Genomic DNA, 72,089 nt, shown 5'->3' with positions numbered 1-72,089 from the left:
TAGTTATTAGCTAGATGGCTTCTTCTCTCTCTGTGGTTCTCAATACAAAGTTCGCCTCGATGTTCTGGGAGATCTATTCGATGTAATACTCTTTTGCGGTGTGTTTGCCGAGATCCGATGAATTGTGGATTTATGATCAAGTTTATCTATGAATAATATTTGGTTCTTCTCTGAATTCTTATATGCATGATTTGATATCTTTGCAAGTCTCTTTGAATTATCGGTTTAGTTTGGCCTACTAGATTGATCTTTCTTGCAATGGGAGAAGTGCTTAGCTTTGGGTTCAATCTTGCGGTGTCCTTTCCCAGTGACAGTAGGGGCAGCAAGGCATGTATTGTATTGTTGCCATCGAGGATAAAAAGATGGGGTTTATATCATATTGCTTGAGTTTATCCCTCTACATCATGTCATCTTGCTTAATGCATTACTCTGTTCTTATGAACTTAATACTCTAGATGCATGCTGGATAGCGGTCGATGTGTGGAGTAATAGTAGTAGACGCAGAATCATTTTGGTCTACTTGACATGGACGTGATGCCTATATTCATGATCATTGCCTAGATATTCTCATAATTATGCGCTCTTCTATCAATTGCTCGGCAGTAATTTGTTCACCCACCGTAATATATGCTATCTTGAGAGAAGCCACTAGTGAAACCTATGGCCCTCGGGTCTCTTTCTTATTATATTGCATCTCTTTTATTTACATCACATCTCGTTTTACTATTTTGCAATCTTTACTTTCCAATCTATATAACAAAAATACCAAAAATATTTATCTTATTATCTTTATTAGATCTCACTTTTGCGAGTGACCGTGAAGGGATTGACAACCCCTTTATCGCGTTGGTTGCAAGGTTCTTGATTGTTTGTGCAGGTACTAGGTGACTTGCGTGTTATCTCCTACTGGATTGATACCTTGGTTTTCAAAAACTGAGGGAAATACTTACGCTACTTTGCTGCATGACCCTTTCCTGTTCAAGGGAAAACCATCGCATGCTCAAGAGGTAGCACTACCTTCTATCCCAACCTTTTGTTCTCTGTTTTTTATTAGTCAAATAAAATAAAATGCCATGTTTTGTCTGTTTTTCGATTTTTCCCGTGCAAGAAAAATGACCCAAAATTAAAAGTTCTCAGAATGCTTTGAAAATTTAATACGATTTTTTGTGAATATTTAAGAATTTTTGGTGCAAATAATATTAGAGGGAGGCCCACCAGGTGGGCACAACCCACCTGGGCGCGCCAGGATCCCCAGGCACGCCCTGGTGGGTTGTGGTCCCCACATGGGACCCCTCACTTATCTCTTCATCCCACATCATCACCTACATCCAGAAAAAAATCACCATTGCTCTCTCTCTCGTGTTCTTGCATTCAAACCCGCGGATTTCGATCTCTTTGCTCGAAGCTCCATTTCCGAAACTGTTTCGGGGGATTGTTGCTTGGTATGTGACTCCTCCGTTTGTCCAATTAGTTTTTGTTTTACTGGTTTATATTTTGAATAATTAGCTACTCTTGGTGCTGCTGTAGATGAGCGTGCATGTTGAATTCTTAGAGTTCTAAGTAGTTTGAATGCTTGTTATGGCCTCTATGTATCCCTATGAGTAGTTGATCAATTTGTGAGGTTTTGTTGAGAAAAAATTGTGGACTAAAAATTTCAGAATTTTTGTTCATAGGAAAAGGATGAATATCTTTAGGAAATTTACTTCCAAGAAGAACTCCAAGGGAGTTATTGGGGAGTCATCTGATAGTGATCTCCACCCCCGGAGATTGGCAGAGGTACGGCCATGTGAATGGCCGCATACCCCATTCATTGAAGAGGCTGGAATCCTTCAAGAGTTTGCACAATATGCTGCTAATGCCGGCCTCACCGACTTCATCGCAGCTGAATGTGAACAGTATCATCTCCTCACGAACACCTTTGTTCAAAGTTTTAATTTCCTTCCTAGGAATAATCCCCCTGAGGTGCAATTTAATTTATATGCTGAACCCCGTCAGATACCACTTATTGAATTTTGTGAAATATGATTGCTTCCTTCTGATGGTAGTTTGGCAGTGCCTAGGCCCACAGAGTTTGAAAGCTTTTATCGCACTCTAACAGTGGGTGATGAGAGAGGGGTGTCGAGTATCACTGCCGATGGCTTGCATTTTCCTGCTATTCATTATTTTGCTCTTTTTATTGCAAAGTGCTTGCTTGCTAGAGAGAAGGTGGGTGCACTCAGTTCACCAGACCTTGCTGTTTTGCGTTGTGCACTAGAGGGCGACAACACTTGTAGCTTGGGAGCTCTTGTGGCACGTCGCCTCCACATTAATAAGTCCAAGGGTAAAATACATGGAGGTATTTATGCCACTCGTTTGGCGGCTCGCTTTAATGTTCAGACACGCCTGCATGATTATCCTTTGCCCAAGGTTTACCTAGATCGCGCGGCCATGGATCACCACCAGTTTACTGCTATCGATTATCCTAACATTCCTATTCCTTATAACCTGGTTTTTAGTGTGAGAACTCGTGATATTATTCCACTACTTGCACCTGCTTTGTTTGATCCTATTGCTAGGGGCGGATACATGATTATGCCTGCGGATATCATCGCCTACCGGAACAACCAGGCTGCAACAGAGGAGGAGCCTCAGCAGTGGGATCCGTGGGTGCCTGCTCCTCAGCACCCCAACTATTATCCAGGCTACTGATTTATTACCAAGCTAGGCCAAAAGCCTAAGCTTGGGGGAGTACGTGTTTCTCACCGACTTTATATTCATGTTCACATCTCATGTGAGCTGTCGGTGTTCACGCTTTTTCATTGTATTATCCATGTTAATTTATTTTCTCGCCTTCTTCTTGTGTGTTTGAAAAACTTTGAGAAAATACGAAAATATTTCCTGCTTCTTTTTGATTTTTCTTCCTAGTTCAAATTGTTGTAGCACTACAAAGAAAACCCCAAAATATTTCCTTGTTCTTCTTTTACTTGTTGGGAGCTTTCCCGTGTAAATAGTCTTTCTCATTTTTGCTTTTTCCCTTTTGTTAGGTTCTTTCAGATATAACTAAAAACTCCAAAAATATTTCAGTGTGTTTCTCTGAATTTCTTTTCTGTTTTATTGAGTCGTACCAAGGAGAAGACCAAGATGAAAATGATGAGTGGCTCTCATATGCATAATTATTGATCTAACAAAGAGCTCAGTTTACCTTGTCTTTTCCTGTTGAATAAAATGTTTGCAGATTCCAGCTTAGTCCACGGCATTCTTGCACTATTATTATTTTCAAATTGTTCGGTCATGCAAGTGAAAGGCAATAATGACGATATTCGATGAACTGGTCGTGGCAGAGAGAAATGGGTATGAACTCGACTTGTTCTGTTTTTGTAAATATGTTTAACCTAGTATCCATGATTCAGCTCATTATGATTAAACATGTTTGCAATGACAATTAGAGATTATAGTTTCTCATGGCATGCATAAGTAGCTAGGAGTGGATAATGATTTATCTTGGATATAAACATTGCGTTAAAATGATTGTGATGTAGAATGATGATATGGTATCCTCCTCTGAATGTTCGAGTCGCTTGACTTTGCACATGTTCATGCATGTAGTTGAATCAAAACCAACATAGCCTCTACTATATTTATGTTCATGGTGTTCATATCCTACTCATGCTAGTGTCCAATGTTATTTATGCATAATGCATGTTCATGACCGCTGTTGCTCTCTAGATGGCCGCTTCTCAACCTATTTGCTAGCCTTCGCCTGTACTAAGCGGGAATTCTGCTTGTACACAAAAACCTTGAACCCAAGTTATTCTAGATGAGTCCACCATACCTACCTATATGCGGTATTACCCTGCCGTCCTAAGTAAATTTGCATGTGCCATCTCTAAAAACTTCAAATAAAGATCCTTTTTGTGTGCCTGGATCGTTCATGGAACGACAGGAGGTAGTCGGTATCTTCCATGCTAAGCGGGTTATTCTCAGGTCGAGTGTTTATTCACTCGCCATCGCACGAGAAAAGGGCGGTAATAGGGATGCCCAGTCCCAAACTGCAAAAAGAATTGATCTCTCAAATAATCAAACAAAAACTCCTAATGGAGTCATAACCTTTACTTTTCCGCTTGGGAATTGCCACTAGCGTGTTTAGCATGGAAGATATTGATAACTGATAGTCGTGAAGTAAATGAGAAGGGTGCATGTCTCAAAATATCATTTACCTCTGTTTTCAAAACTTGAGCTCTGACACCTCTGCAAATCACTGCTTCCCTCTGTGAAGGGACTACCTATTTACTTTATGTTGTGTCATCACCTTCCAAAATAAGCGCCAGAACCTGAGAGCACTCTGTCATGCTGATGCATTGTGTGTAGCTAATGTTGGGTGCATCATGACTGGATCTTTTCTACCATGAATTACAATGTTTAGTCGCTGCTTGAACTTTGGAGGTGCTTTGCATTTATGTTTTGCGGTCTCAGAAAGGGCTAGCGAGATACCACTGTTGTCATATTATATCATGGTTGTTTTGATAACGTGTTGCTGTTTGAGATATCTTATTATTGCTCGCTAGTTTATTATGGCATTGATATGAGTTAATATAATTTTTAAGAGTTATTGTCGGCATGGTTAGTTATAATATTGGCTGAAAACATGGTGTTGTTTAAGCTTATTTATGCAAACAAGAGCAAAAGAGTTCGTAACAGTTTTCCTTTTTCACTTTCAATTTATCAACTGAATTGCTTCAAGACAAGCAAAGGTTTAAGCTTGGGTGAGTTTATACGTCTCCAATGTATCTACTTTTCCTAACGATTTTCCTCTTGTTTTGGACTCTAATTTGGATGATTTGAATGAAACTAACCCCGGACTGACGCTGTTTTCAGCAGAACTACCATGGTGTTGTTTTTCTGCAGAAATAAAAGTTCTCGGAATGGAATGAAACTTTGTGACTTTTACCCAATAAAAGAGAATTTCAGAGCCAAGAGCCACCTGAGGGGGTCACCTGGGTGGGCACAACCCACCAGGGCGCGCCTGCCCCCAGGCGCGCCCAGGTGGGCTATCCCCACTTGGTGGCCCCGCAGAACCTAAAACCGACGCTATAAAATCCTATTTTTCCAAAAAATCATGGAGAAAGAATTATCGCGTTCCATGAGACGGAGCCGCCGTCACCTCCTGTTCTTCATCGGGAGGCCAGATCTGGAGTCCGTTTAGTGCTCCGGAGAGGGGGATCTTCGTTCTTCGTCATCACCAACCCTTCTCCATCGCCAATTTCATGATGCTCCCCACCGGGAGTGAGTAATTCCTTCGTAGGCTCGCTGGTCGGTGAGGAGTTGGATGAGATTCATCACGTAATCTAGTTAGTTTTGTTAGGGCTTGATCCCTAGTATCCACTATGTTTTGAGATTGATGTTGCTATTACTTTGCCATGCTTAATGCTTGTCACTTTGGGCCCAAGTGCCAAGATTTCAGATCCGAACCGTTTATGTTATCACCATTATATCTATGTTCTAGATCCGATCTTGCAAGTTATACTCACCTACTACGTGTTACGATCCGGCAACCCCAGAGTGACAATAGTCGGGACCACTCCCGGTGATGACTATAGTTTGAGGAGTTCATGTATTCACTGTGTGTTAATGCTTTATTCCGGTTCTCTATTAAAAGGATGCCTTAATATCCCTTAGTTTCCAATTGGACCCCGCTGCCACGGGAGGGTAGGACAAAAGATGACATGCAAGTTCTTTCCATAAGCATGTATGACTATTTACGAAATACATGCTCACATTATATTTATAAACAGGAGCTAGTGCCGTATCGCCCTAGGTTATGACTGTCACATGATGAATATCATCCAAAAAATTACCGATCCAATGCCTACGAATTTATCCTATATTGTTTCTGCTAAGTTACTACTGCTATCGTTACTGTTGCACTTGCTACAAAATTACTGCTATCACTGTTATCGTTACCAATGCTGTTGTCACTGTTATCAAAACTATCATATTACTTTGCTACTGATAACATTGCTGCAGATAATTAATCTCCATCTGTGGTTGAATTGACAACCCAGCTGTTAATACTTGCAAATATTCTTTGGCTCCCCTTGTGTCGAATCTATAAATTTGGGTTGAATACTCTACCCTCGAAATCTGTTGCCATCCCCTATACTTGTGGGTTATCAATACCTTCTAGCTAAAGTTGACTCATCTCCAGTCCCATATTTATCAATTTTTATATTATCAAACAAAGATTCAATAGGAGTCACACCAATCACTTTAAGATCTTCATCATTATTATCACAAAAACCAGAAGAACATGCTTTTGTAGCCAATCTCTCTTAGCACGCATCCTAGCGGTTCTATCTCTACTTTCGTTTATAGAAATTTGAATAGCTTTCAAAGATTCATTAATATCAATCTTGTGTGACATAGATCTAATCTTAAAAGAATCGATCTCATGAGAAATTCTATCAACGTTTCTAGCCAAATCATCAATCTTAAGCAATTTTTCTTCAACCATACCATTGAAAATATTTTGAGAATTAATGAAATATTTAATATTGTTCTCAAGATCAGAGGGTATTTTATTATAATTTCCATAAAAACTGTTGTAGGAATTACCATAATTGTTAGAGGAATTACTAGGAAACGGCCTAGTGTTGAAGTTTCCTCTATGCGCGTTATTACCAAAATTGTTCCTACCAAAAAAATTCACATCCATAGATTCTTTATTATTCTCAATAAAAGTGGACAAAGACATATCATTAGGATCAATAGGAGCACTCTTACTAGCAATCAATTTCATAAGTTCATCCATCTTTCCACTCAAAGTATAATTTCCTCAATCGCATGCACTTTTTTACTAGTAGAAGATCATTCCATATGCCATTGAGAGTAATTTGCCATAATATTGTCTAGGAGTTTAGTAGCTTCTCCTAATGTGATTTCCATAAAAGTACCTCCCGCGGCGGAATCTAAAAGATTTCAAGATGCAAAATTCAATCCGGCATAATATTTTTGTATGATCATCCATAAACTTAAACCATGAGTAGGGCAATTTCTTATCATCAATTTCATCCTCTCCCAAGATTGTGCAACATGTTCATGATCAAGTTGCTTAAATTTCATTATATCATTCCGAAGGGAGATGATCTTAGCGGAAGGAAAATACTTGGAAATAAAAACATCTTTACACTTATTCCATGAATCAATACTATTTTTAGGCAAAGATGAAAACCAAGTTTTACCATGATCTTGTAGTGAGAACGGAAATAGCTTCAATTTAATAATATCATTGTCCGCATCTTTTTCCTTTTGCATATCACACAACTCAACGAAAGTATTTAGATGGGATGCAACATCTTCAGTAGGACTACCAGAAAATTGTTCTTTCATAGCAAGATTCAACAAAGTGGCATTAATTTCATAAGATTCTGCACTAGTGACGGGAGCAATTGGAGTACTAATAAAATCATTATTATTAGTGTTGGAAAAGTCACACAACTTGGTATTTTCTTAAGACATCGTGACAAAGCAAGCAATCTAGCACACAAGCAAACGAAAAGATGGAAGAAAGAAGGAGAATAAAAAGGCAAATATTTTTGTGTTTTTCTGAAAATGTTTTAGAAGTGGGGAGAGGAAAACGAGAGGCAAATGGCAAATAATGTAAGTGCAAGAGATGGGAGTTTATGATATGTACTTGGTAGGCTTGATGAAGAACCTCCCGGGCAACGGCGCCAGAAATTCTTCCTGCTACTCCTTGAGCTTGCGTCGATTTTTCCCTTGAAGATGAAAGGGTGATGCATCAAAGTAGAGATAAGTATTTATCTGAGTTAAGAACCAAAGTATCAATCCAGTAAGAGGCACAAGCAAGTCCCCAATAGATGCACCTGCACAAACTAACAAACACTTGCACACAACGTGAAAAAGGGATTGTCAATCCCTTCATGGTCACTTGCAAGAGTGAGATCTAATAGACATAGATATAAAAGATAAGTAAAAGGCAAAATAAAGTAAATATAAATAAATTGCAGCAAGGTGTTTTTGGGTTTTTGGTTTTATAGATATGAAAAAATATGATGGAAAATAGATCCGGGGGCCATAGGTTTCACTAGAGGCTTCTCTCTTGAAGAAAACATACAGTGGGTAAACAAATTACTATTGAGCGATTGATAGAAATGAGCAAAGTTATGAAGATATTTAAGGCAATGATCATGAATATATGCATCACGTCCGTGACAAGTAGACTGAAACGATTCTGCATCTACTAATATTACTCCACACATCGACCGCTATCCAGCATGCATCTAGAGTATTAAGTTCACAAGAACGGAGTAACACCTTAAGCAAGATGACATGATGTATAGGGATAGATCCAATCAATATGGTAAAACCCCCATCTTTTTATCCTTAATGGCAACAATACAAATACGTGCCTTGCTACCCCTACTGTTATTGGGTGAGGACACCGCAAGATTGAACTCATGACAAAGCACCTCTCCATTGCAAGAAAAACCAATCTAGTTGGCCAAACCAAATCGATAGATCGGAGAGAAATACAAAGCTATTTTAATCATGCATAAAAGTGTTTAGAGAGGACTCAAATAAAATTCATAGATAATGTAATGATAAATCCACAATTCATCGGATCTCAACAAATGCACCGCAAAAGAAGATTGCATCGAATAGATCTCCAAGAACATCAAGGAGAACATTGTACTGAAGATCAAAGAGAGAGAGAAGAAGCCATCTAGCTACTAGCTATGGACCCGTAGGTCTGTTCTAAACTACTCACAAATCATTAGAAAGGCAGCAAGGTTGGTGTTGAAAGAACATGCGGTGCCCCCATGTTTGGTTTTGGTAATTGATGACAATCTCTATGGACTAATGGTTGCCTTGAGTTATATTTGAAGGATTTGTCCATAGGCATTTCTTGAAGTTCATGTGTTGGTTTCAAGGAGTTTATGTGGTGACCAAGGTGTTATTAAGGAATTATCCAAAGATTGGTCATGTGAGAGTTGAGCTTATTGCAAGCATGTCTTGGAGAAGAAGATTGTGTGATCATTCATGTATATCTTCAAGACATCATCCAAATGAAGAGAGTTGAAAAGATTCATGGTTGATCAAGACTAAGTCAAGAGTGAATCAACTTGATCAACTCACAAAGCGTAGAAGATGTACCAAGAGGGATCAAGCGATCCCATGGTGTGGTGAGCATTGTCAATTACGCTTTGTGTACTAACCCATGATCTTCGTGAGAGTTCTTTGTGGGGTTAGGTTGCGGTGTGCAAGTTCAAGTGAAGCATCATGAAGAGATCAAATGCTTGAAGCTTGCCGTCCATTGTGGTGACAATGAACTTGTGAAGATGTTGCGGTGTGCAAGTTCAAGTGAAGCATCATGAAGAGATCAAATGCTTGAAGCTTGCCGTCCATTGTGGTGACAATGGACTTGTGAAGATGTGCAGAAGAGTGGCTCACCCATAGTGGAGCATGGGGGAGCAATCAACTAGTCTTCATCGAGCCAACGCAACCAAGAAAGGTGGTCCAACTTGAGGGAGTCAAGATCGTCATCATCTAGCTCAAGTGGACCATGTGCAAGGCAAAGGTTTGCTCTTGATAGGTTTTCTATTTTACCGGTCTCATAATGGTAGGTGGGATATCGGGTTATAGGATCGATTGCCGTACTATCAAGGGGGGCTCTCGATGAGTAGCTTGATCGTATCGTTCATAGAGAGCTCAAACCATTGCATCCTTGCATCATCTTTATTGGTTCTTGTTTGGTTCTTCTCTTTGTGAGTTTTGGAGCTTATGGTCATCTTGATGACAAGCTCGAGTTCATCGAAAACGGAGTTCACTCGCATCTTCTATGATGTTTTCGATGTAGGAGGTTATGCCGGTTCTTCTCGGTTGGAGGTTTCACTCCTCTATTTGTTGGCATACCTCCCCTGCCTCTTCTTACTATATCTTCTATGCTGTTTTGATGCTACTCGTCTTCCTCTATCCAACAAGCTTGAGTTTGCTCAATTCGGAGCTCATATGCAGAAGTTATGGCAGTTTTGGTTTCCTAGTGGTAGTACCGCGGGCCGGAGCGGTAGTACCGCTTGGGTGCTACAAGCGGTAGTACCGCTCCTGAGCGGTAGTACCGCTGGTAGCCCCCAGCCGTAGTACCGCTGCGGTCTCGTGCTAGTACCGCCTCGATTCGAGGGGTCTTTTTTTGTGTCGGGTTTTACGGTACTGGCCACGGCAGTGGGGGCCGTTGTACCACTCGTATGCGGTAGTACCGCCCTGCCACCGTGGTAGTACCGCTCTGGGCCCAGCGGCAGTACCGCGAGGGGGAGCGGTAGGACCGCTTATAGGGGCAAGCGGTAGTACCGCTGGCCAAGCGGTAGTACCGCTCTCTGCGGGGCTGAAGTGGGGGTAACGGTTGGATTGTTCCCCCACTATATAAGGAGGTCTTCTTCCCCAATGAACCTCATCTCTTGAGCTCGTGTTCTTCCCCCATTGTTGACCTTCTTCGAGCTTGCTAACTCTCAATCCCTCCATGGATTCTTGCTAGTTTTTGAGGGAAAAGAGAGAGGAGATCTAGATCCACATTTCCACCAATCACTTTCTCCTCTATGTGAGGGGAACCCCTTGGATCTAGATCTTGGAGTTCTTGGTGTTCTCCTTCTTGTTCTTCCTCTCTTTTTCCTCCCTAGCATTAGTTGCTTCGGTGGGATTTGAGAGAGAAGGACTTGGGCACTCCGTGTGCCCTTGCCATTGCATTTGGTGCATCGGTTTGAGTTCTCCATGGTGATACGTGGAAGTTACAAGTTGAGAAGCTTATTACTCTTGGGTGCTTGGTGCCCTTGAGCTTGTTCCTCTTGGGTGCTTGGGCGCCCTAGACGGTTGGTGGTGTTCGGAGCTCAATCATTGTGGTGTAAAGCTCTGGGCAAGCGTCGGGGTCTCCAATTAGGTTGTGGAGATCGCCCCGAGCAATTTGACGGGTTCCGGTGACCGCCCCCAATGGTTGCCAAAGTGTACGGGTTCGGTGACCGCCCCCAAGGGTTGCCATTTGTACGGGTTCGGTGAGCGCCCTCAAGGGTCCCTTAGTGGAGTCACGGCCTCTTGCATTGTGCGAGGGCGTGAGGAGATTACAGTGGCCCTAGTGGCTTCTTGGGGAGCATTGTGCCTCCACACCGCTCCAAACGGAGATTAGCATCTGCAAGGGTGTGAACTTCGGGATACATCATCGTCTCCGCGTGTCTCGGTTATCTCTTACCCGAACCCTTTACTTATGCACTTTACTTTGTGATAGCCATATTGTTTCTTGTCATATATCTTGCTATCACTTAGTTGTTTATCTTGCTTAGCATAAGTTGTTGGTGCACATAGGTGAGCCTAGTTGTTGTAGGTTTTGTGCTTGTCAAATTAACCGCTAGGTTTATTCCGCATTTGTTCAAGCCTAAACCGTAATTATTTTAAAGCGCCTATTCACCCCCCCCCTAGGCGACATCCACGATCTTTCAGGTGTAGAGGCCCTCCATGATCAAATCCCCTCCGCCAGAGTGCCGGAAAAGGCCCCAAGATGGGATCTCACGAGAACAGAAGCTTGCGGCGGCGGAAAAGTATTTTTGGTGTACCCTCTGACGTAAGGGGAATATTTAGGTAATTATAGAGCGGCGATTAGGGTTAGGAGAGCCACAACGGGCCCACAAGCCTAGCCCCCCCCCTTCTGGCCTCTTCCCGAAGCTTCGTGGTTGTCTTCTGGTCCAAGAAAAATCCTCAAAATGTTTCGTTCTATTTGGACTCCGTTTGGTATTGATTTTCTGTAAGAGACAAAAACAAGGAAAAAACAACAACTGGCATTGCACACTAGGTTAATAGGTTAGTCCCAAAAAATAATATAAAATAGCATATTAATGCATATAAAACATCCAAGATAGATAATATAATAGCATGGAACAATAAAAAATTATAGATACGTTGGAGACGTATCAGTGAGCAAGGAGTATGCACCTGCAACTTGCTTCTTCCATCCTCTATCACCTGGTTGATGTAACAAATCTACTAGGTGCATGAGGGTTTCATAATTAACTAATTAAGAGTTAAAAGCACTCATCCAGCAAATGTTTCTCCCTGGGCAAAGGCATCAAGTTAACATTAGAACTGAATAATAGATAAGAGCCTTTTATAAGAATCTAGAACCTTGATCGTACTTTAATGAATGGTTTGTGAGGGAGTAGAGACACCAAAATTCCTGAAACTAATGGTAGCAGAAAAAGATAAACATCAGTTTCGCCTTCATGAAGAGCATGTTCTTATTACAGTCCTATCTGCACATGGTTGCTACAACAATCTGTAGTCACTAGCAAAGTGGCTCATGCAATTGCACAGGCTAGACCTTAATTATTTATTTATATTTAAAAAATTAATATATCATAAAATAATAGGTTTAGTTGTCAATCATTGTAAACTTTGTGACTACTCAATCTCATGATATTATTAATAAATCTATTTTTCATATTGTGTCTTTTATTTTGTTGTTGAAATATGGAAAATGCATGTATTTTTAGTGCAACATGATGATTCAATAAGTAGCAATAATGTGTTCACTTATTGAAAGGTGTTCATTCAGTATACCAGGTTTGGCATGAATATAATTTGATTTAGTGAGCATTAAGTGTCCATATCAAGCAATAATCCACAATACATTTCCTAATAAATGGTGCGTCCATAAATAACAAGCAATAATTGGCAATAATTCTTTCTTTATGAAAAATGTGTCCATGATAAAGCGCGAGACTGGTCAACCACTCGATGACTCAGTGGAATCTTCGCGATTCCTCAGCATTAATGAAGGACCGTTTCCCGGTCATGTATGTACGCGCACCGTATTCGGATGAACGTGGAAGTACCAGGGGCTATATAGTAGCCCCACCATCAAACTCCTATGGCTAAGTGAAAGTGTTAAAGCTATATAGTCCGATTGCCTTGTTCGTCGCGCTATCACCTCCTTAACGGACCAAGACGTTGGATCAAGTATGCTTACGCGCTTTACCGAACACCCCCGCATTATATGCATGGGGCCTGAAGCCGACGACTGCAATCTTTCAGGTTATATACATATATACATAAACGGCCGCACAGGAGGCACTTAATACTTTACGGGCAAAAGTATAAAAATAGCCTTTATAATCAAAATATCATTGTTTTTACAATCAAGATACATGTCACTCGAACATGGTACTCTTCGAGCACTGAGCCTCTATTAAACGGGCGCCTTCTAGGACTTCTTCAAAATAGTGCTCGGGCGAGTCCTGGCCTCCGGCCGGACCCCTAGTTGCAATAGTGGTGGCCTCCATCTCTGCCCAGTATGTCTTAACACGGGCAAGAGCCATCCGCGCACCCTCTATGCACGCCGACCTCTTTAGAGTGTCGATATGCGGCACAGCACGAAGAAATCGTTGCACTAACCCAAAATAACTTTCCAGACTTGGTTCCTTCGGCCAAAGATGATCCACGACAGACCTCATGGCAAGCCCGGACAACCTATGGAGCTCGGCCCACTCGACCATTTGTTCATTTAACAGCAGCGGACGCTTTGGAGCACTGAACTGTGACTAGAACAACCTGTCCACCTCATGATCCTTCTGATCGTTGAAATACTCGGTCGCATCAGCAGCACTCTTTGCTAAGTCCAAGTATGCATCTGCAGCACTCCATAATTGATCCAGAGGGGCATACTTCGGATCGCCGAACTTCGTCCGCAATAGGAAGGGCTTCCCCGCCGTGATATCTCCGGCTTGGCGAAGCTCCTCCCGCGCCGCTCTGATTCCAGAGCGCGTTTCCTTGGCTACTTCCAAGGCCTTCTTCAAGTCAGCCGCTTTCGCTTGGCTTTCCCTTTCGAGGAGCTCATAGCGGCTGGCAGCATTTTGCAGCTCAAGAGCCATGTTGGCTATTTTCTCTTCGCTCTGGCTATGAGCAGCCTGTTCGGCTGTTAACTCTTCGGCTGCCTTCAGGGCGGCCGCATCACTTTTTCTGGCTTGTTCCTTGGCCCGGGCAAGTTCTGCCCGAAGGGTCTCCACGGCGGCAGCTCCATCTGCAGTCAAAGCATATTTTAGATACTAGCATCATGCTCCTCTTAATATTTGCTGACCACCCAAAAATACATACCCTGTGCCTCGTTAAGCCGCTTGTTCACTAGTGCGATGTCGGCATCCGCCACGTCAAGCTGCCGCCTCAGTTCGGCAAAATCAGCTGTCCGGTCAGCCGCCGGACCCTCAGCCGCCTGCACATGAAAGCAGTGCGATCATTACCTGGGACTATGATCCTCTGTTTGCCGCCTCTTTGCGGCAACCAGAGTCTCAAGGGCTACTATCTATACAGAGCACACCTAGCGTATGCGGTACAGTCATATATATATATATATATATATATATATATATATATATATATACATATATATATATATATATTACTTTGCGTGCCTCAAAGCCTCTTAATAGGCTCGTAAAAGCTTCATTTAACCCGTTTTTGGCAGATGAAATCTTCTCAACCACCGAACCCATCAAGGTACGATGTGCCTCTGAGATAGCCGCTTGCTCCAAAAGACCCATCAATGTGTCCGGTTGTACACCGGATAGTCCCGGGCCTTTTCTGTTGGTCTCCTTAGGAGCCGAGAACCCCGGACTTCGGGCGGCCAAAGAGTTACCTTCTGGCCTTTGCGGATCAGGAGAAATCCTCCGCGACGACACCTCAGGGTTGTCCGTCTCACGAAGTGGGGAAGCAGGGGAAGGCGTTTCGCTCTCCATCATCTCTGGAAGAAGATCCCCCGAAGACGAACTTTGTTGAGAATGGCTATGATCCGGACTACAAAACATATGTCCCGGTTGTTATTCTCAGAGAAAAAGAGATATATCTATCAAAGTGCCTTTGTTCACTTACGGCTCGGTTGATGGCTGCCCCCCTTGCGGGCGCTGTGCGGCAAGGACGCCCTCCGGGCCAGGGCCCCCGGCGAAGGTTTCTTCCCTCATTTGGAAGCCTCCATTTCCAAATCTTCAGGGGCGCCCCTTTTCTTCCCATGGGGAGAGGGGATTTTAGATTCACCTCCCCGATCACCCTCCTTTGCGGAGGCACTAATTCCCCCGATTTGGATGCGTAATGTATGAAGCCCGCTCTCGGCTTCTCTATTCCTCCCTTCATCTTCCCCTGATGGCACTTGATAGGGTGCGCGCTCAAGCATCCTCGTTAGTACAGGATCCGGCGAGCCTTCGGGAAGGGGGGCCGAACACCCGATCCTCTCCACCTTTCTTATCCAGTCCTGGCCGAGGTTAGTTTATCGAAATGATGTTGTAACACACATAATAATTGCATGTTCGGTTGCGGAGTTACTTACTTGGTATCTGGACGATTGTAGTTCAGACCCGCATCCTCGGTGGTGTCCGGACACTTTATTCGTGATCCAAAGAACAATCCATACATCCCTTCGAGCGTCATGCCGAAGAAGTGTTGAATAGTTCGCGGTCCTTCCGGGTTGAACTCCCACATACGGAGAGATCGACACTGACATGGCGGGACCCGACGAACCAGCATTACTTGTATTACTTTGACGAGACTGATGTCCCTCCTGAAGAGATCTCGGATGCGGCTTTGCAATGTCAGCACGTTGTTAACTAGCCCCCAGTCCAGCCCTTTGTTGACCCATGACGCCAGTTGGGGCGGAGGGCCTGGGCGAAAGGCTGGGGCGGCCGCCCACTTTGTACCCCGGGGGGCTGTGATGTAAAACCACTCCCGTTGCCATAAGTCGGACACCTCCGGGAAGGAACCCTTTGGCCATAGGGCGTCGGCATCTCTGCTTATTATAGCGCCTCCGCACTCCACGTGCCGCCCGTCGATCATCCTCGGCTTCACATTGAAGGTCTTGAGCCACAAGCGGAAGTGTGGGGTAATGCGGAGGAAGGCCTCACATACGACAATAAACGACGAGATGTTAAAGATGAATCTGGAGCTAGATCATGGAAATCTAGTCCGTAATAGAACATGAGCCCTCTTACGAAGGGATCAAGACTAAAGCTAAGCCCTCGAAGGAAGTGGGAAACAAATACGACACTCCCATTGGGTTCGGGAGTGGGGATAACCTGCCCTTGAGCAGGTAGCCTGTGGGGGATTTCGGCGGTCAGATACGTATCCTCCCTAAGCTTCTTGATGTCCTCCTCTGTGACAGAGGAGGTCATCCACCGGCCTTGAAGGTTGGATCTGGACATGATTGAAGGTCCGAAGTGCTTAGCCTGAACCTTGGATGTTGGAACTCGAGGTAGGGGAAGGGAAGGATTGGGCGTGGAGAAAAAAGGATGGGTCTGGACCTCTTTATAAAGAGGGTGAATATCAAGCGTCCTCCGCGTGACCGTTTGGAACTTACCTAAAGCCGAGGAGTCATACTAATAACACCATTGGGTTACCCACGCCCGTATTGATGAGAATCCCATGATAAGGTGGACACGATCTCTGCTTCGACAAGACGTGCCGATAAAACCGCCTCGCAATGCGTGCAGTAGCAGGCTGGGAAAAACGGTTCGTATAAAAACCGGGCCACGGCGTGATGTCACGCTATGAAAAGTTGTCAGCAGATTAGATTTGTGGAATATTATTCTCTCTACGGTGGTATGTGGAATTTGTTTTGCAGAGCTGGACATGATCCTCGTGTTCAAAATCTTATATGGAGTATTCGGAGAAGGAACCCGCCTTGCAATGCCGAAGGCGATCTGCCCGCCGGACTCATCGTCATTGAAGCCTGGTTCAGGGGCTACTGAGGGAGTCCTGGATTAGGGGGTCCTCGAACAGCCGGACTATATACTTTGGCCGGGCTGTTGGACTATGAAGATACAAGATTGAAGACTTCGTCCCGTGTCCGGATGGGACTCTCCTTTGCGTGGAAGGCAAGCTTGGCAATTCGGATATGTAGATCTCCTTCTCTATAACCGACTCTGTGTAACCCTAGCCCTCTCCAGTGACTACATAAACCGGAGGGTTTAGTCCGTAGGACCAACAACAATCATAATCATAGGCTAGCTTCTAGAGTTTAGCCTCTACGATCTCGTGGTAGATCAACTCTTGTAATACTCATATCATCAAGATCAATCAAGCAGGAAGTAGGGTATTAACTCCATCGAGAGGGCCCGAACCTGGGTAAACATTGTGTCCCCCGCCTCCTGTTACCATTAGCCTTAGACGCACAGTTCGGGACCCCCTACCCGAGATCCGCCGGTTTTGACGCTGACACCCCCCCCCCCCCCCCCGCGCTTCTTTTTCCCTTCCCTTGTTGAGGCAAGCGCCGGCTCCACCTCCTCCTCTTCCTCCTCGCCGTAGTCGAGCTCTTCGTCCATGTCGCCTGCGAGGTCCATCGTATCGTCTTGCGCTTGGAACCCGGGGGAGGCGGCGGCGGCGGTTGAGCCGCTCGTGATGATCTCGTCCATGTCGGCTTCCATCGCTTCGGGGTTGCTGAAGTGCGACGATGAGGCTTGCGAGAAGTGCAGGGCGCCACGGCGCAGAGGCGGCGTCGAGGAGGTGGCGTAAGCCGGCGGCGAGTAGGTGTACGGGTGTTACTGGACGCCGGCGAACGCGGGCGAGGGCGTGCGCTGGTCGGTGTTCAGACCGGAGGGTGAGGCGCGCTGGCCATGCGGAAAGGTGATGTTCGGGTTGAATCCGCCGTGCGCATCGCCGTCGGCGTAGCCAAGCGAGGGTGCGCACCCCCAGGGCTGCGGCAACGGCGAGAAGCTGGTCAGCGACCCGACGCTCTGCTGGCTCCAGGCAGCTTGCGGGCCATGGCCGCCAGGTGGATTCATCATCCCCGCGCGAGACGCCGCCTCCGCCTGCTCCGCCGCTACCGCCCTGTCCCGGGCCCTCTTGGCATTGAGCTTGTTTCGCCGGTCGGTGGTGACAGCCTCCCGGCGCTGAACCTCCGCCTTCCAGTCGGCGTTCGACATGCCGGGTGGTTTAGCCGGCGGTGCCCTCGGCTTCCTCTGCTTCAGCTGGGTGGCATCGACAATGCCAGCGGCGCGAGGGGCTGTATACTTCTTTGGCGGCATGGCGGCCAGATTGCGGGGAAAGGGAGGAGAATGGCGGGAGAAGAGAGCAGAACGGGGGGAATGGAGGGAAAATGGAGGGGAAAGCGGGGGATCGGCAGGAAAAAGTGCCGTCTCTCGCCAACAAAGTGGACCCACGTGCCTTTTTGCTTCAGCCGGCGCCCCCAGGCGGCCCCCGGGGGCTTGGGTTCGGCTCGAGTTCGCCGGCTGTTATTTCGGCCCAAACGGTGATAAACAAGGTCATGGGGGCGCATCTGGGCCGACTTTTCTGCGTCGGCGCTAAAAAATGACCTGGGGGTTGTTGGGGGCGCGGCTGGAGATGCTCTGAGAAGGCAAATTTGAGGCTTGACCGGTCAGTGCGTCCGCGGGCGTTTGAGGGGGCGGATTTGCAAAGTCTGGTTATAGATGCTCTAAGAAACGTCCCGGCCTGGACGCTTTATTTTTGTGAGACTGAGTCCTCAATGTAGCCTATCCTTCGTTTCATTAGAATAAGTCCAATTCCCATGGTCAGCGTGCACAACCCTTCCTCTTCCGATGAAAAGATAGCGTGAACCAATCTTAGGCCATTGAGAGGGCACCCTAAGCTCTAGGTTTTCTCGTGCCTCCCGTCGGCGCCGCCGCCGCTCTATCTCGTCTTCTATGGTCTTAGGGCCATGAAAGCGCGGTGGATCCCGACCCTTGTCGGCCGGAGGTCAGGGCTCGTTTTTAGATGATTTTTTGAGTTTTGTTAAGATTTGTGTCGTACTCAGAGAGGCGAGGCAATGGCGGATCTCTGAAGATGGAATAAGGTCCTCCCCGCCTAGCTCCCGTCCCGGTGGCGTTTTCTAGCATCATTGAAGGGCGTGTGGAGGTTTGTCTCTGCCGGATCTCGCGAGATTGGGCCGGTGTTTGTCTTCAATGGATCCATGTGGATCTGATCTCCGTTCATCTGGGTTCGTGTGTCTATAGGTTGGATTCTTCTGATCTACGCATCTCTTCATCAGCGGCGGTTGCTGTCCTGATGCGCTAGTCCTATGCAACCTTAGCATGACAACTTCCCGACTATCTACTACAACAAGGTTCACCCGGCTCCGATGAGGGAGGGGGATGACAGAGCGCGCCTTCGGCTCGCTCCAGTGCTTATAGTCGTTGCTAGCTGATCTACGGACCTAGATGTATTTTTTTTACTTCTGGTGTTCTTTGTACTACCTTAATAGTTGATAAAAGATTGAAAGTTTTCCTCGCAAAAAAAAAGCATGCACAACCCTTCATTGCCCACAATCCTGAAATCCATCTCTTCTTAAGTTAAGATGCCCAAAGTCCCGGGATCATCCTTCTTTCAGAAATACCCAGGACATCCCTCAAATTCCTTCCTTCAATATCCTAGTGTCATGGAGTGTGCACATCAATCCTTGCCAGCCTATGCTAGCCCTCTTGTCCACTTTGATGGTCCCTGACGCACATAAACAGGTAGAAATCTTTTTGAACGAACGATGTGGGACTACCACTGAGTTGGTTGCCCTCCCTTATTGGGAAACAGATATGTCCGTATAAATATATATATATATGTATGTATATATCCACATCAGCTTCAAAAAATCGTCTTTAAACCGCACTTGTATTTGTATTTGAAACATATAAATATTTCATCTTATTCTAAAACACAATCTTCATCTAGGATCCACGTGGCTATAGGGTGGAAAGACCTCCCGGTGAAGTTGGGTCTTCTTCATTCCGCATGTACGTGGGCAACCTGTCATGGCGACTGGATGACTATAGGTTGGCACAACTATTCAGCGAGCATGGCACCGTGGCCTTCGCTAAGATCATGCGTGATTTCCAAACTGGGCGCCCAAAGGGATTCGGCTTCGTAGCAATGGCATCACAGGAGGAACGTGAGGAGGCCATCGCGGTCCTCAACGGGCAGGTTAGTGTGTGTGGGTAGTCAATTTCTCTCTCATTTACATATATAGGACCATACAAGATATATGGTCAATGTCACGGTGACTCTCAGATTACCATCTGAATTATGCAGATCCTGGAGGGGCTTGCCTTACGAGTGAGTGCCGCGGAGGAGCCAGACGTGACTGTAAGCCAGCGGCTCCAGGAGGCGTCCGGGTGGAAAGTCCTCCTCCCCGTCATGTTGTTGGGCCTTCATTCCGGTTGCACGTGAACAACCTATCATGTTGTTAGGCTGGCACAGATGTTCAACCAGCACGGCAGAGTGGCCTAGGCTAAGGTTATCCATGATTTCCACACCAAACACTCAAAGGGATTTAGTTTCGTAGAGATGTCGTCCTGGGAGGAAATGGACAACGCCATCACAGCCCTCCACGGACAGGTTCGTTGGTAGTCGATTTCTTTGTCATGTACATAATGAATAGTAATAACCAATGTCACAACGAGTGAGTCTCGGATTGCTATCTGAATTCTGCAGAGCTTGGAGGGGCGTGTCATACGAGTGAGTGTCGTGGGGGTGCCAGGCGTGACTGTAAGCAAGGCGGCTCCAGGGGTAGAAAGTCCTCCTCCCCGTCATGTTGTTGGGCCTTCATTCCGGTTGCACGTGAACAACCTGTCGTTGAACATGGATGACTCTAGGCTGGCTCAGATGTTCAGCCAGCACAGCAAAGTGGCCTATGCTAAGGTTATCCGTGATATCCATAGCGAGGGCTCAAAGGGATTCAGTTTCGTAAAAATGGCGTCGCAGGAGGATATGGACAATGCCATCACGGCCCTCCACGGACAGGTTCGTGGGTAGTCGATCTCTTTGTCATTTACATAACGAATAGTAATAACCAATGTCACGATGAGGAAGTTTCGGATTGCTATCTGAATTCTGCAGAGCTTGGAGGGGCGTGTCATACGAGTGAGTGCTGCGGAGGAGCAGTCGCCATCATGAAGGATCAAATAAAGGTGCATTTGGTGGTGGATTGCAGCAAAGCTTTCTGCACAATCATCATGATACCGGTTTAGACTTTACACCCTCCATCATCCTCCCATCTCGAACCATTTCAGTTGTGATATATAGTATCCTTGCACGTACGTACGGCAATGTATATTATACATGTTATGTATTCATCAACTAAACACATGAATGATGCGCCCATCCATCTTGTTGAAAGAAAACTGATGAAGCACATTTTGTTGCTGGTTCTGAAGTTTTTTTAATTATCATTATTAGTAGTACTACTACTACTATTATTATTATCATTATTATTTTGCAATTATGTGATTCATATTCATAGGAAAACTGCAAAAGGGCCCGTGCATTGCAACAGGAACATTTACTGTGAAAGAGGCAATTTAGGAAGGAAACTGACCTACCATGTGCTGGGCATTAGTATCAGATCCGACGACCTGCATGCTCCATCAGTAGTCCCATCCCTAGCGGCTCCCATTTACATTTAGATGAGGGTCACCACCTGTGGTGTTACACCCTTTTGATACTTTTGTTATCACTGTAAACCGCTCTAGACAACAATAGAGTAAAAGCATGTTCACCCTAAAAAAAAATCATGTTTTTTTTGCGTCTTCTTCCTGGCGAATCACGGTTGCTGGTGTCTTCTTATCTATATTAACGATTTCTCAGCCGCTGCCTGCTGCTTCTACAAGATCCCGGGCTTGTTTGCTCGATCAAGAAGGCATCAAGCTTTTCTCATGGCGTGTCATCGATGGATGCAGGAGAAAGGATATTTCGGCACCCAGAAAAATTTGGATGTAATTCCTTTTCTATACGAACGGGTTTGTAATGACTCGTGATGCTCCAGTGTCCAGAGTTCCAGACCGACGTGCATCGGCGTGTCGGTGCGTGAAGGCGTGCAGTGCTCGATCGTCTCGGAATAAAGGCGTGCTCTGTCGAGGGTAATGAACATGTGTGGTTGACAAAACATGATGAGACATGATCACATGAGAAACCTTTCTGACTACTCGATCGATGTTGTCAACATAGAGTTGTCTCCCGCTCGTGGAAATGTACAAGCCCTCGAAGAAACGTGACAGGATATGCAGGAGACCGCACCAGAAAACGCAACATGGCGATCCTGAACAGAACCTCACGATCAACCGAAGCTTAAGCATACATATACCAACCCCAACGTCACGATGCTGATCTCAGAAATTATGGTGGGAAGTCATCGCCAACCAGAAAAGATAAAAGATCGCCGACGGCTCCACGTCGACGAGATGAGCTGTCAAAGTTGAAAATGCCAACCAACACACCAAACTGCCCGAAATAAACCAGGCAACGCCGGGAGATTCTGTAAAGGATTGCCATTGCGTGTACCACGGAACTCAATCAGGAATTCCGGATGCATGTAAGGGCATGTACAATGCATAGCCCCAGGGTGATGCCTCGCATGTCATGTAGGATCGGATATCAGGTAAAGTAGGTTCGGATAGGGAAGTGGGATCCTCTACAGGAGGCGGGTGCTTGGAGAGAAAAAGTGTGGTCCGGTGCCAAAAGCTGAAAAGGTTGGAGTGAAAAATAGAGATGCATGTATATTAGAATCTTTATTTTCTATTTTTTAATGAGCCTCACTAGTTGTAGCTTATATTGAGGAGAAGAAATAAATGTTGTCATGGTGCATATGTATTCATATGCCACTATTGTAGTGGCCCTAAAGTGGCTGCCTGGCTGTTCCGTCTGCTAGCCGCATATGGCCGGCCGGCCTGCATGCATGTCACTGGATCGGGAGAAATCGGACGGTGCTCTGCGTGGCTCATGCATGCATTCGTTTCTTCTTCAGTGCCCTTCTGATTTTTGCCCTTTCTTTGTTTTGTCCTCATGTGTAGCTTTCTGGTGTAAAGAAAATTGAAGGGGCCTACGTTGTACGTGTTGCCCCTGCATACTGCCCCAAAACAGCTCACGAAGTGCAGTAAGGTCCACGTGGTTATCTGGCTTCACAGTGCTTAACTGATAGTGATCCACACATCCAGGATAAGAACGGTGGTTCTTCACAGATTAAAAAAGAACAACTACAAAAAGAGAAGCTCAACATGACAACGTATACATAATCTCAAAGTCATACACTCGTATGCTCCTGTTTGGAATCGATAAACCAAACGAAAAGCTGGGAATAATATTCCCTGCAAAACCTTAAAAAGTAAGTAAACTAGATGGGCAAACCGGACATTCCATCGGCATATGTCAAACTTCTTCTCTTTTTGCAAACATGAGTTTATTTTATATAGAATATAGTAGAAAACATGAGCTTTTCGCCACAAGTGGAGACGTCTGATGGGAACGCTGCATCCATCCATGATCCATCCACACTTGACAAGAGGGTGCGGCAGCGCTGGTCCAAGGAAATGTGCCCGGGACCACAAGGATTCCAGGACAAGGACCTGGTCTGCTGCTCATCTCGTTTCCACCACGAGTTCAACGTGCGTGCACGCTCGGTCGCGCTGTGCGCCAGCCAGGCGTCTCCTACCTGACCACTGACTGATGCATCATGCACGTATGGACCATGGAGACGCGGCGCCGGCGTCCAACTTGGCGAAAACGATGCGGATTTGCGAAACCGACACGTTGAGAACACACGCCGTGATCATATCCAAACGGCTACGCGTGTTGATCGTTGTAGAGGTGAGACCGCGAGAGAGTACCTTGTCGTGGATGCATATATCACTCGGACGAGGATCCTCTGCCGTTCGGTAGGGTGCCGTTCCATCATTGACAGATGGGCTCATTAGAAAACAGGCCCACATGGCAGTGCCACAACTGCAGGTGCCGTACGTCAGGGGAGCCGCTTCCATATCACTCAAAGTTTGCAAAAAAACACCACAATTGCGTCAAAGTTTGCCGAAAACCATCGAAACGCTAACAGTTTGCAAAAATAATTGATTTTCAATAACTTTTTACCAGAACCACTAACTACTCGGTTGAGCACAGTTTGACGCGAAATATGATAGGCGGGCCCATGGTCAGCGATGACGTGGCATGAGGAACCTCACACCGCTTGACTCAATAGCTAGGCTAGCATAGGGCCGACCTGTCATTCTCTCTCCCGCACCTTCTATTCAGAAACTTGGTAACAATATTTGATTACATTACATTGTTTGATTAAGAACTTTCATCCCGCTGTAGGACACACGATTAGTAACTTTGAGGAGCATCAAAACATTTGGAACTTCTAAGGCACTACTAGCATCAAAGAAGAAATCTGAACATTTCAAATTTCATTACTTGCATGGGAAAAAGGTATCACATCTATCAATGGAGAGACAAAGAGAGAAGAAATCAGAACTTGTGTATCTTTTATCTTTTGATCACATTTATCATGAATGGATGCATGTCTCAATCATTGAAGAGTCCGGGGTATACCTTCTATTCCAAAAAACATCACATGTATCAACGAGTGAAGGGGCGGCCAGTGTTATTCTTAGTGCAATATTCCTCTCCCCCTTGTGTGCGTGTGTGTGTGTGTGTTGCTCCTGTCTTCAAGAAAACTGGGGGAGGGGCCAGGGGCCTCCACATCCACTAGTGTCAGCGCTAAATCGAGGCTAAGGGGATCGATGGTGAAGGGTTAGTTCGAGACGCCTTGACTTTCCATGTAGCCTTCTGGTAACGTGGTTTGTTTATGATGGGTGTCGGTGCTACCAGATTTGAGTTGGTATGTACCTTTTGCAAGATATGTGTTTAGAGGATGGGCCTACTAAACATGTTTAATGAAATCATCTAACGATGTAATCACATAACAATAAAAATAACACATTTTAGGATGCAAAATGTAAAACCAGATGAGAGGACTACAAAATAGCTTGTGTATCTTTTGACTACATGCATCAATCATTTGATCACATTCTCATGGATGCATGAAGCAATTGACACATAGACAAGGGTTTAACTTGCCGGTGGAAAATATCGCATTTGTCATTGGAGAGGGGAAAAAAGAGAAGCAAGTGGAACCCTATACCTATCACTATTGTGCTACTATTTGCATGCGCTCCAGTGGTCTTTTTAACACTAAGGCCTCCTTTAGTTTACAAGAATTTTGCAGGAATTCTAAAGGATGGCAATTTTGTAGGAAAAGTTCCTTTGGAGCCATTTGATTTGTAGGAATGGATTCCTATTCATATGTAGGATAGGAACCAATCCTTTACATTTCGAAGAAAAAAATCATTAGTCCAGACTCAATGGAAAAATTCCTACTCCGTGAATCAAATGGCATCTCTCTCCCAGTAGGAAATGAGATGACATGTATCTTAAATCCTATGAGTAGGAATAGGAAAGGAGATGCCCTTTGATTCACATCATAGGATTTTTTCCATTGAGTCTAGGCTAATGTTTATTTTCCTATGAAATGTGAAGGATAGGAAGAATTCCTCCATAGGAATATGATTCATTCCTATAAACCAAAGGGCTCTACAAATTTTTTTCCTATAGAAATCCTATCCTATGAAATTCCTACAAGATTACTCTAAACCAAAGGAGGCCTCACATTTTGAAGGAAAAACTCATTAGTCTAGACTCAATGGAAGAAATCCTACTCTGTGAATCAAATGGCATCTCTTTCCTAGTAGGAAATGAGATACATGTCATATCACGTCCTATAGTTTTCCTATTCCCGTGAAATTCCTATCATATGAATCAAAGGAGGCCTAAGAGATGGCCAGGTGGGAAACCACATATCAAAGTTTGTAAGTTAGATTACATGTGTGTGTCTGCGCGCGCGCGCGCGTGTGTGTGTAGGGCGATGTCATACTTAATAAAAAAGCCTCATGGCCCCCACCCCATCCTAGTAGGATCATCTTGACGACGCTAAAGATTATTGTATTTTGATCATGTGAATAGAAGGCTCTCAACTAGAAGGTTCGTCTTCCGGATCATGTGAATAGAAGGCTCTCAGCTTGAAGGGTTGTCTTCGAGTGAACTTACATGGCAGCGGTAGTGCCACTGGAGTAAACTTGTTTGGTATGTGGTTATGATGTTTTGTTTTTTCAATTATCATGATGTGGTGATTCGCCGGTTTGTTTCTGTTTGTGGTTTCTCAGGTACTTTGGTAGTTTGTTTAAGGCCCTACTTGCATCAAGAAGAAATCTCAATATTCCGAATTTATTAGGCTTTACTTGCGTGGGATTGAAACCTCGAAGTTTCAAACAACCCACAAAAGATCACAAGTAGCAATCAAGAGATTAACTCTCTTTTTCTTGCAGAGAATCAAGAGATTAACTTCTGCAAACGGCCACACTATGAACAAGGACTCAAGAACGAACCTTACTCCCTCCATCCTCAAATAAGTGGACGTTTGGCATTCGAAAATTGTCCACAAAAAAGTGTACGTTTATCTTTTGAATGCACTTTAAAATAGAAAAATAAAAGAGCTTCTCTCAAATCACACAGGAATGAAGCTGAATAACATTCAACACACGGTCTCCTCATTTTTTACATGCACAACTCATTAGAGGTGGGGACATTAAAGAAGAGAGAGATAGTGGCTTGCACCTTCCCAATTTATTTTCTACTCCGCTCCATAATTTGTCTTGAAAAAATTATATGTCCACTTTTTTGAGGGCCGAGGGAGTATACCTTTCCTGGTAAGGATAGGTAAGTGTTAGGCATGTAATAATATATCTAAAGCTTGTCACCTAGGCAAAAATCTGGAGTGGCAAACTATTTAATGAAGATCGGGCCTGAAAAAATTGTGGGAGGAGGATCAGGCCTATCATGGACCTCCATGGCCACCAAAGTCGGCGCTAAATAGGGTCAAAAGGGATCGATGGTAGAGGGTTTGATCAAGATGTCAGTTCACTAGAAGCCTTCCAGTAATGTGGTCTAGTGGGGATTGGCCGTTGTAGATTCGAGTTGGGGTGTAATGTGTTTACTAGTTATTCCAAAACAATGTATAATTATGTAAAGGTGTAACTAGTGGTGGAGCTTAGTTACGGCCAACATGGGCAATAGCCCCCAGGTTATTTTCTCTTAGGGTTTACACTTAATACTCATCACTATGTAGACCAGATTTGACATAATACCTTAAATTTCCCCCCTCATCTCTCTTTTTCGCGAATATGTATGGTGCGTACCATTCCATTGATAAGGGAAAGAAAATACAAGGGTGCAACCCTAGGCCATGTATGCAAGGAAAAGCATGACTGAGGGTTGATTAGCAGCAGAAGAAGGGTTGCTCATCCCTAGTTACTTGAGATTATGTTGTAGGCAAAATCTTGTCTAGTCCTTTGGCGCCCACCATGGTCCTGGCACGCATGTGTCCTCCTTGATCTTGTGTGTGATGTGAGCGTGTGAGAAGCTTGCATTGTCGAAGATACACGCGTTCCGGTGCTTCCAAATCGTCCAGGCTGAGAGGTCGACACGTTTGGTTCGTGGTAATGTATCGGCTTCTGATTACATCGGCTCACAAAACTGTTACATGCGTTTGTTTTGGGCTGGGCTGGTTTCCGCTCCCCGTAATCGGATACTACGATGCACGTGAGCGAAACCGGACGTCCCCTCTGGTTTCGAATAACAGTGCGGGTTCCTTCTTCTCTGTTCTTGGTCCGATACTCCCTCCACCAATCCTGTGCTGAACCAGACAAACCACGTAATCACCGAAACCCCCGGTGGAGGCGGTTGAGGGAGTCCTGGACTAAGGGGTCCTCGGGCGTCCGACCTGTTAGACATGGGCCGGATTGATGGGCTGTGAAGATACGAAGACCGAAGACTTTCTCCCGTGTCCGGATGGGACTCTCCTTGACGTGGAAGGCAAGCTTGGCGGCCAAATATGAAGATTCCTTTCTCTGTAACCGACTTTGTACAACCCTAGTCCCCTCCGGTGTCTATATAAACCGCGGGGCTTAGTCCGTAGAGGATGAATAATCATAACCATAGTCATACAGGCTAGACTTCTAGGGTTTAGTCATTACGATCTCGTGGTAGATCAACTCTTGTAATATCATATTCATCAAGATCAATCAAGCAGGAAATAGGGTATTACGTCCATACAGAGGGCCCGAACCTGGGTAAACATTGTGTCCCATGTCTCTTGTTACTATCGACCTTAGACGCACAGTTTGGGACCCCCTACCCGAGATCCGCCGATTTTGACACCGACATTGGTGCTTTCATTGAGAGTTCCACTGTGTCGTCATCAAGAGGTTTGATGGCTCCTTCGATCATCGACAATGATGCTGTCCAAGGGGAAGTCTTCCTCCCTGACAGATCTTTGTATTCGGCGGCTTCGCACTATGTGCCAACTTGCTTGGCCATCTGGAGCAGATTGAAAGCTACGCCCCTGGCCATCAGGTCAGATTTGAAAGCTTGAACTACGTCACGGATTTCCATGAAGACTTTATCTTCAACGGATTCGAGACCACGCCAGCCGCTCCCTGCCACCACGATGAACATGAAGTAAATCTGTCATCGGACCATACCCAGGAGATAGCACCTGTAACTGCTCCGGCCTTAGATCTGGAGCAGATCGCTCCATCCGAGAACGGGAAGCTCAACCCCGCCACGGAAGCCGCAGACTTAGCGGCGTTGGAGCCGCTGATGTCTACTACACAACCTTCTTCTTGTAGACGTTGTTGGGCCTCCAAGTGCAGAGGTTTGTAGGACAGTAGCAAATTTCCCTCAAGTGGATGACCTAAGGTTTATCAATCCGTGGGAGGCGTAGGATGAAGATGGTCTCTCTCAAGCAACCCTGCAACCAAATAACAAAGAGTCTCTTGTGTCCCCAACACACCCAATACAATGTTAAATTGTATAGGTGCACTAGTTCGGCGAAGAGATGGTGATACAAGTGCCGGAGAAGAGGAGGCCCAAAACCCGCCGTTCACCGGACGATGGATGGCCACCTCCTCATATGACGTATACATGGTGGATGCACCAAAAGATAATAGCGGCGATGACAAGGAAAATCCAGTTGAGGACGAGCCTCCTAAGATACAACCAAAGCCCCGGCGTCAGCGGCGCCACTCTAAATCACGCCGCAGCAAAGACAGCAACACCGGCACAGGAGACGATAACACTCCGGACGGTGTCGAAGACATAGAAGATCCCGACGAACAAACTGCCGAACAGGACGATCGGGAAGATGGGCAAGTTAGCCCTGATGAACAGGCCATAAACGAAGACTCGGAGGACAGTAATTATCTTCCGCTCTGCGAGGAGGAGGTGAGCCTCGGCAACGCAGATTTTATCGTGCATGAGGAACCTCTCGAGCAGGAGCGCTTTAAGCGACGGCTAATAGCCACTGCAAAGAGCCTGGAAAAGAAGCAACAACAGCTTCAAGCTGATCAATATCTGCTAAACGATAGATGGACTGATGTCCTGGCAGCCGAGGAATACGGCCTCAAGCACCCAGCCAAAAGTTACCCGAAGCGTAAATTACTACCTCAGTTCGATGATGAGGCGCTGGAGCCCGTACCATCATCGTGCAATACGGCTGACCGACCACCATGTGGTCGGGACAAAGAGGCAACTCAAGCCGAACACCAGCCCGCCCCACCTCACCGTAAAGGCAGAGATAAAACAGCTCGGGGACATACCTACGACCTGCGTCAGGGCTTGGACAGTAGAGCAGGTCAGAACAGATCGATCTATGGATCACGGGGACATGCCCCGACACGCGACAACGGCTATCTAGCCGGACGCAACAATCACACTCACGCCCCGGTCGAAAACCGCAGACGGACTCCATCCGAGCTACGTCGCGACGTGGCCCGATACAGAGGCGCCGCACACCCCCTTTGCTTCACTGATGAAGTAATGGACCATGAATTCTCGGAAGGGATTAAACCCGTGAACATTGAATCATATGACGGGACAACGAACCCACGGTATGGATTGAGGATTTTCTTCTCCATATCCATATGGCCCGTGGTGATGATCTCCATGCCATCAAATACCTCCCGCTAAAACTCAAAGGAGCAGCTCGGTACTAGTTGAACAGTCTGTCCGAAAACTCCATTGGCAGCTGGGAAGACTTGGAACAAGCCTTCCTCGACAACTTCCAAGGAACATATGTCCGACCTCCGGATGCAGATGACTTAAGTCATATAGTCCAACAGCCCGGAGAGTCAGCCAGGAAATTCTGGACTAGGTTCTTAAATAAAAAGAACCAGATCGTTGACTGTCCGGATGCCGAAGCCCTAGCGGCCTTTAAGCATAGCATCCGCAACGAATGGCTCGCCCGACATCTCGGGCAGGAAAAGCCGAAGTCCATGGCAGCCCTTACGGCACTTATGACCCGCTTCTATGCGGGCGAAGATAGTTGGCTAGCCCGTTGCAATAATAATGCAAGCGAACCTAGCACCTACGAAGCCAAGGACAGCAACGGCAAGCCCCGACGCAACAGACATAAGCATCGAAACAACGGCAACAATACCGATGACACGGTGGTCAACGCCGGATTCAGTGGCTCCAAGTCCGGTCAGCGGAAGAAGCCATACAATAGGAACAACTCGGGCCCATCCAGCCTGGACCGCATACTCGATCGTCCATGCCAAATCCATGGCACTCCTGATAAACCAGCCAATCATACCAACAGAGACTGTTGGGTTTTTAAACAGACCGACAAGTTAAATGCCGAAAACAAGGAGAAGGGATCGCAAAGTGAGGACGATGACGATGAGTCCCGACCACCGAACACAGGAGGACAGAAGAGGTTTCCTCCCAAAGTTAAAACGGTGAACATGATATACGCTACCATATCCCAAGAGGGAACGCAAGCGTGCGCTCAGGGACGTCTATGCGATGGAGCCAGTCGCCCCAAAGTTCAACCCATGGTCTTCCCGTCCGATCACTTTTGATCACAGGGACCATCCGACCAGTATCCATCACGGCGGTTCAGTCGCACTGGTCCTCGACCCAATCATTGATGGATTCCACCTCACGCGAGTCCTCATGGACGGTGGTAGCAGCCTGAACCTGCTCTATCAGGATACAACGCGCAAAATGGGCATTAATCCCTCAAGAATTAAGCCCACAAAGACTACCTTTAAAGGAGTCATACCAGGTGTAGAGGCCCGCTGTACGGGCTCAATCACCCTAGAGGTTGTCTTCAGATCTCCAGACAACTTCCGAAGCGAGGAGTTGATCTTCGAAATCATCCCCTTTCGCAGTGGCTATCACGCACTGCTAGGACGAACCGCATTTGCTCGATTCAACGCAGTGCCACACTACGCTTATCTCAAGCTCAAGATGCCCGGACCACGCGGCGTCATAATAGTCAATGAAAACACGGAACGCTCTCTCCGTACCGAGGAGCACACCGCTGCATTAGCAGCAGAAGTACAGAGCGGCCTTCTCAAGCAGAACCTCAATTCGCCGGCCGAGCTCCCGGACACTGTTAAACTAGTCCGGACTACTCTGCTGCAGAACAGACCAGCTCGTCAGGAGCTCGACTAGCAATTTGGCCTCCGTCCCAATCCCACCCCAGTGGCGGCATTCGTACCACGCGTACATAACTACGCACTCAAAATACCATGGGCATAGACGGAGGCAGAACTAGCTTGTGATCCATAATACGACTCGACCACACACATACTTTCAATTTTTCTTTTTTATCCTTTTCAGGTTTCTTTTCAGGCTTCTTCGGACCACCTGATCATCGGTCCTCTCAACAGGATAGACACACCAAGATGGCAAGAAGCACTGGCGTATAAGGGAACCTCTGGGTGGTCTCTTTAACAATCACCCTACCTGTTTTCAGGACCCGCACGCAGCTCTCCCTTGGTCGTGGCATGTGAAATAGCCCGGTTGCTTATCGCACCACTTATACAAATACGCTTTGACGTATTAATCAAACTATAATGGAAACAGTTGGCGGCCCAACTTCTGCGGCATTAGCCTACTACCTCCTCTTTCCCTTTCTTGATAATCTTCTCAAAGTTGCGCACGTACACTTTGGTACGCTTCAATCTGCCAGGGGCTTCATTGCGACCCATAATACAACAACAAAGTCCGAACACTTTTTATAATAATAGTTCGGCACCCCGAATTTAGCATTATATGCATTGGCTCTGAATCATGTCTTTGGTCAATAGTTGGGTTGCCCGGCTCCTGTGCTTACTACCTTACGTTCCGCTATATCGGCTAGGGTAGTAAAGGGAGAACTACTGCGATTGTGTCCTGGTTTATCTGGATGAGCACCTCAGTAGAGAAAGCCGAAAACTGACTGTCATGATGCGGCGAGAGCCGGTCAGCTCTTTGGAGGTTTCAAATCTTTAGCGATTTTTTCCTCATTATGCGAGGGATCGGGTCTTACCCGATCAGGTGTTTACAGTACCCTAGTTCGGATACTAGGGGCTGCGCCTAAATTTTCATTGTCAAACTCCTATGGCTAAGTGAGGGTGATAAAGCCACATAGTCCAATTGCCTGGTTCGTTGCGCTAAACACTTCCTTAAAGGACCAAACAATTGGATCAAGAGTGTTTAGATTACATCCCGAACACCCCCGTACTACCTACATGGGGGCTGAAGCCGACGACTGGCCAACTCTCAGAATTTCATAAACACGGCCGCACAGGAGGTAAAATATTAAACAGACATTATATTACATAGCCGAACTTGTTTCATAATACAGGGCGAGACAATATGAATATATTCATTCAAATATTACATACTTCGCACATTGCTCCGCCACAATGCGGGATCCCTCCAGGACATCGCTAAAATATCGCTCCGGCGTGCGGTGCTCCTTGCCCGCAGGCGGTCCCTCAGTTGCGACTATGACGGCGTTCATCTTGGCCCACTGCATCTTGACACGGGCGAAGGCCATCCGTGCACCTTCAATACATACCGACCGCTTGATGGCGTCAAGCCGAGGGCAGGCATTGACTAGCCGCTTCATGAGACCAAAGTAGATGCTGGGTATGGCTTTGGCAGGCCACAGCCGGATTATTAAGTCCTTCATGGCCAGTTCGGCCACCCTATGCAGCTCGACCAGCTGTTTTAGCTGATCGCTAAAGGGCACCGGATGTTCTGGCACAAGGTATTGCGACCAGAACAGCTTCTCTATTGAGCTCCCCTCTTCGTCTCGGAAGAATTCGGCAGCGTCAGAAACGCTGCGCGGTAGATCTGCAAACGCCCCTGGAGAACTCCAAATCCGGGTCAGTAAGAGATACCTCTTCCTCACATACTTGCTTTGCATAATAAAAGCCTTAACCGCCGCGATCTTCTTGGCCTCCTGGATCTCCTGGAGGGCGCCTTGGGCTTCGGCCCAGGCCTCTTGTGCGCTTTGGCGGGCCTTTGCGAGTTCGGACTCTTGGTCCGCATGATGGCGCTCCAAGGACTCGTACTTCTTCAAGGCGTCCTGGAGCTCCTGCTGGACCTCCCCAACCCTGGCCTCATGCTTTTTCAGGGCAGCTTGTTCCTTCGCCGCCCTCTCCTCGGCCTCGGCCAGCGCCTTCTTAAGGGTTTCAACCTCAGTAGCCGCTCCTACAAATATCATAGCACTATTGTCAGCAAACATCATTTATTCTTTCTGAACATACAGCAAGTCATAACATACCTTGCTTCTCCTCTAGATGTTTCCTTGCCTGACCGAGCTCTGCTTCGGCCTGCTCCAGACTCTGCTTTAATCCGAAGACCTCAGCAGCATGAGAGGTTGCGGCCAGCAACGACGCCTGCTTATTCACATAAGACATATTTAGTTAGTTTCCTGCGAAAATTATTTGATCATCTATCCGTCTTTTGTTTTCGAACACTGGACAGTGTCTCATGGGCTACTGTTTATACTATGGCTCTCTCTTTTGCGTTGCTTACCTAAAAGCCTGTTAGCAGGCTGGTGAAGGCTTCGGTCCGTCCGTTCTTGACGGATTGAACCCTCTCAACCACCGTACCCATAAGGATACGGTGTTCCTCCACAATGGAAGCGCCTCGTAGCGCTTCAGCAGATTATCCGGTGCCTCTGGATGGACAGAGGTCACTGGCGGCATAGGCACACCTCCTCCCTTCGGAGGAGGCTGCTCTCTTGACTCCGGAACCGTGTAGGTCTCCGGGATGGTATCCGGCTGGGGCCCGAATTGGATATGGCCCCCATCGCCAGTCTCCATGGGGGTTTTCTCCCCCATGTGTCCGGCGGCCAAGGATCCGTCCTCTGGCGCCACCCTGACGGCCTCCTGAACCTCTCCCTGGCCGGGGAAGGTCCTTCGGGACAGCACCTCAGCGTCGCCCTTGGCCTTGGGAGAGTGCACCGTCGGTGGCGACTCGCTGGCCATCGCCTTTGAATACAACGAATCCCCCGATGAGGACTGCGGGGAGCTGTCGCGGGCCGGACTGTAATTGCATAATTCAACATATTAAAACTGTGAAGTAGAGAGGCCGGACTTATGGGCGCATTAGGGTTTTTAGCACTTACGATGCGTCCGGGGGCTTGTTACGAGGGCGCGGCTCTAGGCTACTGTCAACATCCCACGCGGGGTTATCCGCGAGGGAACCCTTCCCTCTCTTGGACGCTCATGCCTCCAGACTAGTGGAGGCTGCCCTTTTCTTCCTTCCCCCTCAGGGGGAGAGTTGCTTTCTTCCTCCTCCTCGTCGTCGTCTTCGGCGGCAGAGGAGTGAGTCTTGTTGTCTTCGGACGACACGTCCGAAGCTCCCCTGCGGCGGAGGCCACCTCTGGCCCCCTTGGCCTTCTTCTTGGCCTTATTCTCCGGCGCTTGGTAAGGCGTCGGGACCAGCATCTTCGTAAGAATCCGCTCCGCTTTCTCCGTCCATACCTGAAAAAATAAATAGCAAGTAAAGTGTGCGCCTCGAAACATGAAATACTTATCGCATTGGCAGGACGGGCCAGGGTGTGCCCGCGGTCCTCGGTTATCTCCGGCGGCATCTTGTTGCCCTTGAAGAGCAACTTCCAGATATCCTCGTGCGTGGTTCCGAAGAACTGTTGCAAGGTCTGGCGCTTGGCCGGATTGAAATCCCATAAATGGCAAGTCCGGCTCTGGCATGGAAGGATCCGGCGAACTAGCATCACCTGGATCATATTGACGAGCTTAATGTCCTTGTCCACCATGCTCTGGCTGCGCATCTGCAGCGCTATCAGCTCGTCCGATGAAGACCAATTCAGACCCTTCTCTAGCCAGGAGGTGAGCCGCATTGGAGCTCCGGACTTGAATTCGGGAGCCGCGGCCCAGGTGGCGTCGTGGGGCTCTGTGATATAGAACCACAGTTCCTTCCACTCTTTGACAGTCTCCACAAACGTACCTTTGGGCCATGTGACATTGGGCATCTTGCTCACCATGGCACCTCCGCACTCCGTGTGTTGGCCATCCACCACCTTCGGCTTCACGTTGAAGATCTTAAGCCATAGTCCGAAGTGGGGAGGAATGCGGAGGAAGGTCTCGCACACGACAATAAATGTCGAGATGTTGAGGAAGGAGTTTGGGGCTAGATCATGGAAATCTAGCCCGTAATAGAACATGAGTTTGCGGACGAATGGGTGGAGAGGAAACCCCAACCCACGGACGAAATGGGGGATGAACACCACCCTCTCGTTGGGCTTCGGGGTGGGGACGATTTGCCCCTTGGCCGGAAGTCGGTGGGCGATTTCCTTCGCCAGGTACCCGGCCTCTCGAAGCTTGGTGATGTCCTTCTCCTTGACGGAGGAGGCCATCCACTTGCCTTGCGCTCCAGATCCGGACATGGTTGAGTGCTTTCTTGAGGCGGAAAAGATGAGGACTTGGGTGCTGGAGCTCGAAAATGGGAAGACAGAGATAGAGAGAAGGCGTGGGTGAAAGAAGGGAGTCCTTATCTCCTTATAAAGGCAGTGAATGTCAAGCGCCTCCTCACTCGCCTGTTCCTAAGGGTTGTGCAAACGGCACGGTTGGATTACCCACGCCCGTATTGATGAGAAATCCCGCAATAAGGGGACACGATCTCTGCTTTGACAAGACGTGCCAATGAAAACCGCATCTCGAAACATGGAACGACAGATGAAAATGGTTCGAAATAATGACCGGGCAGACGTGATGTCACCTTACAAAAAGTTGTCAGCGGATTGGACTCGTGAAATATTATACTCTCTGCGGTTGTGTGTGGTACTTGTGTTGCAGATCCGGACACGTTCGTTGCGTCCGAAGACTATCTTGGAGTATTCGAAAAGGGGAACCCGCCTTGCAATGTCGAAGACAATCTGCGCGCCGGACACCTCGTCATTGAAGCCTGGTTCAGGGGCTACTGAGGGAGTCCTGGACTAAGGGGTCCTCGGGCGTCCGACCTGTTAGACATGGGCTGGACTGATGGGCTGTGAAAATACGAAGACCGAAGACTTTCTCCCGTGTCCGGATGGGACTCTCCTTGACGTGGAAGGCAAGCTTGGCGGCCAAATATGAAGATTCCTTTCTCTGTAGCCGACTTTGTACAACCCTAACCCCCTCCGGTGTCTATATAAACCGGGGGGTTTAGTCCGGATACAGAGATAGTCATACAGGCTAGACTTCTAGGGTTTTAGCCATTACGATCTCGTGGTAGATCAACTCTTGTAATACTCATATTCATCAAGATCAATCAAGCAGGAAGTAGGGTATTACCTCCATAGAGAGGGCCCGAACCTGGGTAAACATTGTGTCCCCTGTCTCCTGTTACCATCGACCTTAGACGCACAGTTCGGGACCCCCTACTCGAGATCCGCCGGTTTTGACACCGACAGCGGTGCATCCTGATAAGCGAATACATTATTACCTTTCATGAACCAAACGCGTGGTATGTATTTTTTTGATCTTATTGAAGAAACTGTCATCCTGTTTTTTATATCTCCTTGGTACGATGTCATTTGTTTGGTTATGCAATGATATGAGATCATTCAGAATTTTTTTTTTGACACGTAGGTGGATTGGCTTGTGCTTTTCGTGGGGTGAGCACTGTGCGTCTTGGCATCATCCACGTTGGTTGGAATTATTGGCCTGCGGCACTGCGCAATATGAGCAGAAGAAAGTTGAGAAAACAAATAGTATGGGAAGAAGAAGAAAGCTTGCCTGACCACTGAAACAAAACGTGATTACAATCAGCTGCACAAATTAATTAAAGATGAAAAGGGAAGGTGATAATGTGCCATTAGTGGTATAGATGCACATGCAAATCATTGGGAAAGAAAGATCACAGGCTCAATCAGTGCACTATTATATTTAGATCAAATAATGGGAACAGTTTGCAGTTAGCGTCACGTTGTACAACCGTCTGAAACACTGCCGGAAATGACCAGCACACAAACACGGAAGCAAAACGTAGAGACCAAGCGGACCATATTGCTGCTAGGTGCCAAGATCTACTTACCACGAAAGCTGTCCGTTCATCCATCCATGACCCCGAAATAAATACATGCGTCCACACTGAGCTAGCCACCCCAGCCCACCCCACCCCGGATTAAAGCCGCGCCATGCATAGCTGGTGGTTTTGCTGTTTCTGCACCGCTCTACTCCTCCCACAGTCCCACCTGCTACTGCCACCGAATTGAATTCCTCATGGCTTCCAGCCAACAGATCGATAGTGTAGGAATCAAACAAAAACCAATCAGCCCGAGAAATGAAGGACCCGAGAGGAAACGTTGCCGTCTCGCAGAGATTAGATTAATCTCAGCAAGCAAAAAAGCGAGCGTTCACACCAACTGATCGGCATGCCGCCGGCGGGACTAGCAGCCCAGCGCATGTGTACTAGCACTACCATATGTTTTCTTGGGTCATTCTTATCTCATGCCATGTGTACTGTTGTCTGCGTGCCAGTCCGATAGAAAACTGAAAAGAGAAAAGCACTATCATGCTAACATAATCACTTGTTTAGCAAGTTGATATTAGCATATAGTGCCGGTAAGCGTTGTGCTGATGCTGAAAGCAAAAAATACCTTTTTTCTTTACACGGATGCTGATAGCAACATGCATGGAGCGCAGCGCCTACACAATCTAGCGAGAAGCGGGGGAGCCGTCGGAGGCCACCGAAGCGTCGCTGTCGGCCGGGGCCCACGCGGCAGAAATAATGTGACGAAAGCGAGCGAGCGGTTCATCTTCATTATACGATGCGAGCACGGGGGGAATTGGATGGGAATGGAAAAGGAGAGAGATTTTTTCTTTCCGCCCTGCCAGGTGGCCTAATTTAATCCTCCCCCCTCCCCTCCCCTCCAGTGTGCGTTGCCCATCATGCATAGTTGTGTCCTAGTTGTGGTGTAGCCATCCGACCCTGTTCGTGCCCGGACACACGCAGAGCTAGCGGCACAGCGGCATCGCCATTGATGGACAGCAGGCGCTCCGTGCTTCTCTTGTTGCTGCTGCTGCTGCTGGTGGCGACGCTCATGGTGGCGGCGGCGGCGGCGTTCCTGGAGGACGACGTGGTTCTCGGCGCCGTGGCGAGGCTGGGCAAGGGCGCCAACGCCAGCGGGCGGGGCGGCCCCAGCTGCGACGTCGACGTCGACATCTCCGCCGTCGTTGGCGGGTCGTCGCGCGGGTGGAAGGAGGAGATCGCGGGGATGGCGGGGCGGCCGGAGATGGCGGCGTGGCTGCGGCGGGTGCGGCGGCGGATCCACGAGCGGCCCGAGCTGGCGTACGAGGAGGTGGAGACGAGCCGGCTGGTCCGCGAGGAGCTGGACGGCATGGGCGTCGGCTTCCGGTACCCGCTCGCGCGCACCGGCCTCGTCGCCACCATCGGCACCGGCCGCCCGCCCGTCGTCGCGCTCCGGGCCGACATGGACGCGCTGCCCATCCAGGTACGAACAAGTGCCGTCTGCCGCTGCCACCGCTGCGTGAACAGACACGTGTTCTTATGTCGCGCACGTGCGCCTTTTGCAGCCTCTGAGTGCCCATAACAAACGATCGAGCCCAGCATGCTACTCCATAGGTTCCACACAGTTTCTACTCCGTTCGTTTGCTGTTCAAGCTGTTTATCAGTAGGTTGTGGCCACTTGGTTAATGGGGCGAGAATAGATGCACCACCAATGCATTATCATTGCCCACTACAAAAACAAAAACGACTAGTTTTCTTCTAGTTTGGGCCTTCCTTCACCATTTAACTCATATTTTTTAACTTGTGGTTGCTGGGTCGACGATTGCACTTAGATAAAAGAGAAACAACAAAACAGAAAAAAGGAGTGGCCTCTGCAGGAACACGTCGCCGGTAGGACGTCGCGCGCGAACTGTCTCGATCGAGTTCGTCTCAGAAACTTGTGCATGTTTTCATCATCAGAGAGAAAGATGACAATTTGTTTTTAATCTTCCTCCTCGTTCCGGTGCCCGAAATGGCACCCGCCGTTGGTGAGACCCTGGACGCGCGGATCCCGGTTGCCATGCGAAACCCCCGTCTTTCTGAGTGCCCAGAACGGGCAGTTTTTTTCACGCCAAAAAGCCAGAGACTTGTCTCCTGCTTTTCATCGCCTTTTGTCTCTCTCTCTCACCGGGATCCCCTGTTGTTCTCGTTCGACGCCAACCAAACTTGCTTCGCTTGACACGGTTCCGTTGGGTGTGTGTGGTTGCAGGAGGCGGTGGAGTGGGAGCACAAGAGCAAGAACCCCGGGAAGATGCACGCGTGCGGCCACGACGCGCACGTCGCCATGCTGCTCGGCGCCGCCAGCATCCTCAAGGCCCGCGAGCGCCACCTCAAGGTAAATCTCTCTGAACTGAATTCTCATCAGTGGCTGCTAGCTAGCACACTGAACTTCACCTTTGAGTGGCTACGATCGTCTCTATAGCTGTCTGTAGGTTGTAGCCGTTCCTCCCGTCTGCCCGCACGCCACCATTGCCGTGCAAGGGACCCTGTACATGTCCCTCTGCTACACTGGCTGCGAGCTAGCTCTAGCTGTGCTGATGTGATCTGCAGTGCAATGCGTGCGGTTTGGGCGTAGGCACTATATTTGCTTTGCGAGAGAAGATGGAAAGGTGCATGCTTGGCTGAAAATCATATCATAAGACCGTCGTGAGCCAGACACGCGGCGGCGTAAAGTGTTAAAGCTGTCGCGGCGGCATCATCGTGTTGATGGTAGCGTCAGGAAATGAGCCGTCCGGGACAAACATTCCAAGACCCTCTGCTTTACTCGAGCTTCCTCTTCACGTGTGTCCTCGCTACTGATTAGCAATTAGGACTACTACAGTACGATTTTATCTATTTATTTAAGAATGATTAGCGACTACTAGGATTTGTAAGCGTTTAAGATGTGATCGCCGCCGTCTAATCTAGCAAAAGTCGCCAGGGTTGGTGCGGATATATGCTCGCAGTCATTCATCTGTCCCGTTGCGCCAAGGGCAGAATTTGTTCGGCTTGATTAACTGCATTTTCTCAACGTAATGCGATGCTGGTGGTACAACATTCCTTCAGTTTGGTTCACTGCTTTCAGAGGTGGATCGGATGCCCCGTGTTCGACGGAATGCTCGGTCATTATATATTACTATAACTTTGTACTAAAACAACGACGGATTACCCGGAATCCAGAGGAAGCATAAAGTTTCTAACATTATAAATTTGCTGAATTATTGTCAATTACCATCACTTCAGCAGTGACTGCAATCAAAGGGTATTAGGTCTGTGGGCACATGCGGTCATGTCCATGTCAAGTTTGCGTCGTCGTGTTCATTAAACCTGTCCTTATTACACCAGCTGCTGCTGCTCTGTCAACATGTGACGCCCAGGACCTGCAGTTAACATAGGGTCCAGTTTAACAGTAATGTATTTTATATCTTCGACTAATGTGTATGTACAGGGTACAGTGAAGCTTCTGTTCCAGTGAAGCTAATTGATTAAGTTGACTGAGAAACTAATTATACTCCGTGGCACTTGGTTGTGTACAGGGTACAGTGAAGCTCCTGTTCCAGCCAGCGGAGGAGTCCGGCGCGGGCGCGAAGCGGATGATCGAGGACGGCGCGCTGGAGGGCGTGGAGGCCATCTTCGCCGTCCACGTGTCGCACCAGCACCCGACGTCCGTGGTCGGGTCCCGGACGGGGCCGCTGCTCGCCGGCTGCGGCTTCTTCAAGGCCCATATACTCGCCCGCCGCGCCGGCGCCGACCCGGTCCTGGCCGCCTCGTCCACCATCATCAGCCTGCAGAGCCTCGTGTCCCGGGAGGCCGACCCGCTGGACTCGCAGGTGGTGTCGGTGGCCATGGTCAACGGCAGCGGCGGCGACCCGGCGGCGCCGTTGGTGCTGGGCGGCACGTTCCGGGCCTTCTCGAACGCGAGCTTCTACACGCTGCGGCGGCGGATCGAGGAGGTGATGACGCTGCAGCCGCGGGTGCACGGCTGCGAGGCCTCCGTGGACTTCTTCGAGAACCAGAGCTTCTACCCGCCCACGGTGAACCACCCGCGCATGTACGCGCACGTCAAGGCGGTGGCGCGCGCGCTGCTGGGCGACGCCGGGTACCGCGACGTGCCGCCGATGATGGGCGCCGAGGACTTCTCCTTCTACTCCCAGGCCGTCCCCGCCGGGTTCTACTACGTGGGCGTGCGCAACGAGACGCTGGGGTCCGTGCACACGGGCCACTCCCCCTACTTCATGATCGACGAGGACGTGCTCCCCACCGGCGCCGCCGTCCACGCCGCCATCGCTGAGAGGTACCTCGCCGGCGGCGCCGAGCAGCACTCCGACCCGCGGTTCGCCGGAACAGGAGCTGTGAACTCGTGATCGACCGACCGGGTCCGGCTCTGTTGGAACTCATCGATCGACCGGCGTTGCGGCTGTGGGCTGAGATCCGCGAGGGCGCCGGGATCGACCACGTCTCGTGCGCGCGGAAACGTACTGTGGTGGTTTTTCGGCCGATCACACCGTGGTCTGGGCTGTTGTTTTTCTGCGTGCTCGTGTTGGCGCTGAAACTTGTTGATACGCGGTCTCGGTTTGGTTCCTGGGTTTTGTGGCCGTGACGCGACGGCGGGAAAACATGTACGTAACTTGGCCACCGTCTTTCGGCCCTGACACATGGAGATATCCTGGACCTGGAGATTGAGAAGTACTGCCAAATATGTGTATGTCTAAGGGCAATGTATGTCTACTTCCAGTGAAGGAGTTGGTAGCTTGATACGAATTACTTTCGTCCAGTTTTTATTCGTCACCTCCCACCACCACCATCAACTGATTTTTCTCCTTTCCATTAAAAAATCAGATCTTATTAAAGGAGATATCTTGTTTCGTGCTTACTTTGGCAGGTTCTGGTTCATTCCAATCACGTAAATAAATAGGTAATTAAGAATTCAGAACTCGCATCATATATTTAAGATTACCTTCTTAAAATATAGGCGTAATATTTTTCTCGATAACCTTCCAAAACAAAATGAGATATTTCTCAATAACAAATCATTAATCCTGCGCACTATGTCATTATTATTATCTCCGCTATTAATTGACTATAACAAGTTTTCTAAACAACAAAAAAACATATCTTTTACTTGTGGGCGTAACCATCCGCGCGCCCCTACAGAGAACGCCGTGCGCGACACCACGGAGGATGTCGCAGCCGGGCCTAACACTTGCATGATACTCGAGAATGCCAAGGCGTACATCACGACGTCAAGGAAGGCCATGACGGAAGGCATGTCGTCATACCACCACGTACATGTGTTCGTGGACACGGTCATATCATATTTCTTGTCATTAATACACAGAGACACACATACTACATTCTCAAATCAAGTGTGTCCATTCAAACGTCAAGAAATTCGTTAAGGAAATGTGCCCTACAATACTTGGTAGTCGTCGTCATTCGTAGCAGCCATTCATGCAAGGAAATCAAGCGTTGAATCAATTTGGAAATAAAATCACTTAATGTAATTAATTAACTAGACGGTTAATTATGTATGCAATTAATTAGGTCCATTTAAATAGAAATTATTTTTTGCACCCAATCAATTTTGAGACCAAGTCATTAATGTAATTAATGGTTTAGGTAGACACTTAATTATGCCTAAAGATAATTAGAAGTAGAGATTTTCTCCAATTAGGTGGGTAATTAGTCGATTTGGTTGGCAGTTAATCAGGCGTGCAAAGAATTAGATAGGTTGTTAATTATTTATGTAATTAATTAATTAAGCAAGCAGTTTTATCACGTTGAATCATTTTAAAAGCGCTCGTCGGCAAGGACAATCAACAGGCTCTCAGCGACATGGACGAGCACCACTTGCCAACATGGACAACAGACACCATGCGCCTGCGACATGGACGACCTAGCGTTCACCAAGATGGATGACGACCATGCTCTGCAGGATGTCCACATGTTGACGGTTTCCGAAACGTTCGCGGATGAGTACAACACGACACTAGATTGGCGAGGTGGTTCATGCTATAGTTGAAAGGGAGAGTGCTCCATGAATAAGAAGGAAAAAGAAACTAAAGCGGCCAAGTGGTCCATGGTGTTGGAGATGGAAAGAGTGTTCCAAAAATATAAAGCGAAACAAGAAAGAAAGAGTATTATAAAAAAATAAGTAGGAATGAGAATTAAAACTGGCGAGGAAGGAGGAAGAAGAAGAAGATGAGACGTCGCTAACAAACGCGTTGATGTTGGCGTCAACGAAACGGGTTGGCGAAGAGACTAGAAGTAGAAGATGTGGGTCAACGAAACGGGTTGGCGAAGAGACTAGGAGTAGAAGATGTGGGGAAGGACGAGGAAGAGAAGAACATCAATTATCCCTTCTAGCAATGAATGGTATCTGGGCTGGAGGTGGAGCTTATTGGTGAGTAGGAATACATTCAGGTTGCCACTTACCTCCCATGTCAGTGTGCATTTGCGAAGTTGAATGGACCTTTGAGACTAATCTCTATAGTTATTTATTATTTTGTGTCAATAGTATGTGTTAGTTTAATCCACTTTATTATACAGTAAATATGAAAATTTTCATCTTTGTTGCAACGCATGACGAAGGTGAGGTGGGTGTCATTTGATTTTAAAGAAGGAGGCTCCAGCGAGAAATGTCTACTACGACGGGAAACCGAGTGAGAAAGGGAGGGTCCGAGAGAAAAAGGAGGCGATATGTTGTGGGGTGGGGTTTTTATATTGGGCCCATGTGTTGGAAATAACATGGGGGTAGTCTGAACAACCATATTTCTCCCCCATATATGGTCTAAACTTGGGGGAGCCCGGACTGTCCATACGGTTGAATTTTGAAGAGCCTACTAAGCGTTCGTTTGATGTCCGAACACGTCCGGACTTTTGAGAACAAATGAGTTTTGATCTTACAGACAACCTTAATCATTTGTTTAATTAATTTATATATGCATAGCCCGTAGCAACGCACGGGCGTTCTGCTAGTAATGGTGGCATATGGATACAAATGTCCCATGACAAAAAGTAGTTTGAGGCACTTATATTTATTTCTTCTCCCCAATGCAAGCTACAACTAGTTGGCCTTTATTAAAAAATCGAAAATAAAGACTCTAGTACACATGCATCTTTACTTTTCACTCCAACCTTCTTAGCTTTTGAGACCGGACCACACTTATTCTCCAAGCACCCGCCTCCTGTAGAGGACCCCGCTTCTCTATTGGAACCTACTTTACCTGATATCCTATCCTACATGACATACGAGGTATCACCGTAGGGCTATGCATTGTACATGCCCTAATGGTGGCATTTTCTTTTCTCAACCTTTTCTGTCGAATTTTCCTGTTGCAGCGACGTGCAGTCAACAATATGTCGGACCTGTGCAAGTATTAGGTTCTTCAGTTAAGCAAAGACACCGATTCAGTTAATGCACGGTTAGGATCACCCGAGGTTACCAAGATCTGACGGCTCGCCTTCGTTGACTTCTACCTTGCGCCATTTACTGTTACAGTTTTGCATGTAACATTTCTTACCGTTGTCACTGGCTCTATAACTTGGTCATTCAATCCTGATAGATAACTCTCAAACAAAACTTATAGCTAAAATATCCGCTAGCATACTCAATTCTTGCACCTCCAGATAAAAACCCCAACAAGATCCCGATCTTTGGGTATTCTATCAAATGAAAAGCCCCGCAAAGAAAAGGAAAATAAGGATTTGGGGCCTAAGGGCATCTCCAAGGCCATCCCTCAAAGAGCCTGCAAATGTTCAGACCGAGCTATCCAATTTGACTTTTGTCACGACCTGGTCCCTGATAGGGGCCCGAATCACTGCGCTTACTGTGTCAGTCCCTGGATCAATAGCTCAGACACACAGTCGGTGATGAAATACCAAGAATACAACACATATCATGGTATTACATTATAGATCTAGTGCTTTACAATACACACCTGCTTTGCTCATGGGCTAGCTTAGTATACAATCATGCAGCGGAGATCATATTCTAGTGAAAGGATCGAGAAGAGGGGTCTAGAGAGGGGGGTGATTAGACCCTTCACAAGTAAAAGTGGCAGCTTTCAGTTTCTTTAAGTTAAGGTTGAGTTTAGCAAATGTTAATGGGCACACAATACATTTTACACAAGCATAGAAAGAGTATGAGCAACAAAAAGAGTAAAGCATGCAAGTGCAAGAATGTAAAGGGATGGGATTGGAGTGTGCAACACATGTTAATGGGCACACAATACATTTTTACACAAGCATAGAAAGAGTATGAGCAGCTGAAAGAGTAAAGCATGCAAGTGCAAGAATGTAAAGTGATGGGATTGGAGTGTGCAAACGCAGTCGAGACGCGGAGAATTTTTGGCATGGTTCCGATAGGTGGTGCTATCGTACATCCACGTTGATGGAGACTTCAACCCACAAAGGGTAACGGTTGCGCGAGTCCACGAAGGGCTCCACCCATCAAGGGTCCACGAAGAAGGAACCTTGTCTATCCCACCATAGCCATCGTCCACGAAGGACTTGCCTCACTCGGGTAGATTTTCACGAAGTAGGCGATCTCCTTGCCCTTACAAACTTCTTGGTTCAACTCCACATCATGTCGGAGGCACCCAAGCGACACCTAACCAATCTGGGAGACACCACTCTCCAAAAGGTAATAGACAGTGTGTTGATGACGAACTCCTGGCTCTTGTGCTTCAAATGATAGTCTCCCCAACACTCAACTCTCTCTTACAGATTTGGCTATGGTGGAAAAAGGATTTGAGTGGAAAGCAACTTGAGGAAGACTAGAAATCAAGGTTCAAATGGTAGGAATGGAATCTCTTGATCTCAACACATGAGTAGGTGGTTCTCTCTCAGAAAATGAATGATGAAAGTGTAGGCACGTTCTGATGGCTCTCCTCTATGAGGAAGAAGGGGTGGAGGTATATAGCCTCCACACAAAATCCAACCGTTACACACTTTTGACCCATTTCGGTGGCACCAATCCGTGCAAAATATGAGCGTTAGGAATCTCGGTGGGACCGACGGGAACAACTCGGTGGGAACGATGTGCTAGGGCTTAGGGAAAACCTCATCTCAGTGGCGCCGATCGCATCATCTTGGTGGGACTGAAGTGAAGCAACAAGGAAACAAAGAATCAGTCAAACCATCTCGGTGAGACTGACTGCAACATCTCGGTGGGACCGAAGTGATTGCAACAAGTCACAGAGCGCTGGCAAGGCCATCTCGGTGGGACCGAGATCCATATCGGTGGAACCGAATTGTTAGGGTTTTGGCAGTGGCTAAGTCCGGATGAACACGGTGGCTCCGGATGGGAAATATCGGTTGGGTCGAGTTGGGAATTGGGTTTGGACATATTTGGATGGAGAAAGTGGTTGAGGATTTTGGAGAAATATCACTAAGCACTTGAGCAACAAGATCATTAAGCAACACATCATCCCCTTTTAATAGTATTGGCTTTCCTATGGACTCAATATGATATTGGATCACTTAAACAAAAATGTAGAGTCTTAGAGTTTTTGACAATCCTTGTTCTTAGCATTTTGAAGGGGTTCCACATCCTCTTGTCCTTACCATGGCACTGTTGAAATTATCTGAAATATACTAGATAAAACTATTAGTCCAACAAAAGATATGTTGACATTAATTACCAAAATCACCCAGGGGGCACTTGTGCTTTCATCTAGTCTTGTGTCGCCCATCCACTCACAGGCAAGAGTTGAGTATAGCGTCGTAACCATACTCCATAGCTTTCCTTCGATATGATAAACCTGCAACATGATACGTTGCAACCACAAGGATCAATACATTGAATGTATTGGCTAGCTTCCTCGGGATTGGCTTGGGAGAAGTAAACGTGCAAGGTGGTGTGGCTGATTTTCCTTTTGGGCGAAGATAGTTTTTCCTACCTTTGTATAGTGGTCTACTCTAATAGTTGGACATACCGTATCACGAGGTAGTCCTGGACAGATCGTATCACGTAACCATCCAATATAAGCAGTTTGGGTATGTGGACTTCCGCCTCACACGGTTGCGCCAAGCCTTTCTCCAAAGACCCTGATACACACCAGTCCTCAGATATCAGCTCCACACTCCCCTTTGGTCCAACCCATTGCTTTTATTAAAAGAGGTGATGAGATCAAACTGACAATTCTCAGATGAGTTGCTCAAAAGTTATCCATAACCAGGGACACGGCTAATCATGATTAGTTTATACACTCTGCAGAGGTTTGTGTACTTTACCCGTGATTCCCCATCACACCTTCCTGCTACTAAACTTCATGTGAAGTACCTTGGTAGATCAAGATGAGACTTTTGGGAAGTAGTAGCCCTCTCAGAAAAGGCAGACCCAGTCCGGTTTCCCTACATGCAAATCTACATTTGCTGATCGCGCCCAGAAGGGTTCCCAGAACTTACTTGGTCCAGACAGAGTCCATATTGTCTCACGGTTACACATGGAAACTACTCAACTTTGAACTCGTACAATCTCTTTGATACAATTCCCCACCAAAGGCTACACTCCGATGACCCAAACAAAGCCAGTCCACCCAGATCAATTCATTAATTAAGTAGTAGTTAAGTAGTCAACTATAAGTAACCTTTAATGTGATCCCAATCCATGTTATAGCAGCTAAGCAACTATTTCGTTGGTTACAAGGTCAGGGTATGATGGACCTACATTCCTTCTACTGGGTCTTGTAAGCATAAAGTAAAATCCTATATAGGTTTCCTAGTTGAAAACAACTACAAGGCCATGAGCAGGGGTGCGTGGAAGCTATTTATCCATGTGCCAGAACCATGAGTTGGTTACGAGATTTTATGAGTTTCAACTCTATGTGGCAGAATCATGAGTTAGTTACGAGATTTTATCAATTTCAACTCTAGCTGACCCCAACTTGTTTGGGACCAAAGGATTTATTTTTGGGTAACCATCAATTTTATTGTCCTATACTCTACATGCCCAGTTATGTGTGTACTTGTTTTCGTTGGGAGGATTCTGGTGAAGTACATGCACTACACTTGATTGAAAATAAGTGAGTAGTTATGTTGTTGCTATCCTCACACAAGCAATTTAATTCTCTAATAGGTGTCAAACACCAGAAATAAATGGGAATCAACTAGTGCGCAATTTCAAGTTAAATGAGGTTCAGCCGATAGTGCACCATTATCTCTTACCAAGTTCTGCATGGTAATGCTTTTGGGCAATTCTAGCTTCCTGAAATGCTATTTTTGTGGCGAGTGATGCTCTCATTCAGCTATATAATCATTTTGTAGCTACAACCTCCTCCAATTTGCTTATTTCATGGTAGTAGTTTCACCTCGGTGTTCAGATAAAGATGTTAGAATGGATTTTCTATAGGCATAATTCCACAGCTGGGTGGCACCAATGAATCACAGTATTGACATACGTATGAGGCATAATTCCACAGATGGGTGGCACCAATGAATCACAAGATTGACATACGTATGAACTACAATTCACAATACTGTGCTAAATTCTTGTCATCATGATGAAAGCACATTATGGAATGCTCTTGATAGAAATATCATGAAATAGAAATATTATCATATAAAGTCAAGGAATGGAATAGAGTCAGCGAATGAAGCATATTCATTAACAATTCCATTTACAGATCAAAAATGAATAAAAAGGAAGATTACTTCATAATCAGTGATTCCGAAGCAGCAGCATATTGATTCATATTGTCCTAAAGCCAGTGCTTACACTGCCAATGAAGTTTGGCCAAAGAAACCGCAGAATATTCAGAGCCCTAGCAGTGCAAGGTTTTCATCACACCCACTGAAACTGTTAGAACTATTAGAACAAACCATATGGCAATTTACTTCGACAGCCGCACTGGAACTGAACAATCTGAAGTACAGCCTGTATTCTCGGCAAATGGCATTACACATGCATGTGGTGACTCCACCACATGGGATCCAGGCATTGCGTCATATAGGAGATTGTATGAGTGCAAAAACTGGGAAAGTGCTACAGTATGTTAGGTACCACTAATCAACAAGATTTTGAAGTCTTGGTAATTCTTTTTGCCCAACTTGCTCAAATTTTCACTAATCAACTGGAGCTCTGGATCAGCACGTCTCTGGTGGTGCTGTACTTTTTTTTGACGAATGGCAGGTGCTCTGCCTTTGCATTATAGATAGAGAATGTACAAGGGAGTTGCCATTAGGCACAGTACAAAAAATTAGCCCTGACCATCAGTCTAGTTCAGGTGGCAGTCTAAGTAAGGCTACCCTTAAATGGTTGAGGTCAGAGATAATCAAGGAGGCAACATCGTCAGTGGTTGAAGAAACATGGTTGAAGATACATTCCAAATGTTCCAGGCGGCACATGGCTTGCTGGGCGTCTTGCTTGTGGGCAGAGGTGTGGCGAGCCCACCAGTCTTGAACAGTTGGGACCTGAATGTTGTTGTAGCTGGTAGCAGCATCTTGGTTGGGGTGCAGTCTACAGTGCAGCTTGAATTGCACTTTGGCAGTAAACGGGCAGTGGCAGAACAGGTGAGCCGCGGTTTCAAGTGTCTGATCATAGAGAAGATGTGTCTTCGTGGTCGCAGCCTCTTGCTTGTAATCTGTCAGCAGTGGGAAGCCTATTTTGTGCCGGTTTCCCACTCACTTAACTGTGGATAGGGAAATTCTACCTCATATCCCGTGGCATCCGGAGGAGATTCCGTTGGCGGTGCTAGCGGTGGATCACCAACTTTATCAGCAAAAACACCGTCGCGATACACATCCCGGGAGAGTATCCGGATCTCCCTGAAGATCTCCTCTGGTGACTTTACCTGACCACCCATAACATTTTCAATTATGTACTCCTCATTTTCTGAAATATACTTGTCAACAGCTGTCATCGCCTGTTTGGAGTAGTAACCATAATTCGCTACCCAAAACGAGGGGGTATGAGTTCTTATTGGCCGAGCCGCACCGGCTGCAGCAGCACCGGCTGCAGCCGCACTGGCTTCAGCAGCACCGGCTGCAGCCTCAGGTTCAACATCCAAAGTGGTTCGTGTATCATCAGTCATGGACTCGCAAACTGCTTCAAAAACTGACTGGAGGCGGGCTGATTCTGACAAGTGAATGCTGATGATCATGATAGCTTGTCTAAGGTCTGTGGGCCTTCCATCTGACTTGCGTATCACATGAAATGCGTGACGGAGTGCATGAATGCCAATCCACGTGTCCTTGACGTCGTCTCCACCAAGACCGCCATAAGTAGAACTGCTTGTGAACTGTAGCGTTTTATGGTCTTCATTTGTTATGTATAACCACCCTGTGATATCTGGTTTCATGACAAATGTTCCCCGCTCACTTCTCCAAGCTCTGGAATACAGGTCTCTTGCTGAAAAAGACATGCGGAATGACGCTTTGCAATGTTGAATTATTACATGGAATGCGCCAGCTCCTCCTGCCGTGTACACCTTGCAGCCAGGTCCATAACGCTTGGAGAGATCAACACGTTTGCCATAATCATAAGAATTCTGGCGCATTTGCGCTATTACACTTTTGAAGCTTAATAAGACTTCTTTGAAACCATCATCCAAACACAGAATGGCTATGTTCCTTGCCTTCAAATCTTCGATTTGATTCATTGCATTTCTCTGCAAAAATCATCAAAAAGATAATTTCACAATTTGCATTTGATAGTGAAAAAAAGGAATACATGCATTAACATCGTTAACTAATGATCCTTGCTTAGTGTGCCTAGGCTGTAAAGAAGCCACTGGGGTGATTCCATATCTTTCCTTATCGGTATAGATAAATGAGAAAGCCAGCGAATTGCGGCGAACCGTAACGCAAATCAATGAGCAAAAAGCATCTAGCGTGCACTAATGTTAGTAACAATTGTTATCAGAGTAGCTAGAGTTGATGATCCTGAGCGATGTCAGATCCTGGCCATAGCAACTCCCACACTCCACCTCACCAGAACCAGTGTCAGTCCTTCATCGGCACCGAATGTCCACGTTACCATATGGCTTGTGGGCGGCATCAAGTATTTGATCTCGACGCAGACAGACTAAGCCGAGTGGAGCCTCTTCATGAAGGTGATGTTGCAAGCTCACGGCTTCTAGGAGGCGATTGAGTATGGCAGCATAGAAATCAAGGAGGATTGCATGTGATGGAGGCCATCCTCCACTTAATGCCGCAAGAACATAAAATAAATGTTTCTCCAAATGGTAAAATAAAACATGAGCAAATTTCACAGGTCAACATAACTCTAGTACTACAGCATTTACAATTTTCCTTGGAATTTTTAGATCATTAGAATTATCTGAAAATTAGAGTATAGGTACACCCCAGCTCAAAAAATCACTCTGTTTGACAATTATTATTTTACAAGATTTTAAGAATAATATAAATTCTGTGATTTCATACCAGCTTCCTTGATGAAAAAAATCTATAATATTGCAACTGAGATAAGACATGGCGTGAAGAGAACATCTTGTTCAGCAGTTTTCTCTGATACATTAGAATGGATATCAAAGGATCATGAACCTGCAACATAGAATTATCATTCAGATGAGATACACTTATATTGGACTGTGGAGGTGAGTGTAGGAGTCTAGCCCAAGTTGCCCATGTGTGCTTGTACATATCTATACGTACCAAGGATAGGAAGGAGTGATTCCAGAAATTAAATACATATGGTGAGGTAAGTTTCTTGATAGGAACAGCAGGCAACATAAGATTTTGGAGTTTGATTGGGTACAAACTAGATGATACATATGAGTATGGTTGCAGTATAATTTGAAGATATTAAATTATTTGGAACATGAATATTTTATGAATAATATAAGAACTAAAACTTAAAATACATATGAGTTATTGTATTTAATTAAGAGTCTTTTCCTATGCATGTCAGGTGTGCATGTTGAGAGAAATAGGTTAGTGAGGGCTAGCTATTTAGATATAGAAGAGTTCCAGCACAGTTCCCACGCCATAGAAAGATGATCAAGCATCCAAATATAACAAAATGTAAGGAATAATGTGCCAAATGATAACCAAAAACATGAAGATCATCATAAAGATCAGAAGGAATACTTGTAACTTCGGAACGGTAAAGTGAATGCATTTGATGCTCCCCTTGCTAGCATCCGAAAGATCCAACACCATAAGAGGACAAACTACACAAGTTAAAACTGGTAAACCTAACTGTGAGAAGTGACCCGTACAAAAGAGCTAAAGCATATACAAGATGTAAAGCAACAACACAAGAAAGGGAAAGTGGACAGGCCAACTCTTGCTGGGAAAATCTAATGGTCCTAGGTCCAGCTTATTGAATTGGAACACATCAAGATTGAAAAAAAAACAAGCATGCCTAAGATTCATGTATCTTGGGGAGAACTCTTACGCATGAGAAACATACTGGATGTCACAAGTCACAACTTACAAATAGTTAGCATATCAACAATTAACTACAAGGTTGACTACATATTATAAAACAAAAATGGTATTATTTTCATTTTTCAAATCTTATTAAATTCTTTACATATTGATTATGAAAGTTAGAGATGTTTGAATTGCACCCAGAGGGCAGTAGCCATAGCAATGCTGATGTACAAAGAGCAAGCACATGAATTTTGCACAGCAAAATTGTAACAGGTTGCTGCTATGACATGAATCCATACGGTTTCAGCAGTTTAAGAATCACTGCATACTCAATCATGACGCCATAAATTTTGTTTCAACTTAGAAATTACAGCTATGGCAGAATATAGATGTAAGACTAATTCTCATAACTATTTTCAAAGGTGTATAGAAATTTCACATAGAAAAATCACAGTAGAATGCCAATTTAAGAAAAATATGCTCATGCATATAATAAGAACACACCCATAATAGATCGACGACTAACAAAAATGTAAGTAAGTTGATTAAATAACCTTTTGTGCCAGTATAATTCCACAGATGCTGTCAAAATTTGGAGGCCCTAGGTCCAACTTATTGAATTGCTTCTCACAACAAAGTTCAACATTCATAACTGTAGCATCAGCAAAGTTACCAATGTAATGAAATCCATGTGAGTTGCCTCCAAACTTCTCAGGTAGAAACCTGAAAGAAGCATGAGAGATCGATCAATTTTAGGACTGTGAGTAGGTAATCGGTAAATCCCAATGATTAAATTTAAAACCACTACTAATCTACCTTGAAGGTGAGCAAGGAGTAGAAACAATAAATGATCTACACTTCAGATTATTCTTGGGGCCCTTGCTATCAGATGCGGAAACAAAAGAATCCTGAAGTAGCACCTTCACTCCATCAAACGCATGACCAAAGACATCCTCAAACAGCACCTTCCGAGAGAGAAAATTGTCAAAATTCGAGATGGGGTCTTAATTGTCTCTTATAAAACAGTAGATAGAGCAAGCGGTAGCAGCATTACCTCAACCTCTTCGGATGCGCGTATCATCGCCGGGCAGTTGTACGGCGCCCTGTCCCCGCCACCTCCTCCTAGATTCACGGCCACCTCCGCGCTCCTCCATGGCTTGGTCTCCTCGTACTGGATCTGGTCCCTCCTAGCCAGCGTGATCGAAGCGGCGTACCGTCGCAACCAAGTAGGACACTTGTAGCCGCACCTCGCCGCGACCGCCGCCTCCACCAGCCGGATCTCACTCGGACCATTCGCCGGCACGGGCGCCCCCGCGCGGCTCACCAGCTTGGAGTGTACCTTGAGAGTCGACAGGTCCGCCATGAACCCCGAGCCGTCGGCGACTCGTCCTACCACTTGCTTCGTGAAGATGCGCCCACGGGGAAGGACCGGCGCGGTGTAGGTGGCGTGGCCACATCGCACCAGCGCGGTCCATGCGCCGCGCCACGGCCATGGACCCATGTCGCCGCGCCGCCGTCTCTACTCCTCGGCGAAACCCTCCTCTTCTCGGGGGTGGGGGTGGGGGTGGGGAGAGTAAATAGGATAAAACTACCAGTACTTCACAGCCAGGGTTTCAAAAAACTACTGATTTTTAATTTTTCTCAGATAACTATCAAATAAGCGGTCGGCTGTTTCAAAAAACCCTAATCATAGAGTGCTTTAAAATTGATCGCGATTATGATAGTTGGGACCCGCATGTAAGAAAACCGTTTGTTTGACCGTCTGTTTGACCGTTACCTTACATGTGGGGTCCACATGTCAGTGTCCCTTTGTCATATTCTAATATAAAAATATGTTCTTTATACATTCACAGACAACCCCTATAAGTTTTCTAAAAAAGCAATCGGGTCCCTGAATGTTTTTTAGAAAAAGCAATCAGGCCCTTGAGGATAACCCGCGTGCGCCAGAGAAACGGCGTCGGCAGCTCGCCGGCGGCCAAGTCGCCGGCCAGGCGAAAGGAGGCGGGCGCACTGGGTGGCGGAGTTCCCTGCCGGGCACCGCCGCTGCTCCTGGCCATGGCGCGCAGTGGCCCGTGCTCCTGTGCGCGGGGGCCTGAGCCCCTGGCATGGCGCGCGGTGGCGCGTGCTCCTGTGCGCGGCGGCCTGAGCCCCTGGCCATGGCGCGACTGATGGTGGCCCGTGCTCCTTGGGCGGCTGGTGGCGGCCCGTTCTTTTAGCGCTGCTAGCGGCGACCCTTGCGGGCATGCTCCTGGCCATGGCACACGGATGCCAGCGGCATGTGCTCCTGTGCTGCGGCTGCTCCTCCGTGCGACCTTCATTCCCGTCATCGATCTTGTCTTAGCGCGCGACAGATGGTGGAGGTGGCCGTCGGCGGGTGGGGGTAGTCGGGCAAGGGGAGAGGAAGAAGAAAGAGCCAAAGGAGAGAAGTGAAGATAGAGGAAGAAGAGATAACTTACACGTGGGTCTCACATGTAAGGTCACGGTCAAACATAACGGTCAAACAAACGGATTGTTTAGAGGTGGGCCCGACCTGTCATAAAATGGTTTAAATCGCTAGCAACGAGTGTTTTGGGTTTTTTGAAACAGCCGACCGCTCAATTGGTAGTTATCTGAGAAAAAATAAAAACCAATAGTTTTTTGGAACCTTAGCCCGTAAAATAGTAGTTTTATGCTATTTACTCGGATGGGGAATGCGAGCGGAGCGAGGAGGCGAGGACCCGGGGCAGACGTGACGAGAAAGAGGCGGTTCCGTTTAGGCTCTGGGGGCGAGTCTAGTTTGTGGCTAGACTTGGTGCATGGAGCAGGCCCTCCTTTCGCCGTCAGATTTTTACAATAGAGCGTCTGTGATTGTGGAATACTGGCTGTGCCTTGGCGGTGTCGCTGGACTAGGACCAGAAGATTCCCGCCCGGGCGCCTACCACTTTTCTGACACCTTTGAGGAGTCTGGCTCTTGGCTTGCTACGCGCGGTGCATGGTCTGGGACTCCGAGATAAGAGGCCACGCCATCGAGCAACAGCCATTTTCCGTAGAAACGGCGTAGCGGTGTACATCGTCATTTTGCGTCCTTTGCATATACCGGGCAAAACGGGGTGTACCAGCCGTGGTGCCAGAAGTGTTGTTGACTCCTTGAGGCCACCCCTTGACCGGACCGTGACCCAGAGAGCCAAGTACTGCAGCACCTGTCATTTTGAAAAAAAGGCTAGGCCTAGAGGGTGCGTGCACGCAGAACCATCTAGAGACCGATGCATATCACTATGATACTACCAATATTACTTTTTTTTAGAACTACCTTAATCTTTACTCTTATAAAAAACGAGTTGATGATAATGATGTACCTGTCATCTGCAATATGTCGTCTGATCTATACCTGACGACTAGAAAGCAAACGGTGACAATTTTGCAAAAAGATGCCCGCATCTCTATCCACATTTGCAGATAAGGCCTTCCCTCGTTCATCCTTATCTCCCACAATCTCATTGTTGAGCAATTAAAAAAGAAGCCTCTGGAACAATCTGGTATGGTGGCTGCTGTCGGCGTCGTCCATCCCCATGTCTCCACTCGGTCCGACCACCAATCACCACCACGCCCCACTCCTCCTCACCTTATCTCTTCTCTTTCTTGAGATATCATTAGTTTTTACACATGGATTACACCCGCATGGGTCAATCACAACAGGTGTTTTGTAAAAGAATGCATTTTGAGTTACTTGATAAAGCGTGTATATGAAGTTTGAACATTGCAGAGAAAATGCTAGCAAGTCACGTTATTCTCGTTGGTTTTTTGTGTTGGTTACGACATCTCCAACCCGCAAATTTGTTTCCGCATCCGTCTGCGAACAGGGGGCAATCCACCAACATTGATGTAGAAGCCAGCCATCCAACGCTAGCCGCATAAAATTCAAACCGCTTTTCAACTAAATCGAACAAATTACATGCAAACCGAATGATTTTCATACAAACCGGAGCAATTCATTACATTCGGACATATTTGTACCAAATTATAGCAGACTATGCTAGTCTAATCAACTAGTCTAAGGCTAAGGGTCCACCATGGAAAAAACTCTAAGACGGTAGGAGGCGATCGCGAGGCGGTTGCGCTGCTAAGCTAGGGTTAGGGTTTCTTGGTGGGGGCGGTGCGGTTCCTGGCGGTGTCTAAGGCTGTGACGGCGCATGCTTGGCACGGGTCGGGGTCTTTCCTCCCCACCAGCGGCGGCGCTGATGACGGAGAGGCGGGGGTGCGGGGCGGCTGATACAAAGAAGATGGTGACCCCAAAGTCGACGACGGTGGCGATCTCAACTCCGCCTGCTAGATGGGTGGGAGGTTCAACGAGTGGGGGTTCTTCAAAGTCCCTCGTCAAGTGCAATACTCCAGATACGGCTGCAACCCTTTCAGTGAGACAGGGGGGATGGTGCTGATGGATAAAGAGGTGGACGACGTCATCTTTGCTGAACCAGAGCAGGCACATCCAAGACCTTCACGGTGGTCGGCGGTGGGGAAGGTTTGTTCATCTAGACCTCTTAAGATGTCTGCTTTGGAAATGACTCTACCCAGAGCGTGGGGTCTGCATAAGGAAGCATGTTTCAGTGATCTTGGGTCCAACACTTTTGAGGTTCAGTTTGGATGAGAGGGAAACTGAAACATGTTATGTGGTCCGTGGCAATATGACTTATGTGTGCTGATAATGAAGGAATATGAAGGCGATGTAAGACCGTCGGAGATGGTGTTCGACAAGATAGATATTTGGGTCCGGGTGACTAATCTATCCCCGGACAAGAGAACGCCGACATTTGGAAGAGCCCTAGGCAACTTGAAAGTGCTAGTTGTCGACTAGAGGGGGGGTGAATAGGCGATTTTTATGAAAGTCTTCAAAACAGGCAATGTCTTCGAAGACGTGCAAACAAAACAATAACTAAACAGGATGCAACGGAAGATAAACTACACTAGGCATGCATTGATGTCAAAGTGCAGTATAAGTGATCCACGAAGACAAGTAGTAGATAGGTAGAATAGATCAGGTCTGGAAGATAGTGTGAAGACAAATATGCAATCAGAGAGGATGTCTTCACACAATGTCTTCGAACAGAACATGCATGTAAGACTTCACGAAACTAAACAATAAGTAAAGGAATGAGGTGATAGAACCAGTTGCTCGATGAAGACAAAGGATTTGTTAGACCAGTTCCAGTTGCTATGACAATTGTATGTCTGGTTAGGGAGGCTGAGATTGAACTCAGAACACCATGTCTTCACCTTATTCCCCTTGAGCTAAGACCCGCAAATCTCGCCTAATCACTCAGGTAAGTCTTCAAGGTAGACTTTCAAACCTTCACAGACTTCGTTCATCGGCAATCTACAATGACTCTTGGATGCTCAGAACGCGATGCCTAACCGACTAGAAGATCACAGTCTTCAAGTGTAATAAGTCTTCGGTTCACGCGGAACAGAAAGGCCTCAGTGATGCTCAAAACACTTTGGGCTCTGGTGTTTTGGATTTGTCCTCGCAAGGATTCTCTCTCAAAGGCTTTGGAGGTGGGTTGCTCTCAAATGACAAAAGCCGTGCATAATACTCGGATCAACCACCAACTTATGGTGGAGGGGGTGGGCTATTTATAGCCAGGAGGCAACCCGACATGATATGTCCGAAATGACCCTGGGTCAATGGACAACCGACACATGTCCAATGGTCGGATTTCAAACTCACGCGACAGCTTAACTTGGGCTCCAAGGAAAGCTGACTCAACCAACTCTGGAAGAGATTTTTTTCTCATTATCTTCACTCGAAGACATAGAATTTTAGGTTGAGCATCACATTAGTTTTCTGACTTTGTTTACCTCAACCCCACTTAACAGTTTGGTGGTTCCTATGAGTTAGGAAAGAAGAAAGTGAAACTACGAAAGAAACTATGTCTTCGCGCTCCATTGACTTCAAGTGAATGTCTTCACGTGTCATTATCTTCAACACAAATGTATTCACGAACCATCATTGTTTTCAATGTCTTCATACATTTTTAGGGGTCATCTTCGATGGGTAAACCAAATCAATAGGGACTTCTACCTGTGTTCTTCTGCGAATCTCACAAACACATTAGTCCCTCAACCAAGTTTGTCATCAATACTCCAAAATCAACTATGGTTGGCACTAGATGCACTTACAATCTCCCCCTTTTTGGTGATTGATGACAAACTTGTTGAAGTTTTCAACGGGGATAAAATATGTGAAAGTTAAACGTGGTCATTGGCTTCATGAATTTGAAGGGGCTCCCCTGAAGATGTGCATGTAAGTAGTTTGCCTTTGAATGCACATGCACGTGGCAGCTTTCACTTTGTGGAGATCTCCCACTTTCCATGAAGTCAAATCAAAGTGCATACAAGAATAATTTGAAGATAATGAAATGCACAATGGAATATGGGCGTCTGTGAGATGACTTTATGCGCATAAGATCAAAGTTAAGTAGTGTGCAACATGAAACAACAGTGAATGTAGTAGACGTCCATGAGGACTTAAGTTTACAACGCAAATACCAAATGTTCAAAATGAGAGTTTCAAACTTAACAAAATATAGCAAGCTCGACCCAAAATTCCTGCTCAAAAATTATGTATGAGTCTTTATTCTTTGGTGGAGGAGGAAGAAGGAGCTAGCTCTCCATCTTGCCTCTCTTGTACGTGTGAGAGTGTGTGTAGACTAAGAGAGCAGATCGCGTGTCCCTGCATGGAGGGCTCCGGGGGGGTCTTCTATAGCCGCCCCCAGGGTGCACCAGAATTATTGCGCCGTCCAAGTATGAAATGGAGCAGGTGTGCACCAGAATTCATTAAAAATAGTTGTACACAAGAAAATAAATAAAATGTTTCTACAATGAAGAGATCTATAACTTACGCGTTGTGGTTACAACAACTTCAACAAGTCCTCTTTCTCTAAATAACCGTTGTTCACTGGAAGCTGGTGCAAAAAAAACTCTCCATCATTTCATACACTACTATGGAAAACCCTATTAGTAGTGCGGGGTAAAGGCCTAGCAGTAGTGTTGGGGGATGACCCCCCGGGTAGGCACCAGAGTTTAGAACATTTTTGGAAACATCAGGGCGGCTGGCGCCCCTCAATCCGGCTAGCCCTCCGGCCGGGTTCCCAGTGCAGGCCGGCTGGGCACGGTGCCTCGTGCCGGGACGGCTGGCCGTAGGTCAGCGGCTGTCCCATCGGCCATACGACAAGACAACCTGCCACGACGGGAGTGCATGGCTACAGTGCGGCCGTACCCACTGACCCGGGCGACCGACATCAGCGCGGCTCGCCACTGTAGCCCGCCGACGCCAACCACTCCGTGATGCGGGACATGAAGAGCAATAGTGTCATGCAGCTGGCAGGACCCGCACCCAGCGGGCCCGCCGCCGACTCTAGTCGATGACACCAGGGTCCCACACCCATGTATCTTTACCATTGTAACCCTGGGGTCAGCCTATAAGACCCCCCCGGAGCCCTCCATGCAGGGACACATGATCTGCTCTCTTAGTCTACACACACTCTCACACGCACAGGAGAGTGATACGTCTCCAACGTATCTATAATTTTTATTATTCCATGCTGTTATATTATCATTCTTGGATGTTTTACAATCATTTTATAGCAACTTTACCTCATTTTTTGGGACTAACCTATTGAGATAGTGCCTGGTTCCAGTTGCTGTTTTTTGCTTGTTTTTTACTTCGCAAAAAATCAATACCAAACAAAGTCCAAACGCAGCGAAAATTTTTGGAGAATTTTTCTAGGCCAGAAGACACGGGATGGGCCAAAGAAGTACCAGAGGGGTGCCCCGAGGGGGGCACAACCCACCTAGCACCTCGGTGGCCTCCCGCGCTGCCTCTTTGCTCTAAAAATACCCTAATATTCCAGAAACCCTAGGGGAGTCGACGAAAATCAATTCCAGCCGCCGCAAGTTCTAGAAACCACAGATCCAATCTAGACACCATCACGGAGGGGTTCATCATCCTCATTGGTGCCTCTCCGATGATGCGTGAGTAGTTCATTGTAGACCTACTGGTCCATAGTTAGTAGCTAGATGGCTTCCTCTCTCTCTCTTTTGATTCTCAATACAATGGTCTCTTGGAGACCGATTTGATGCAACTCTTTTTGCGGTGTGTTTGTTGGGATCCGATAAACTTTGAGTTTATGATCAGATCTATGTTTTTATCCATGTAAGTTATTTGAGTCTTTTGATCTCTTATATGCATGATTACTTATAGCCTCGTATTTCTTCTTCGAATCTTTGGTTTAGTTAGGCCGACTAGTTCATTTTTTCTTGCCATGGGAAGAGGTGCTTTGTGATGGGTTCGATCTTACGGTGCTCGAACCCAGTGATAGAAGGGGAAACGACACGTATGTATCGTTGCTATTAAGGATAACAAGATGGGGTCTATTCCTATATGATTAGATCTTTTCTACATCATGTCATTGTTCTTATTGCATTACTCCGTTTCTCCATGAACTTAATACACTAGATGCATGCTGGATAGCGGTCGATGTGTGGAGTAATAGTAGTAGATGCAGGCAGGAGTCGGTCTACTAATCTTGGACGTGATGCCTATATAATGATCATTGCCTAGATATCGTCATGATTATTTGAAGTTCTATCAATTGCCCAACAGTAATTTATTTACCCACCGTATGCTATTTTTCTCGAGAGAAGCCACTAGTGAAATCTACGGCCCCCGGGTCTCTTCTTTATCATATTTGCCTTCAAGATCTATTTTTATTTGCTTTTTTTATGATCTATTAATCCAAAAACCCAAAAATACCTTGCTGCAATTTATTGTTATTTATTTTATCTTGCGTTCTTGCGAGATCTATTTATCCAATCTACTACATTTTTTACATATCTTTTACCCGGGAGGGATTGATAACCCCTCTTTTACGCCGGGTTGCAAGTATTTGTTCTTTGTGTGCAGGTGCCGTTCATGTAGTGTTGGGTGGTTCTCCTACTGGTTCGATAACCTTGGTCTCATCACTGAGGGAAATACCTACCATAGCTGTGCTGCATCATCCCTTCCTCTTTGGCGAAATACCGACGTAGTTCAAGCCGCATCAAAAGGAATTTCTGGCGCCGTTGCCGGGAAGACATCATCAACATCTACCAGGTTCCTAATCACAAATCTCATCTCCTTGCAATTTACATTATTTGCCATTTTCCTCTCGTTTTCATCTCCCCCACTTAAAAAAAAAATCGTTTTATTCACCCTCTTTTTCGGTCGCCATTTTCTCGTCAGATCTGTTTTTGTGTGCAATTTTGTTTGCCGCTTTTTGTCGTTATGGATAGTTCTTCCTCTATTTCATGCACCCCTGAGAATGAGGTTCTTAACTTTAAACAAAGGGGAGGGGAGAATTTAAAAGATGCTTGGTATAGGATTTGCAATGCTCATAATAGATCTATTCGTAAGCAATCTACCATTGTTCTTCTTTGCTGTTTTTATGTGGGCATCACCACTTGGTATAGATTCGTCCTTGATACGATTACCAGTGGGAATTTCTTAAGGTGTCCTTCTCTAGATGCTTTTAATGCTATGGGAAATTTAGTGGTATCACCGCCTTTTATGGTTAATGAAACAACTTTAACTCTTGAGCATGTTATGGAAAGGCTTGATGCTATTGAAAAGAAAATGCTTGCAGAAGAACATATTGAAAACTTGGATAAAAAGATGCATAATTTTGCTAGTAAGATTGGGTCAAAAGCGGGAGAAGTTCTTAAGTTTTTAAAAGAAGAGGGGATCATAATTCATGAAAGAATTGAGGAAAGCCCGTCTTGGATCGATAAATTGGAAGAAATCTTTAGTAATCTAAGCACGGCTTTTGCCTCCACTAAAACTATTGAAAAAACTCCGGTAAAAATTAGCAAGATTACTCAAGCCACTAAAAACAAGGGTGCAACCTCTACTAGTAACAAAGAAGATCTTAAAATGATTAGTATTCACCCCGATTCTATTGAAGTGATAAGAGACCCTACCAGCAAGAATGAATTTCTCAAAATTGTTCCTAGAAGTATTGTTGTTGAAAATTTATATGGTAAATCCTTGAAGAATTCTAAGTGTTGATTTAAGAGTTAGAAAATGAAGACGACAATACTTAGATATTTGCATTATGCCTAGCTAGGGGCATAAAACGATAGCGCTTGTTGGGAGGCAACCCAATGAATACAATTTATTTTTGTCTTTTTCTTTCTGTTCGTGAGTGTTTGAACAATTATGCTAGTGTTATGATTGTGTTTTTATGTTTTAATTAGTGTTTGTGCCAAGCAAAGCCTTTGGGATCATGTCCGGTGATAGTTGATTTGATCTTGTTGAAAAACAGAAACTTTGTGTGCCAGTCGCAAAATTTTTAAAAATCACAGAAGCGTGATAAAACTCTGAATTTTTTACACAAGATTGATATACCAATTTCCCACGTTGTCCTAATTTTTCACAATTTGGGAGTTACATATGTATTAAAAGTTTTGAGATTACCACAGACTGTTCTGTTTTTGACAAGTTCTGTTTCTTTGCGTTGTGGGCTTATTTTGATGAATCTATGGTTTGTATTGGAGGGTATAAGCTATAGCAAAGCAGGAATACAGTAGATATAATGCAAAAATAAAATATGAATGGGTTTTCAACAATACTTAGAGTAGTGATTTGCTCTGTTATACTAACGGATCTCACGAAGGTTTTGTTGAGTTTTGTGTGATTGAAGTTTTCAAGTTTTGGGTGAGATCACGATGGATGAAGGAATAAGGAGTAAGAAGAGCCTAAGCTTGGGGATGCCCATGGCATCCCAAGCTATTATCTAAAAGAGAAGCAAGCAACTAAGCTTGGGGATGCCCGAGTGGCATCCCCTCTTTCTTCTAACGACCATCAGTATTTTACTTGGAGCTATATTTTTATTCGTCACATATCATGAGTTTTGCTTGGAGCGTCTTGTATGATTGAGTATTTGCTTGTTTTGCTTTTTTGTTTTGTGTCATCTATCCTTGCTGGACATACCTATTTGAGAGAGCCAAAATTATGCTATGATTTGTTAGAATTGCTCTCTATGCTTCTGTCGCGGGAAACCGCGGCCACCTATGGGACCAGGAGGCCCCTTGCTGGTTCGGCAGGGGGACGTCATGTTGCACAAAGAGCAGACGAGCGTGGGGCAGCACGACAGAGATCACGCGGGCAGTTTTACCCAGGTTCGGGCCGCTGCGAGGTGTAAAACCCTACTCCTGCTTTGGTGGATTGATGGTGGAAAGGTGGTGGTAGAGCGTAGTACACTTGCCCGACAAGGGTTGCCTCAAGGCAGCAGCGACTACGCGCATATGGGGGTGTGAGTTATCCAACCTTCTAACCCTTTCTACGGTTACCATGGGCCTCCTTTTATAGGTCAAGGGGTTACCATAATGGCAAAGTAGTCATTATGCACTGATAAGATAGCAAATAGTGCTATCGTACCTAACTCCATGGGATGACATGGCTCATTAAATGCGCCGCTCAACGTCACATCGTTGGTTGCCCGAGAAGGCTTGCCGGGCCGTCTTTGCCAACTTCGCGCCTGCTCGCTTGACACGTCGTAGGACGAGTGTCATCTGTGGGTTTCCCCTGTAGGGAGTGCCTGCCATGTGGCGAATGGCTGCCACTCAGTCATTCTACGGCTTGACATCGCACTGATCGAGAACGTGAGTCGTGGTGGAGTGGTTGGTGAGGTGGTCTTGCCTCCGTGTGCCCCGGCAGGCCCTGCCAGGACGCCTTGGCTGTTTGCTTCTGGGGGTGGCCTCGCCCCTTGCCGGGCTCGCCTGCCTGGCAAAGGAGGCCCTTCTCTTGATGATACCTTGCTTCTCTAGCTTGGCCTTGGTCCCTCTAATCTGCATGTTGGTCCTTCGACGCTCTTGGTTCCTTGTACTCTGACTTGGGCTGGTGCTTCGATCTTGTTCCCGTGCCTGTGCACAGTCTGGGCAACAGACCCAGGGTTTGTTGCACAAACAGAAGCCCCTGGGCCTGCCCCGAATGCGCTGCCGAGCATCGTCGGGGTAGGGCCTAATAAGTGCACAGACGGGGTTGCTGAAGAGGCTGGTCTCTTGAGGTCTTCTTCGCTTCTTCATTAGTCTTGATTCCGGGCCAGTTTCCGGTTTCTCCGCGCGTTGTTCGCAAAGCTGCGGAAGAACTTCGATCGTGGCCTACGGATTTTTCTCGCCCCACGATCACGGGGCGGAAACTGCCGTCCCACTCACCTCCATTTTCGCACACACCTACCACATGCTCCTGATGCATTGGGTGTGGTAGGTGGGGGATGCAGAGGGCACGAGGAGGAGTGCCATGGCCGAAAACCAAGCGCTGGTGGTTGGAGCAGAGGGTCGGCCTTGATTCTCAAAGCCACAGAGGGTGCCGAGAGGCCGTATTGGAGGAGCGGGGTGGCCATTTCCTGTATGAGGAGCCAGCCCCCCGCCCCGTCCCCCTAGAAAAAGGGGCAGGGTGGTGCCTCTCTGCACACACTTCTTCTCCTTCTTCTCCTTCCGCAATTATTCCCTCCCAATCATGGTGAGAGGGCGAGGGCGTGGTGGTGTCCAGGAGGCGATGAGGGCTTCTTCTCGACAACGCGTCCCCCCTCCTCCAGACCCTGCGGTGGCGGAACCCGCCACGAGGGGAGGAGGAAGGGGACGAGGCCGAGGCCGCCGCGGTGCTTGAGGAGGAGGAGCGTGGGGCGGTGCCTTGGCAGCGCCTCCACTGGCGGCTCCTCCCCCGATGGAAGGCCAAGTCAGGGACCAACCTCGGGGATTCGTCATCAGGTTGTACAAGCCTCTGCGTGCTCATCTTCGCCTTCCAACTCCTTTTGCGTGGGAGATGGAGCTCGAGCAACCACGCGCTTTGAGGTTGCACATGAGGGGTTGTGGGAACGGCAGTATGAGGGTTGATGTCGACTTCCCTGCCCCTCACGTAATGTACCTCCGCCGCGGTTGGAAGACCTTCACCCATGCTCACGGCTTCTCGGAGGGGCATGTTCTCCAGTTCAAATTAATAGAGAACGGCCTGCTCTCCGTCAAGATCTTCGGGCACTCGGGAGGACGCTTAGGGTGCTGCGCGGAGAGCTCGACCAACGACGAAAGCTCCTCCTCAAGCGAAAGCGACGAGGAGGACAGTGACGGCGATGACGACGGCAGTGGGAGGGAGAGCGACGACTCTGACTCCGGCTGATCGCCGCCCGCACCATCTTCATCACGCAGCAGCACCATCATCTGCATCCGCATCTCCTTCCCGGCAATGCGATTTTCCAGGGAGTTAGATGCAGAGGTGCGGACGGTGCTCTCGGGCTCCTCCAGCTGGACCCCGATAGGCTTCCTCTCGGGTTGTAGCTCCGTTAGCCCTGCCGAGTCCTGCTGGCCCTGGTGGCGGTGGTCGACGGGGTGGCCTTTCGCCGTGCTCTCCATCGAGGCGTTCCCTCGCACTCCCGTTCCCGTCGGGCTACCTCTCTTGGAGCCCGAGGGGGGGGGGGCTGGGCCTCTGCCCAGGCGCTCCTTTTGCCCTCCTCACCTTTGACGGTCGTGCCTAGGAGGAGAGGGACAAGAAAGGGCATCACAGGGCACTTATCTTTTTTCAAGCTTAAATCTATAGGCATTTGCCAAATTTTAATTCAAATAATGTAATCTCTCGAGTCCATGTTTGTGTTCTGTAATGCTTGTACTTGCATCAGCATATTAATGAGAAAGATGAACCCGTGCATGTGTATGTCCACGTGATGCGGCTTGAAGCTACGTCGGCATTTCCCTAAAGAGGAAGGGATGATGCAGCACAGCGGCGGTAGGTATTTCCCTCAGTTATGAGACCAAGGTTATCGAACCAGTAGGAGAACCAAGCAACACAACGTAAATAGCACCCGCACACAAATAACAAATACTCCCAACCCGACGTGTAAAAGGGGTTGTCAATCCCTTTCGTGTAGCGGCGCCCCAAGATAGGCAGGCAAACGTGAATAAAATTATAGTAGATTGATAGATCGAACGCCAAATAAAATAAATAAGGATAAAATGCAGCGATGTACTTTTGTATTTTTGGGTTTAATAGATCTGAAAATAAAAGGCCAATAAAATAGACCGCGAAGGCAAATAATATGAGAAAGAGACCCGGGGGCCGTAGGTTTCACTAGTGGCTTCTCTCGAGAAAAATAGCAAATGGTGGGTAAACAAATTACTGTTGGGCAATTGATAGAACTTCAAATACTCATGACGATATCCAGGCAATGATCATTCACTACTGCAGGATGGTGCTAATGCGACACTATGATCAGAGACCCTTCGACGAAACTGTGTGCGATGCCATAATCGCAAACGATGGTGTAAAAACCCCGTCAAAAAAGGTGCAAAACGTTTGCGATGGAGGATGCATCAAACACGGTTCAGATTTTAGTTGCGTGTGCGATGCAAGGCATACAGTTTAGCTCAATTAACTATTTGTGATGAGGAGGAACAAAAAAACGGGCAGCCAGATGAAGGTGTGTGCGATCTACAGCATACGATTCACTCGGGTGAATTGTTTGTGATTAGGCAACACAAAAGAAACGGTCAGCCAGATCAACGTGTGTGCGATATACGGCATGCGATTCACTCGGATGAACTGTTTGCGTTGAGACATGAGAACAGAAATAGTTCAACTTAACAAGATGTGTGTGATACATGGCAAACAGGTCTGTAATCAGAAATGTGTGCGAAGACCGATAATAACACAGATGATTACTGCTAACAAGCCGTGTGTGTTGTGAGCAAACGATTGCTGATATACAATTGTGAGTGATTGATGAAAACATCACCGACGGGTTCCATTGTTTAGTCCGTGTGCGATGTGATTTTCTTTGTCCGCACAACATCTACGCTCCGTCTACAGAGCATCAACATATATACTTAAAAAGACAACATTGCATAACCAAATTAAGCATACAATTACACAAGTGACTACACACATAACATTTCCACACACCAAAGTAAGCATTTACATGCATACTAAAGTAGGATAAACGAGGATCTAATCATCTACTTACTGTTGCGACGACGCTTACCATTGCTCTGCTTCCGGCTGGATCCCTGGCCGTTTTGGGGAAGGAGGCACTTCCTCATGTCAACGATCCGCCTGTACATGTCGTAGCTCGTGTACGCCTCCTTGGCCGCGTACACGATGTGAGTGTTGAGTTTCTCCATCCAGGCCGAGTGCTAGGCACGCTTGTCCTTGTTGCATGAATCCTTCATGTCTCAGTAGTAGGGGTCGATGATGGCCTCGGCGAGGTGAACCCGTGAGTCCTTCTCATGCTCCTTGCTGCTTGTCGGGAAAACGACACCTATGGGATCCCAGGGAATCCCTTCTATGGTTGGCGGGGGCGTGGAGCTGCGCAAAGAGCAGGTCTAGCAATCAACGCGAGGGGATTTTTACTCAGGTTCGGGCCGCAAACGGCGTAAAACCCTAGTCCTGCTTGTCTGTGTTTATTTGGTGTTCTCGAGCTCTTGAACTAGCTGCGGTGCATGCCCAGTCCAAAAAGTCCAAATCCTTCCACAGTACGCCTCGGGCCTCCTTTTATATGTCAAAGGGTCGCCACAGTGGCACACAGGTGGTGGAAAGTATCTATAGTGTACAAGTTTATCGCCCGACACTGTAGGACAAATGCATTTAATGCGCTGCCTACGTGCCCTCTTGATTTATCGGGGCGGCAAAAGAGCTCGTCCCGTCCGTCGCCGCCTCGCCTTGCTTCGACGAGCGTCCAAGCTGACGAGGCATGCAGCGCCATGCTGGCTGGCTGGTTGCTGTGCTGGTGCGGTGACAGGGTCTTCACGAAGATCTGCATGCCACCACGCAGGTGCTTGACTAGTTGGTCTAGAAGCTGCATGCTGCCACGCAGGCGCTTGACTAGTTGGCAGACCGGTTGCCGCATCGGAACGGCCGCGGGGCAGCGCAACATTGGTGGGTGCGGGCCTAGTCGTGGCCCCGCAGATGCCCCCGGCAAGGGTCTTGCCGGGGTCTCGCGGGCGTCCCCGGCAAGGATCCTGCCGGGGGTGTTCGACCGTCCCCGGCAAGGATCTTGCCGGGGGTCTTCGTCTTCTGGTTCTTATCTAGACTTGCATGCCTTTGGTCTTCACAAAGATCTGCATGCCACCACGCGGGCGCCCCTGAGTCTTGGTCTTGATGTTGTCGATGGTGTCAGAACTCTTAGGCTCAAGGGTGGCGGCCTTGCTGATGTTGGGCAAGTCGCCCCGGCAAGGCTCTTGCCGGGGCTGTGTAGGCCACCCCGGCAAGGTGCTGCCGGGGGAAATCCATCTTGCCCCTTTGCTCTTCATGCCGCTGGCTTGAGTGTTGCCTTGGCAGTCTCGTACCTTTGCTTCCTCTGCCCCGCCAAGCATGGCCGCAGGTGCGGCTACGACTGCCCGTGCACAAGTAAAGGGGTACAGAAAGGCCCCTACTTTTGTACACCGATAGGAGCCCCCGGGCCTGGGCCACACATGAGCGCAAAGCGTTGTTGGGCCAGGCCCAGAACGGTGCGTGGGCACGCGTTGCAGAGTTTTAACCGCAGTAACTTCTTCGCCAGTTGCGCTTCCCCATGATTCGCATTGAGTGCGTGACGTGGGGGTCGTGCGTGGGACGGTCGCAGCACGCTTGCGTCACCACGCGGTGAATAGTAAAGAGGTGGCCCACGTCCTCCCCATAAAAAAAGAGGAAGCCGCAGGGGCGCTGCTCATTTACAAAGTGGACTCAGGTCGTGGCCTTCATGGCGCCAGCGCCCCACGATCACGGGGAGGGAAACGGTCGTCCCACTTGCCTTCTTAATTCTGGCTCGCCCGCCACGTGTCCTCCATGCCTCAGGGAGGGTAGGTGGTGGATACGGAGGGCACGGGCCTTAACACCGAGGCGGGAAGCTGGGCGTTGCTGATTGGAGTAGCGGGTCGGTCCTGATTCCTTGCGCCTCTAGTGGCCGGATTAGTCCAGTGGGGCGGCCGCCCTCCGGTTGGGGGGCCGAGCCCTGATAACCCACAAATATATGGGATCAATTGTAGCCTCTTTCGATAAGTAAGAGTGTCGAACCCAACGAGGAGCTAAAGGTAGAACAAATATTCCCTCAAGTTCTATCGACCACCGATACAACTCTACGCACGCTTGACGTTCGCTTTACCTAGAACAAGTATGAAACTAGAAGTACTTTGTAGGTGTTGTTGGTAGGTTTGCAAGATAATAAAGAGTGCGAAAATAAAAACTAGGGGTTGTTTAGATAAAGACAAAACTAAGTTAGTTTTAGTAGAGAGCTTGTTGTCACACAAGAAAGTTATTTGTCCCTAGGCAATCGATAACTAGACCGGTAATCATTATTGCAATTTTATTTGAGGGAGAGGCATAAGCTAACATACTTTCTCTTCTAGGATCATATGCACTTATGATTGGAACTCTAGCAAGCATCCGCAACTACTAAAGATCATTAAGGTAAAACCCAACCATAGCATTAAAGCATTGGTACGTCTCCAACGTATCTATAATTTTTGATTGTTCCATGCTATTATATATTCTGTTTTGGGTGTTTAATGGGCTTTATTATACACTTCTATATTATTTTTGGGACTAACCTATTAACCGGAGGCCCAACCCAAATTGCTGTTTTTTGCCTATTTCAGTGTTTCGAAGGAAAAGGATATCAAACGGAGTCCAAACGGAATGAAACCTTTGGGAACGTGATTTTCGGAACAAACGTGATCCAGAGGACTTGGAGTAGACGTCAAGCAATCAACAAGGAGGCCACGAGGCAGGGGGCGCGCCTACCCCCTGGGCGCGCCCTCCACCCTCGTGGGCCCATCGTAGCTCTCCTGACCGACCTCTTTCGCCTATATATACTCATATACCCTGGAACATCATATACGGAGCCAAAACCCTATTTCCACCGCCGCAACCTTCTGTACCCGTGAGATCCCATCTTGGGGCCTTTCCGGCGCTCTGCCGGAGGTGGCATCGATCACGGAGGGCTTCTACATCAACACCATAGCCTCTCCGATGATGTGTGAGTAGTTTACCTCACACCTTCGGGTCCATAGTTATTAGCTAGATGGCTTCTTCTCTCTCTTTGGATCTCAATACAAAGTTCTCCTCGTTTCTCTTGGAGATCTATTTTAACTCTTTTTGCGGTGTGTTTGTCGAGATCCGATGAATTGTGGGTTTATGATCAAGATTATCTATGAACAATATTTGAATCTCCTCTGAATTCTTTTATGTATGATTGGTTATCTTTGCAAGTCTCTTCGAATTATCAGTTTGGTTTGGCCTACTAGATTGATCTTTCTTGCAATGGGGAGAAGTGCTTAGCTTTGGGTTCAATCATGCGGTGCTCGATCCTAGTGACAGTAGGGAAACGACACGTATTGTATTGTTGCCATCGAGGATAAAAAGATGGGGTTTATATCATATTGCATGAGTTTATCCCTCTACATCATGTCATCTTGCTTAAAGCGTTACTCTGTTCTTATGAACTTAATACTCTAGATGCATGCTGGATAGCGGTCGATGTGTGGAGTAATAGTAGTAGATGCAGGCAGGAGTCGGTCTACTTGTCACGGACGTGATGCCTATATACATGATCATACCTAGATATTCTCATAACTATGCTCAATTCTATCAATTGCTCGACAGTAATTCATTTACCCACCGTAATACTTATGCTCTTGAGAGAAGCCACTAGTGAAACCTATGGCCCCCGGGTCTATTCTCCATCATATTAATCTCCCGTCAACAAGCTATTTCTAGCGCCATTTATTTTTCTTTCTTTACTTTTAGTCTTTATCATAAAAATACCAAAAATATTATCTTATCTTCTCTATCAGATCTCACTTTTGCAAGTGGCCGTGAAGGGATTGACAACCCATTTATCGCGTTGGTTGCAAGGTTCTTATTTGTTTGTGTAGGTGCGTGGGACTTGAGCGTGGTCTCCTACTGGATTGATACCTTGGTTCTCAAAAACTGAGGGAAATACTTACGCTACTTTACTGCATCACCCTTTCCTCTTCAAGGGAAAACCAACGCAGTGCTCAAGAGGTAGCAAGAAGGATTTCTGGCGCCGTTGCCGGGGAGTCTACGCACAAGTCAAGACATACCAAGTACCCATCACAAACTCTTATCCCTCGCATTACATTATTTGCCATTTGCCTCTCGTTTTCCTCTCCCCCACTTCACCTTTGCCGTTTTATTCGCCTTCTTTTTCGTTTGCCTTTTTCTTGCCAGATCTATTGTTCGCTTGTGTTACCATGTACCTTCTATTTGCTTGCATCTTTGCTTGCTAAAAATCTATTGATATGGATCCACTTAAAGTGTTCTACTTGGATCATCTTCGATCCTTATGCGCTCGTGCTGAAACCCCAACTAGCCTAGTTGATGGGAAATCTTTAGATGAGCATGCTCATTTTGTGCGTCACCGTTTGTCTGAAGAGGGGAGACTCTTATGGGATCAAATAAACAGATTGATGTGTTATGCTTGGAATCTTTGTGAAATTTATGATTTTACTTGTTGCTCTGAAAACCTTAAGAAACACCTTCCCTACCAATGTGAGTTTAGTGATAATGGAATCGTATCTTC

The 72,089-nt window shown here is 46.9% G+C and overlaps 2 protein-coding genes across 4 annotated transcripts; one reads left to right on the top strand and one right to left on the bottom strand.

Annotated features, from left to right (window-relative positions):
* Positions 1-37,974: 37,974 nt before the first annotated feature.
* LOC109752627 (IAA-amino acid hydrolase ILR1-like 6) lies at positions 37,975-41,934 on the top strand. Its single transcript, XM_020311527.3, has 3 exons — positions 37,975-38,638; positions 39,404-39,529; positions 40,710-41,934. Exons 1-3 carry the CDS (start codon positions 38,168-38,170, stop codon positions 41,535-41,537), a joined length of 1,425 nt encoding a protein of 474 aa, XP_020167116.1. The 5' UTR covers positions 37,975-38,167; the 3' UTR covers positions 41,538-41,934.
* Positions 41,935-48,711: 6,777 nt separating this feature from the next.
* Positions 48,712-54,117, bottom strand: LOC109752628 (uncharacterized). Of its 3 annotated transcripts, none has more exons than XR_002230322.4 (6): positions 53,567-54,110; positions 53,329-53,477; positions 53,067-53,235; positions 52,225-52,307; positions 51,559-51,678; positions 48,712-50,783 (listed from the first exon to the last, which is right to left on the bottom strand). XR_002230322.4 is itself a non-coding variant. In XM_020311528.4 (5 exons), exons 1-5 carry the CDS (start codon positions 54,011-54,013, stop codon positions 49,776-49,778), a joined length of 1,893 nt encoding a protein of 630 aa, XP_020167117.1. In that variant the 5' UTR covers positions 54,014-54,117; the 3' UTR covers positions 48,712-49,775. The 3 variants fall into 3 exon arrangements, 1 of the variants encoding a protein (XP_020167117.1); XR_002230323.4 differs by having other exon boundaries at positions 48,989-50,783; positions 52,225-52,270; XM_020311528.4 differs by lacking the exon at positions 52,225-52,307 and having other exon boundaries at positions 53,567-54,117.
* Between the last annotated feature and the right edge of the window lie 17,972 nt (positions 54,118-72,089).

This window comes from Aegilops tauschii, chromosome 7 (assembly GCF_002575655.3).
Source record: "Aegilops tauschii subsp. strangulata cultivar AL8/78 chromosome 7, Aet v6.0, whole genome shotgun sequence".
Taxonomy (NCBI): Eukaryota; Viridiplantae; Streptophyta; class Magnoliopsida; order Poales; family Poaceae; genus Aegilops; species Aegilops tauschii.
This window is presented reverse-complemented; position numbering and strand designations above follow the sequence as displayed.

Excerpts from the sequence above, each read along its gene's own strand:
- LOC109752628 (XM_020311528.4), bottom strand. The coding sequence starts at position 54,013 with ATGGGTCCATGGCCGTGGCGCGGCGCATGGACCGCGCTGGTGCGATGT. Across the intron at positions 53,478-53,566 it reads GCGCATCCGAAGAGGTTGAG|GTGCTGTTTGAGGATGTCTT; the intron begins GTAATGCTGCTA and ends CTCTCTCGGAAG. Across the intron at positions 50,784-51,558 it reads TTTTTTCATCAAGGAAGCTG|AGAAATGCAATGAATCAAAT; the intron begins GTATGAAATCAC and ends TGATTTTTGCAG.
- LOC109752627 (XM_020311527.3), top strand. The coding sequence starts at position 38,168 with ATGGACAGCAGGCGCTCCGTGCTTCTCTTGTTGCTGCTGCTGCTGCTG. Across the intron at positions 38,639-39,403 it reads TGGACGCGCTGCCCATCCAG|GAGGCGGTGGAGTGGGAGCA; the intron begins GTACGAACAAGT and ends GTGTGGTTGCAG. Across the intron at positions 39,530-40,709 it reads CCCGCGAGCGCCACCTCAAG|GGTACAGTGAAGCTCCTGTT; the intron begins GTAAATCTCTCT and ends GGTTGTGTACAG.